The 72,089-nt window shown below is 37.0% G+C and overlaps 1 protein-coding gene across 8 annotated transcripts; it reads left to right on the forward strand.

Annotated features, from left to right (window-relative positions):
- Nucleotides 1-9,428: 9,428 nt before the first annotated feature.
- On the forward strand, nucleotides 9,429-51,780 carry LOC107829159 (polycomb group protein EMBRYONIC FLOWER 2-like). Of its 8 annotated transcripts, none has more exons than XM_075255181.1 (23): nucleotides 9,429-9,671; nucleotides 13,940-14,103; nucleotides 14,678-14,759; nucleotides 14,883-15,051; nucleotides 15,510-15,565; nucleotides 16,732-16,849; nucleotides 16,934-17,093; nucleotides 17,175-17,216; nucleotides 18,301-18,440; nucleotides 20,919-20,981; nucleotides 21,091-21,212; nucleotides 22,022-22,086; nucleotides 22,730-22,782; nucleotides 22,927-22,980; nucleotides 23,066-23,125; nucleotides 23,553-23,599; nucleotides 23,702-23,823; nucleotides 28,338-28,503; nucleotides 29,568-29,616; nucleotides 47,627-47,710; nucleotides 49,622-49,701; nucleotides 50,809-50,898; nucleotides 51,404-51,780. In XM_075255181.1, the coding sequence occupies exons 4-23, from the start codon at nucleotides 14,926-14,928 to the stop codon at nucleotides 51,525-51,527; spliced, it is 1,821 nt and encodes a 606-aa protein (XP_075111282.1). In that variant the 5' UTR covers nucleotides 9,429-9,671; nucleotides 13,940-14,103; nucleotides 14,678-14,759; nucleotides 14,883-14,925; the 3' UTR covers nucleotides 51,528-51,780. The 8 variants fall into 8 exon arrangements, with proteins under 8 accessions (XP_075111282.1, XP_016512103.2, XP_075111284.1 ...); XM_075255182.1 differs by having other exon boundaries at nucleotides 9,496-9,671; nucleotides 13,970-14,103; XM_016656614.2 differs by having other exon boundaries at nucleotides 9,499-9,671; nucleotides 13,963-14,103; nucleotides 14,678-14,784.
- Nucleotides 51,781-72,089: the final 20,309 nt, after the last annotated feature.

Below are 72,089 nucleotides of genomic sequence, written 5' to 3' on the forward strand. Positions count from 1 at the left end.
GTACGCCCTCAACATTATTACTTCCAAATCCCTTATGAATGGATTTCTTGGCGGTATGTTAGACATTTTACATTTGCATAGGCCTCGAGGAAGCTGTTTCAATGAGACTGCCTCCTCCTGGCGAAGAGGAGACCCAAAGGCCCGCTAAAGATAGAAAAAGAAAGAAGGAGACGCTGGCAGAGTCCCCGAAATCAAAGAGAGCCAAGGATTGGAAACCCAGGGCCAATGTAACGGTCCTAACTTCGGCAGCTACTGAGAGTCTTCATGCTGAAGACGATAACGGTTGCCCACTGGTACATAGGGCAAGATGAAGCGCCGATGCTTCGAAGGTTTTCGGGCAAAAGACTGCAGAGTTAGAGGTGGCTGATGCGGTCCTACCTTGTATTGAGGAGACCCTCGAGGAGGGTTTGGATGCAGTCCTCGATCCGACCATTGAACATGATACAACTTGTGTCGATGATCACTTGGTTGGAGCAGTTGGAGGATCCTACTCTAAGGCCCTTAGAGGGCGAGAGGAAGCCTCAATAGAGGTTGATGTCATAGGAGGTCTTCAATTAGGCCCATCGATTTCCCTAGGGCAAATACGGGATGCCTAGAATAGGGAGATTCCCGATGTGGGATCATCCTAGGTAGTGGATGAGATATTTGGAGATTTTTTGCCCGGTGTTAAAGAGGATGATGATCTTCATGCTCCAATCGTTCTTGAGGAGGCTGCAAAACTCCCAAAGCAGGTGATCAACATAACCTTTGTGCCTTGAGTTTTGGTCTTTGTTTTTCTAACTTCTTTCCTTTGTGCTCTAGGTCACGATGTTGTATGACCGGGCCTTCTCCAAGTTAAGAGCTGAACTGACTCATAGTGAGGAGGAGTTTGAGAAGCTTGCCACGGAGTCTAAAGAGCTAAAAACTATATACGCCCGAAGGGAGGAGGAACTGAACAGCCTTCGAGCAAGCTCAGAGAAAGTGCTCCAAGAGCGGGCCAACTTCATCGAGCAGGTAGTTCGGTATTCATGAGCTTGCTCTTTGTTTTCATAACTTGGTGTTTGCTATCTTGACTCAACATTTGCAGATTAAGCGGAAGGATGCCTTAGAGGAGCAGCTTGGGGAAGAGATTGCGGCTAAAGATGCCGAGATCCTTAAGCTGAAATGGTGCAAGGACAACATGGCCTTGGAAAGAGATACTCTCCGAGGGGAGCTGGCTTCTACCTAGGATCTCCTTCAAGGTGCTAAAGAGGAGGCTCATAAATTCCAGGCGCTTCATGCTGAGTCGGTTGTTGCGTTATCCATGGCCAAGTCTGAAGTTGATGCACTCTTATCCTCATATCGGGACGACACTACTGCAGCAAATACCCGAGCTAGGGAGATATCTAAAGAGGCCGAGCTCAAACTGGCTCGCGCCCTTGTACAGGCTAGGTTAGAGGCTCGGAGAAAGGCCTTCGAGGAAATGCATGCCAAGGGTTTTGATCTCTCTGTTGAGATCGAAGAAGTGAAGGCCTTGGAAGAGGAGTCAGTAGCTCTGACTACTTCGGATGAGGGCTCTGTGAGTGGCTCGGGGAGTAGCAAAGATGAAGACTAATCCATCTTTGCTCTTTTTATATCTTCTTCTTTTGTACATGGACTCCGCGTAGGAGTTTTGTAAATGCACCTTTGCAAATATATTGTTGGAATGCAAAGTATTTTCTTGTTTAATGTCTTCAAAGTTTTGCCTTTTAGTGTTCATGTCGAGGTTAGGATTCATCAATTTAACTTCTTTGAGCTCGATCTCGGGGTACAGAGACCCTATAGACCGGGTTGTTCTGGTTTCGATCGCATGCCTTCCCCAGGTCGGGCTGGTAAGGAGTCGATTTGACTTCTCGATCCCTTGAACATTGTGTGGTGATGTGATTCCGGTGGCATGACCGCGAAATAACCAAAATGGCCCCGTCGGTACATTTTCCCAAAAGGTCATAATTGCTTTGTCATAGCTGATTGTCTATCAAAGTTAATGAATAGTCACCGCTCTTCTTATATATACTTATTTTCCTTTCATTGAGGGCTTTGCCGCTTTGTGTAACTACCTTTATTTATAGAGTCCCCTTTCTGCGCTAGTTCTAGTGCCGCATTAGATTAAAGCTTTCACCTGAGCTTCTATCTTCCCTTTCTTGCTTTGAAGGAGATATGGCTACCATGCCCAAATCCGATCAATAGGAAGAGGGAAGTCCCACCTCTGCTTCCCACCCGGCCAGTGATAAACCGCCAGCATTTGGTGAGCTAACTTCGAACTGTTTTGTCTCAATGAGAGATTTTACGATACAGAAACCTCTCGACATTATAGGTCATCGAGAACACGCATCAAGGTTCATTCGATCAATAGAAGAGAGATACCTCGAGGTTGTAAGGAGAGACTACGGAAGGGGGGGAAAAGTGAGACTGCAGGTACTCTCTCGGGAATAGGACATTACGGCCCACATAGAGGGGTTTCTGAACATACATGTACCCTTTTACATTGGGTCCTCTTGAACGACTCGTGCTTGAATTCTGTCGAAGATATCAAGTTACCTTGGCTCAGATTCATCTGTCTTTCTGGCGGATCGTGTTGATGATGAGATTTTTTGCTGAAAAGGCCGAGCTTGAGTTCACTCTTAGCCACCTCATCTGATTGTATCGGCCTTTGCATCATCGAGGTCTAATTACACTGCAACGTCAATCTACCAAACCCTTTATTGCTAGTGATGATGAAGACAGGGATCGAGGGTGGATGAGTCGGTTTGTTCGAGTGAGGACTGTTGAAATTATTCCTGCAGAGTTCTTGTCGTTTGCCGAAAAATGGAATTTCAAGCGTAAGTGATACATTGTACTCTATTGTTTTTGTTATTGGTGGAGCCAGACTTTGTAAGGACGTCTTCTTTCCTTTTTCGCAGTGATCCCGTGGATGCCAAGCAAGGTCCCCGATCTTGCAGGCTAGGTCCGCAAACTGGCGGCCTCTTTGATTTATGATGAGCGCAAGTGGAGAGATTTTTCGAGAGGCAAATGAGAGGTTAAGCACCATGGTATATGCTATGTAGCCCTTCTCTCGAGGAGTATTTTCTCTTTTGTGTACCAATTTCTTTGTTGCAGGCATTGGTGAGTTTTTTGAGGTGAGATCGTCCCCTTTTGAGGAAGAGGAAGGGCCTTCGATTTCCGGGACAGAGAAGGATAATAAAAGGAAAAGGACCTCAAAGGACGAGGATCCTCATAGCAAAGCAGGATTCGCCTGGGTGTGCGAGGAGGATGTTGTCGTTGACAAAGATCTCATTTTTATTGGTGCGTTCTGTGGATATCAATGCACCCGGTCTCCACTGATGGCTCGAACCATGAGGCCTCCCGAGACTATTGAGTGCGCTGGGGTCAAGGCCCCTAGTCTCGATGGAGGGATTCCATAAAGGGAGGAAAGGAGAATGTCCTTCATTACCTGGTTTGGCAGTTAGTTCTCAAACGTCGGGAAATACTCCGAGGGAAATGGGCTTCGACGCATCTCTGCCCAATCAGAGCACCTCGGGTTGCTCTACCGAGGGCTACAAGACCAGACTGGTAGATGCGAAATCGACTTTCGAGAAAGCTCAGCGACTCTGCTCTATGGTGAGTTTTGAAGTCATTATAACTTTTCTAACTTCGTCCTTTTTTTTCAATTGAACTTTTCTTTCTCATAGGCCTTCGATAAGCTCAAGTTTGAGCTGCTTCACTGCGAAGCTAAGTTGCGTAAGGCCAGTTTTGAAGTCATTATAACTTTTCTAACTTCGTCCTTTTTTTTCAATTGAACTTTTCTTTCTCATAGGCCTTCGATAAGCTCAAGTTTGAGCTGCTTCACTGCGAAGCTAAGTTGTGTAAGGCCTTGAATGGGGAGAAATACCTCAGGCTTCTTTATGATAAGAAGACAAGACAGCTGATACATCTTCGATCGGAGTTGGACCAAAGTCGTGATTACGAAGGCAACCTTGAGAAACATGTAACTTCTATTTTGGGGGAATATAGGCTTTTTCTCCCATCTTCGGAAACTAACGTTTTGGTATCCTAGTTGTAGAGAAATACAAAGACCCTGGAGCGTCTTCGAGGCGAAGCCAACCAGGTCAATTCTGAATGCAACGATTTGAAGGCACATATAGATGTTCATGTCGCGGACAAAAGGAACACTTTGGCTAAGGCCTCCACTCTCGAGATACAACTTCGTAATGCTCGGGAAGGTGAATCAGTCCAGACAAGCAAAATTGCTAAGCTTGAAACAGATCTTTTGAAGATGAAGGCCGAAGTCATGGATGCTCGAACCGAAGCCGAGGAGGTCCGAGCAAAGGCCGATAAGAAGGTGGGCATCTATCTGAAAGATGCCCGATGCAAATCCCGGAGGGAAACTCTCGAAGAGATTCATGGTAAGGGCTTCGATCTCTCGGAGGAGATAGAGCATGCCAAGGTGGATGAGTTCGACGCCAAGTTCCTCATTTTCGATGCTGAAGACAACAAAGGGGGGCTAGTGAGGGAGCTGGTGCCGATGATGACATAGTCCCCGAGGGGGGAAAGGCTAAGTTCTCGAGGGCAGACTAGGTTTTTCTTTCTTGTTCTTTGTATAGGGCTCCCTGCGGGAGTGTTGTAAATGTATATTTGTACAATTATTCATAATAAAAAAGGATTCCTTTGGTTTTGCCTTCATATGAATTTCCACTTGCTTGTGTCTTTGTTCATGTTTTGAGTGTTGATGCTTGTCGATAATTAGTCTGATATGTCGGACTTTTAAGATAGGAACCCTTAGGTTGTGCTTGATGAGTAATTGATAATAGTTGACTGTTCAGGGCTCGGTTCTCGAATCAAGTTTTGACTTAGGCTCAAAAACCCTTAGGTTTTCAATATATTAGCCCTTAGGCTCTTACGTATTGGCCCTTAGGCTCTTTAGGCTGGCTCTTAGGCTCTTACACATTGACCTTAGGCTCTCTTAGATTGGGTCGATGCGACCTCTAATATGGCTATAGTTTTCCCTGTTTTGGCTGAAGACTTTGAAGTTTTGATTATGCCTTGACATGTTTTGTTTCATCCGACTCTTCAACGGCTCAAATAAAAACCTCGATTATGAGTTGATATGTGACGATAATGGAGTACCTCGGGAGGTTCTCTTGAAGGTTGATTGTCTCGAAGCCTTTTTGCTAAAGGTTGATTGTCTCGAAGCCTTGTCATTGTTTGGAGCTGATAGGATCGAAGCTCCTTTGCTTATGTCGGGGTAGCCTGATTAACCGGTTCTTTTTGAAGTATTTTCGAAGTATTTGAAGGCCTTTAATGTTATGGCGGTGATCGGACATCTCTGAGCCGCGTTAGTTTGGCTGGAGCCTTTTAATATGACCATAGTCAATAGTCCCCGGGTGAGATGACCTTGGCATCTATATCGAGGGTACGCCTTTTTAGGGGTCTTGCAAGTTCGATATATAGTCTTGGTCTTAATATCGGGGTTATGACCAAACTTTTAAAAAGTGATTTTAAATGGGCGTTTGGACATAAGAATTGTAAAATTTCAGAGAAAAGTAAAAAAAAAATCAAGTGAAAATTGTATTTGAAAATTAGGGTTGTGTTTGGACATGAATATAATTTTGGATTGTTTTTGAATTTTTGTGAGTGATTTGAGTAAAAATTTTAAAAAACAGTTTTTTGGAGTTTTTCAAATTTTTGAAAAATTCAAAAATTCATCTTTACGTGAAAATTAAAAAATTTAAGGCCAAACACTGATTTTTTTGAAAAAAGTGATTTTTTTTATCGCCAAACAGGCTTAAGTGTATATTTTTTTCAAAAGTGCTTTTGGAAAAAGCTATTTTTTTTCTTCTCTAAAACTGCTTTTGCTTCTACTCAAAAATACTTTTTTCCCCTTCAAAAAGCTTCGCCAAACAACTTAGGCCCGTTTGTCCATAAAAAATTTTCTTTTTTTTAATTTTTTTTTCAAAAATGTGCTTGTCCATACAATTTTGAAATTTTTTGGAATTTTTCCGAAAATGCATGTCACCACTCACAAAACTACAATATTTTTTTTAAGTGAAATGCATGTCCAAACATAAATTTTAAATTTTAAATATCATTTTTCAACTTAAATCCAAAGACTACTTTTTAGAAAAATATATAATTTTTATGTCCAAACGCCTACTTAACTTTAGAAAAAAACACTTTTGGCTCAAAAGAAGCTTTGGTCAGGGGGCGGAGCTACAGTAGTGGATGTGAGTTCATGCAAACCCAGTGATTTTTTCGGGGATCCTATATTTGTATTGAAAAATTCACTGCTTCTATATAAATAAATCACGCCGAACCCAATAACAAAAGCGTTCTAGGTTCAATGGTAAGGGCTCTGGCTTTACAGAGAAGACAAGCGGGTTGAGACTCCTTGAAAGCAGTGTGTTATTCCGTGATTTTTACAATATTTTCTTCTTTTTTTTTAGGAAAAAAAAAATACAAACTAAACGATAGCTCCAAATGAAGAAGCCGAAGAAGCTTACTTCCTTTATATTTACCATTTTTCCTTTTTAATAAACAAAATATAAACTTTTTTCCTTTCTAATAAATAAAACATAAATTAACTTGAAGAAAACCGCATCCTACTCTAAAATAAAGCAGGCGCCCTTTTCTTCACAATTCCCAAATCAAAAAAAGTTAGGGTTCTGTCGTTCACTGTTACCACCATCTGCCGGACGCCGTAAACTCTCCGGTGTAAAATCTTCAGTTCTTCTTTTCTGTTTTTTTTCCTCATGTTTTCCTCTTATATTTCATATTTGATAATTTATATAAAATCTGATTTTTAATCTTTGATTCTAGGTCACGATCCTTTCTAAAATTTAGAAGTCATACACTTAAAATCATAACTCCGCCTCTTATGTCTTTGGCCAACGTGCTATTAAACCAAAAAAAGCTCCCTATCCTTCATTCTAGAATCGCAGTGTAAGACGATTTTATAATGTATTTTCGTAATATTAGATAGATACAAATGTGATCATTGGTAGAAGTAGATAATATACTAGAAAATATAAAAGTTCTAGTTCTAATAGCAATTCCTGGTAGGTTCAATTATAATTGCAACCCCTCGTGTGAGCCTTTATGCCCCAGTTCAATTAGTTGGCACTTGGCAGGACTAATTTGATAATTTGTCCTTGTAAATTGAACAAGCTACCCTATAAGATATTGAGATTCATCTAATTTGATAGGACATCATCACTATAAGATTCTTTTAGAAAAGAATGATAAAGATAATATGTATATATTTATTTATTTAATTGTTGCTTTGGCCAACAAATTTGATTAAAAATAATTATCACTTTAAAAAATTTAAGACATTAATTATTTCTTTATCAAATCTACCTTTGTCAAATATTTGATCTATATAATTTATTAAAAAATCTCACGAATCTATCAATTTTCAGAATTTAAGCAAAGACAGTGAGCAATGTAGTCAATTAACACTTTTATCGCGCGTGTATCCTATCTCAATAAATATGATTTAGTTAAAAAATTATATCTAATTATAAATAAAATTTAAGTTATTGAAGATGACTATACATGTTGATCGTGTATGATTAACTCAATAAAGAAAGAAACTGCTTCATATAATTTCTCAATTGTCAATCAACAGTTTAACTGAAAAAATCAACTTTATAATTTTATAACTTCAATTTCACAAGTTCTCTTGCTATTCTAAATATTTGAAAAATAATTAATTTTTTTAATGTAAAATCTAAAAAATCGGTCAATATTTTTTGTTCGAACACATGTATTTCCTCGTAAATTTAAATGGAACATACTTTTGAATATTACACGACGACTATAATCATTTCTATGTCATAACATCATCTAAAATGACTGGATATTTATTATATTTTTTTTCATGATTCTTTAAAGAGTCTTCAAATTAATATAATTTTTTTTTTAAATTTGATTCTTTCTTTTAGAGATTTGAAATGAAGAGGTTGGTCATATAGTTCATAAGAAAATGAATTAAGTGGTAATGTAAAATCTAGAAATGATTAATGTCGGCTTATTTTGAATACATTTTGTATCTATAGAATCGTCTTTGTTTTTCAAGTTTGGAATTTAAATAATTTAACTCTTAACATTTTAGTGTAAGAGATTTCGCTTGATTTTCTGATTTCTTTCATCAATGATAGTCTTTATGAAAATAATTTATTTACCTTAAGATTGTGTCAATTGAAACATTTTACTTGATTTTTGGATTTCATTTATCACCAATGGTCTTTATAAAAATAGTTTATATACCTTAAGAATTGTGTTAACTGGAAAATGATTTCACTTATATGTTGAATTTGAAAAAAATATATTTTAGGTTTATTCATATTCCTCAATATTACCTTATACTAAATTTTTAATTTTTAATTCTAATTAAATTTTTTAAATAGGAATTCTCTTTTTCAAATAGTTAAAAAATTGAATGGATGAAAAACATCCATGCAAGACATGTTCCAAATAATTTTTAAAAAAAGGAAAACATTTATAAATCTCAAAGAATTAACAATCATTACATAACAAAAAATCTAAAATTTGAATTATTTCTCAAGAACAACAATTATTCTTTTAATCGAGAAATCCACTTATATTTAGCTTAATTTATCGTTATTTAAAAAATTAAAGATTTTCATAAATTATCTTATTGGAATCACTGATAATTTCTGAGTTATAGTGGATTTCTTCTCGACATTTGAATAAATATGATAAATATTTTAAAATTTTAAAAGCTAACGATATGATATAGAATAATACCATTAATGAAATATTCTAGTCTATTTTAAATTTCGTAACATAAAATGAGTAATTCTATATATGAAAACGTAAAACATTATTAAAAAGTGAAGCACCTCTATTATTATCCAAGAACCCCATACTTCCGCTTTCTTTGATATTTTTAATTCTTTCCTTTATTTATTTCGTTCATTATTTTTATATAATTTATGTGTGAGATCTCTATAAGATATATTTCAAATGTTATAACCTATTTGATAATATAGTTTGAGTTTAATTATTTCAAGACTTTTGCCACATATAAGAGTACTTTGGCGTTTGAAATCCACACCTTAAAAGAAATATGTTACAAAAAATTTCACACGTTAGATTTTATGTTTTTCCTTATAGTTCCATAGATTAATTGAAATACTAATTGATTTCAAAATCGTAAATATTAGGACTTCCTACATTTGTTCAGATAAAGAAATAATTTAATATGTAATATTTTAGTTGACTTTAAAGTCATAAATATTAGGAAAATAATAAAATGACTAATTTGTCCAATATAAATAATATTTTAAAAGGATTAAAAGGCGAACAATATTTCATTAAAGTTTATTCGTACTTTTAATATAGTAATAAATATAAATAGATATAGATAGATAGACTAGTATTCAGCAATACAACAATAATAAAATGTGCCCGTTTTATTTTTGTGGGTGGTCAAATTAGTCACAGCTCACACATTGTTCTTGTTCCCTCGTTAAAAGTTCTGACCCATGCCCAAAAAACGCCTCTGGTTGAGTTGTCAAACAAATCGAAACCGAATACGGATCTAATAAAATCCGACCGATTTTAGGTCCGCCAATTTCAAACGACGCCACCGTTCCTTCTTTTCGGCGATTCAGTTGAACGGAGCCACATTCCACCACCAGCTGCGAACTCGTTTTCTCCAGCGAAATCGAACAGTAAGTTTCATTCTCTCCTCTCCACATTTTCTCTTCTTTGTCAACAACAACAACAACAACAACGGTGTGTGTGTGTGTGTGTGTGTATATATATATATATATATATATATATATATATATATATATATATATATATATATATATATATATATATATATATAGAATTATCATGGATTGGTGAAATCTTTGCATGTGCTAAGATTTGGTGAGCTAAGTGACTGGGTAGGTGTGCTTGTAGGGGTAGCAAGAATCGGAGGTGTGCGCTAGCTGGCTCGAACACCACCAATATAAAGAAGAAAAAAGTTGAAGACAGTCCTCGGTTTTATGTGAAAAAAAGATAACTTTTTTATTGATAATGAATGTTTCTTTATTCGAACCTGATAAGCACTTTAGTAACTGTTCAACTGCAAATCGATTATAGCTTTTGGTTGATTTGCAAAATTTGAAGAAATAGTCTCTAGTGATAAAGAATAAAGTATCTCTAATTAGTTCATGTGAGTGAAGGGTGAAAACCAGCTTCATTATATGAATTCAGACACTCATCTTTAAAATCAGGAACTAATTGAGAAGCAGGGAATCTAGAAAAGTATTAGATGTTAGAGGGGTTTTCGGACCTACAAAAGGTGCTCTAGATTGTCCTCCAGCAGTATCAGATTGTTAGAGAGAACAAAGTATCTTGCCTCCATGCATGTTTTGGAGGCTGACCTGAACTAGGCGAAGTTGTAGTTCAGTTTGATAAAAGTTTTTCAACAAATTAAGCAATTATTTGTGCTGGAATTGATATATTTGATGAGCTATTGATTGATTTACACTAGATTGATAATTCCATTGGGTTAAGTTTGCGCAGAAGTAGTTTGCTTTGCTTCAAGGAAATGGAATTGCTCACTGTTGAGAAATTTGGTCTGGTGTCAGGTGGGGGCGGGACATCACTGGCAGACTCTTCTTTCAAGAAAGGTGGTGGGGACTAAGCAGGGGAGAGAGTGAATGGCATATCTGCATTAGTTTAGGAAGAATATTTGGGGGTGGTGCAGCGGGAGGGAGAGTGAAACAGAAATTTGGAAGGTTAGAAGACTTGACTGGTTATCAGATGCTAAAAATTAAAATTTGTTTGAACTGTAACCTCGGCGAAAAAAGATAGTTTCATTAACCCATGAATCAACATTGCACAAACATCTTTATGATCTCCATAATTTTCTTTTCCTCCCTTTTGGTCTTGGATCACTATATGAGAGACACTCTCTTTTTGATAAGTCACCATATGGAGACTCATTCATATTCTACATAAGGACAAAAATGTTGCGGATCAATCTCTCTCTCCCTTCCTCCCTCTCTCTTGTGAATCAGTCTTGATTTTTAGGGAGAGAATGATTCCTGATCTTTTTGAGTAATTAATACTGTCAAAGTATCACATTTATTTGCTAATTCATCGCAGTTGACCATTATGGGCAACTTATTCTTCCTTCAGTTGAACACTACTTTTTGATCGACTCCTGTATTTTGCTCAAAGCATTTGCACATGAGTTCCAATGGTGTATTGCTGTGGTTCTCCCTTTCTTTATAAAATCAAAGAAGAAAGTTTTATCTTGCTATAGCCGCAAGTGTAGTCCCTTTTCTCTTGATGAAGAAAACTGCACACCAATTGCCATATTAAGCTCCATTCACATGTCTGCTTGGTAGTTCCAGTAGGTTCCTATTGTTTTTTTGCTTATCAAGGTTCCCAACATGTCATCTCATATTCTTCATTGTATCATTTTCTTAATATTGTTATTAGGTTGCAGTTTGAAATGTGGCTATTTTTTCCCATAAATGGTATAGTGAGACTTCATGGTTATGCTTTTTCAAATGAAATGAGAACAATTTGTTCTGGATCTCTCTCTCTTTCCCTTTCCCCGCCCCAATCGAAGAAAAGAGATATGTAGGCTTCATTTGTTTGCACTTAATGGAGGTCCGAATGTTAATCATTCAAATTTCAGACATTAAGTGCGTTTGTTTTTAAAGTCTAAATCTTACTTCGTTCAAATCTTAATTATTAAGTGTGTTTATTTTATTTATTTCACAACCACTTAATGGGTCTGAATATGTCTATATGATTAAGATCTATAGCAAAGGCTTACATTAAGATGCTATCATCCACATTAGCTGTTAACCGCCGCCAACCAAAACCAGCCTACTTAACCACAACGACCACCACCATCCTCAATTATTGCCGTCCCCGTCCACCGTTATCGACTACCACCACCCCCACCATTGTCGACTATCACGACCGATCACCCCATCTTTATCAACTACCACCACCCAACACCCTCAACACCACCACTAAATCATCCTCACCCACCCACTTACCTCAACTACCACCACCAACCATCACCACCATCATCATCATCATCTATAGTTGTCATTACCCGCCATTTTAGAAATATTATGTTGATAGAACATCAGATTAATTAGTATTTTATTTTTTATTTGAATTTCGTATTTATTAACTTTCAAATGAAAATAAATTTTGTATATTCAGATATTAGAAAATAAGCAATCTTAATTATTTAGTATTCAGATCTTAATACACGTCTTGATATTCATATGTGCATTCTGATTCAGCTATCTTAATCTTAATACATATCTTAAAATTCAGATATGCATCAGACTCAGACGTCTAATCTTAAAATCAAATGAGGCTAGACTCATGTACAACCTGAAGCAGAAATCTGAATAAGATATTTGTAACACCCTGATTTTTATAAAATATTATATACATTAATTGACTATTTTATTTAAATATGTATATGTTGCTTACAATTTTTTTCACTCTTTCTTTAAATTTAAGTTTTCATGTTATTTAAATTCTATTTTGTTAAAAGAATTAATTTTTTTTAATTCATATATGTATTTGTATTTAGTTCATTAGATACTTTATAATTTCTAGCTTAGTTAACTTATGGAAAATTATTTACTAGTGACATACCTAGATGTAGAGATCTTTTGAGGGCCAATAAGGAGAATACAAAGAAAAAAAATCTTATTGGGGCTAGTATATATATATTTTAAGAGAGTAATGACTAATCTCTACATATTATAGGTAAAATGGGATTATAGTGTAAATTTGTAAAGCATAATAGAAAGAACTTTCTATGATTTTTCTTTCCTATTCATTTGATCTCTCGAAGTCTTCTCCTCCTCCTTCATCTGTCAAACACTATTGAAGAGCTCAACACATACACATACTCTTTTTCCATCATTAAAACCCAAGTTTTAAAACATTAAAACCTATTTGCTTACCTATTGAAGGAAGATTTGGATTTTACCTTCAAGAATCAAGATGGGTTGAGCTTATTTTTGAAACCCTAGGTTCTAAATTTTGTGGAGAAACTCTCTCAAACTTGTGGTAAGCTTCTTACTCTATCCATGTGTGAATTAATATATCTTTTGCATGGTGAATTTTAGTCATTTAAAATCAGAAATTTAATCCCGTTTTTCGAATTGGATAGCAGTTAGTATTTTGGGCATAACTTTTTCTCTAAAAATCGGATTGGGGTGATTCAAAAGGCTGTAAAAAGATAAGAGATATATCTACAATTGTTATAGAGACCAAAACATCCAGTTATGTGGTTTACTGCCTCAAATATCTGCTGCAATACAGGGCAGAGCTGCTGCCCAAGTTTTCTCCTTAAGAATTGTGAATTGTGGAGACCTATTTAGACCCAATTTTGTTTATATTTATCATGATTTAGTTTATATATTCTTAAACTCCAGACCTTAAGCAAGTATTTGATTAATTTGTATGGATGTATGGATGCATGGATGCATGCATGCATGGCAGGAACTTTTGGAGACTTGTACATGATCCATAAGATACTTAGATATGTACTTTTGAATGAATATGGGGTCATGATTCTATTATTTTGGTAACTTGATTTTGTAAATCATGTGACTATCTTGGCATTGTCTTTGCCCAGACCTTAAGCAAGTATTTGATTAATTTGTATGGATGTATGGATGCATGGATGCATGCATGCATGGCAGGAACTTTTGGAGACTTGTACATGATCCATAAGATACTTAGATATGTACTTTTGAATGAATATGGGGTCATGATTCTATTATTTTGGTAACTTGATTTTGTAAATCATGTGACTATCTTGGCATTGTCTTTGCCCAAATCTTGTGATATGTTTAATTTGGTACTTGCTTTGAACTTGGGAGACTTAACTAGTTTTTATTTGAGATTAAAAGTTAAATTTCATGCTTAGAAGAAGTCTTGAATGTTGTAGTATGAAAAATATTCCTCTGCTAGTTATCAGTGTTGTCAAAGGCTTATTTAAGGCACGCTTAAGATCCGAAGCTCAGAACAACTCAGGAAGGGCGCTTCGCTCGTGAGATGTGCTTCAGTGTAGGCAAGACCCTTATTGGCTATGAGTTTTATCTTGAATCGAAGGTACTAAAGGACAAATACAATTTGCAAATAAGTATATTAGTTGTTGAGGAAAACATTATAAATGAATTTATTTCTTTTTTTTTGTACTACAGGTAATTATTTTAATTTTTTCCTTAATTGCGCCTTTTTTTACTAAAGCCTGCATTTTGGTTGTGCTTTGCGCTTAAAGCCCCAATAGACCGGGAGCGCTTTTTTTAAGAACTTTTCGCCTCCAACAATACTGCTAGTTATTTGATACAACCTAAGATGTTGATTTAATTCAAATAGGTGCTGTTCACTCTTTTTAAAAGTAATATTCTCGTACTTTTAAGAATTTTATGAGATTTTACTATACTGAAATGTCGTATTTTGTACCTCGTTCATGTGGGCCTATTTCCACTAATAGATTATGATAATTATATGTTTAAATTAGTTTCAGATAATAATTGCTAGTAGCTTACCTTAGTTCTTTTGTATGATTGGCAACCTCCCTAGGGGGTGTTACAATATTACCCTTATCTTTCCTTTCCTTGTTGCCCATTATGTCATGTACTTTATGATTCTTTTCTCACATGTTTTTAATTTCTGAATTTAGTGAAGTTGAAAGAACTATGAATATACATTTGAATACTGTCTGACAAGGATGCCAAGCATACCTTTAGTGGCTCGTGAAACCGGTATTCCCTGTGCCCTGCATTGGAGGTCTTCTAGATATGTTTGTCAATAATTACATTTTAAAGTACACCAATGCACTTACTGAAACATGGATATTGATTGTTATAATATAATTTGTGGAACAGGCATTACACTTGCTACTGCAGTTACTCTACAGTTACGGACTCAATGTGCAGGCAAGATTCTGCTACACATTTGTCTGCAGAGGAGAAGATTGCTGCTGAAGAAAGCCTTTCGACTTATTGCAAACCTGTTGAACTCTACAACATTCTCCAACGCCGTGCCGTTAGAAATGTAATGTACTTAAAGACCATTTTTACCTATTCCTCAAGGCCAACATTTTTGGCATTATTCCTTGTTGATATTAATGGTCTTGGAAAGATTGTTGATTTTATTGTTTTTGTTTATATGCATCAAACATTCATTTTAAATAAGCACATCTTGTTTAAGTTGAAGTGTTTCCGGTAATACTCAAGACTATTGTCATTCTTCTCAGCGCTGATGTTTCATATATACGCTTCTTTTGTCAGTTCAAGCATTCTTGACAAAAGCACACTCAAGATTATTATCTCTCTCTCACCCATGATTTTGAGGGGATGTTTTTGGTCCTGACTCCCTTCCATTTTTGCTTGCTGCCAATTGTTACGAGTTTTAATGTAATTGGTCTCGTCAGTTTTATGATGTGGTAATTATACATTCATCATTGGTATTTAGTGCAAGATGTTTCTAACAGAATGTAGAATCTCATGCAGCCTTCCTTCCTTCAAAGATGTTTACAATACAAAATTCAAGCAAAGCACAAAAGGAGGTATATTTTGATTGTGATTGCTTTCACTCCCAAATTACCCCTTATGCAAGGTTATGTCTCATATGCTCTATACTAGAGACTCTGAGGTACTTCTGATTGTCATGTAGTATAGTCTATGCTGATTTGGAAGTGAAGCTCTAAATTTGTGGGGAGACATGTCTTCCTTTACTTGATTCTATTGGGAATGTTTGTTTGAATTATTTCCCAATTATAGTTGCTGTTTACTCATTATTATTGGATTAAATTTAAAGAATCTGTATAGATGATCAGGAAATGATTCAGTGGTCTATATCAAACAAGTCCCAAGTGATAATATAGGTCTTCACAATCTGATTCAGTGTTCTACTTCGTAGCACTACACTTTGACTCTTTGGTAAACATTTTCCTTTCAAACATTTGTTCATGGGTACTTGCACCTTATAGGTGCAAAGTAATTTCTTAGAAGACAGACCTAATTACTGTTGCCAAGTTTGTCTAAGTCGAAGGCAAAGTCTACTGACTACCGCTTGAAATAGCTGTCGAAACACAATTTAGTTCAGTTTGTAGTTGGTGATCAATATGATACATGTTATTCATCATATCACCCTATAATATCATCCACTGTTTTAAAGCAAAAAGCGTAAAAAGCAACGAGATTCATGAGGCTTGAGGCGAAAAGTGAAGTGAAGTGCATGCTTTTTTAAGTGAAACAGACAATTTCATAAGATTAAAAAATGCAAAATGTATATTAATTTTATACTATAATAAGCAAATTTCAATTAAAATAACTAGTTTGAGCAACCAATATACAACACCTTGACTTCTTTTAACAATAAAAATAAAATAAAATATACCTTTACTTATCACCAAAATAAAGCCAACTCCTTAAAGATGAAATTCAAATACCTCTATTAATAAAATACCTTATTTATCCCAAAAAATCTAAGTCCTTAAAGGTGAAATTCAAAGAATCAGCTGCTTCTTGTTGGGATCACTTTGTGGGTAATTGTTTGAAGCCCACGCTTCACTGAAACGCATGGCTTCACCATGAAATGATAACCCCTTGCTCCGCATCACTTCATCGCATTAAGCAACCAAGCGAGGACTTTTAATAACATTGATTTCATCAGTGTATATATACTTGCAATTAGATTGCTTTGGTTTACTACTGTGGCTAAATTTTTTAGGATTCAAATGGCAATATCTGTACCAGCAACTGTGAACGATGAATCACAGGTCCAGAATGTTTTTCCTCTGTGTGTAATCTTGGCAAGGCCAGTATCAAATGCTGCAGGTGCTGAGGCAGTAAGTTCTTATTTTGTGCAAATGCGTCCAGTTAGTAGTAATCTTGTATGCTGTTGGGTACCTCGCTAATGCCATTGGTTACAGAATTCTGATGTCTATCAATTTAGGCGGGCATGCATATCAACTTCTTTCACTGGAGTTGATGGAATAAATCGAGTTCAAGCAAAATTCTTTCTCCCTGAAATGGATAAACTTTCAGCTGAAACAAGGGCGGGGTCTCTTGTCATCCTGTTTGTCAGCTTTGGTAGGTATAAAGTGTTTTCTGAAACTTTATTTGTTGAGATTCGTTTTGAGGGCCAACTATAAATGGTTTCTTCCCTTGCAGCTGAACTTGCTAGAGATCATTTGGATACATTTTCATTTCCATGTAAGTAGCAGGGAAGTTGGAAAGATCCTTATTTTGTGCAGTTACCGGTGTCACATAAGCTTTATGATTGCTGGCATTTGTCAAACTCTGCAATTTTTCATTTTGTTATCTCTTTTGGTATTCATTTTTATGCTTTGGAATAAGTTAAGCATACATATATTGAAAGTCTAACAATCTATAATGTGCCAAATCTAGAAACATGTTTCTTCAGTTTTGAGTGACCTATTTCACAAGCTTGAAGTAAAAGAAAGAAGACTATAATGAAATGACATAGTATTTGCAGTATGGTAACCTAGGTCTATTGTATTTCTTTCCGATTCTTGTCTTTCTTAGAAAGCATTTCCTTTTGGATCGTCATATTTAACTGATTGAGGAAAGAGAAGTTCCCTCTACTTGTCCCTTTATGCCCTTATAAAGTGATTCTCCTTCACATCCACTAACACCGTCTCTTTAATTTTCCCTTCTTCTCTTTCTGTCTGTGGACCTGACAAGATTTGGACGTCTTTTAATTTAACGCTGGTGGTTCTAGCACATTTAGGACCTTGAAACATGATTTGATGATATTATTCCTAAAGTCTAACAACAACAATTGTGTGAAACCAGTCAAATTTAAAAGGAACACTGGAAACTTTTATATCTCAATCTTATGGCAGCACAGGCCAGCTTAAGAAACAACCATAAACCTAAACATGATCATGAATTCATGTTTGTCATTTGATGTTTAAAATATATAATACAAAGTTTGAATGTTATATCTGGAATGTTGTCAACAAATGGATCTCAACGAAGTCCAGACTTTTCTCAGCACTTGGAACATGCACTCACTGCTTAGCTCCATTAGCGCATGAAAAGAAAAACCACATAATGGTTTTTGTTATGTCAAATTCCATTGCATTAGGCTTTCTGCAATCTTTATTGTCTATTGCTGCTTTATACTTTTTCATTATGTTTGATAACCTCCTTTTTTCTTATTTAGTTGGTTTGAATGTTGGGATGTTTTCACTCCATTAAAAACAACTTTTCTTCAGGTTTCTCATGGTCCATCTTCTTTCTTGTTCTAATCTTATTTTCAAAATTGTGATAGTGCATCTTGAAGGGCACTTCTTGTTGGGAAGAATGCCGATTGAATTACTTCATCTATTGTGGGAAAAGTCTCCCAACTTGAGTTTAGGGGAGAGAGCTGAGATGTTGTCAACTGTTGACTTGAGCCCTTGTTTTATGAAGGTACGCTAGCAGAAGTCTCTAATAGAAGTATGTAGTGCTTGTTTAATATTGCTTAGCTGACTTATTGTGAACCAACATCTCATTGACAATCTGAAAGAGTGATCGAGTTGATAACTAATTTTTCTCTCCTTCAAAATTTACATTCTTAGTTTGACAAAACTTGTGGTATTTGGAAATTTTCTTCGACCTAATACCATTAGAGCATCACCTCAGTAAATTGAGGTCTAGCCACTGGTGAGGGTGTTGCAATTTCCCTAACTCAGTTCAATATGCCTCCTTTTTCTTAACCAATATTGAAATAGATTTAAAACCAGCTTCTCAGATTAAAAACACGTCAACTCTTCCATACAAATGTTGAATTTGTATATGATCTATCTCCATTATTTGCTCACTTGACTACATCGGAAGCTCTGAATCAATGTGCCTTCTCTGAAGCATTACTCTATTTGGAGTTGGTTTTTGTTAGTTAAGGCAAATATTTTTTCTCTTCCTCATCTTGCTCCTTTATATTATCTTTAGTAATTCCGGAAGTGAAAACGAGCAATTCCTAGTCCTCTATTATTTTAATCATATGTGTAGCGCTTGATAACCAAGTCATCGGTTCTTCACATATTTGGTAGAGAGGATGCTTCTTCTAGGTAGACTGTTTTCACTTAGTGTTTCATGATGTAGAAGCCGTTCATAGTGGGCATTGTAAGAGATTCTGCAGAGGCTAGTTCTTCAGGACAAATGATGCTGGAAGGGCATTGCTGAAGTACTTCTGATTGATTTGCGCATGAAGTTGTCCTGGTGTTGATATTATGGTCACACGTAATGAAATAAGTAATAGTGATGCATAATCACACATAATTTGTTGCAGGCAATTGTTTTCATATATTTTTTTTCTCATAAAAAGGAACTTTACCTTCTTTTAATATGTGGAGTGCAAGTTGACGTGACTCATGAAGCGGACGTCGATGTGGGACTTGATACACAAGTCATCCTCAATAGAGGAAATTTCAAGTGCCTTGGGTCTATAATCCAAGGAAATGGGGAGATTGACGAGGATGTTACACATAGTTGTGGAGCGGGGTGGATGAAATAGATGCTCACATCCAGTGTTTTATGTGATAAGAATGTGTCGCCAAAACTTAAAAGTCATTTCTATAGAGTGGTGTATGGGGCAAAGTATTGGCCAGTCAAGAATTTCCATGTTCAGAAGATGAAAGTAGCAGAAATGAGGATGTTTGAGATGGATATGCGGGCATATTAGGATTGATTTGGAATGAAGATATTCGGGAGGAGGTGAGAGTGGTCCCCGTGGAAGACAAGATGCTGGAAGTGAGGCTGAGATGGTTTGAGCATGTGAAGAGAAAGGCATAGATGCCCAAGTAAGGAGGTGCGAGAGGTTGGCTTTGGTGGGTCTGAGGAGAGGTAGGGGTAAGCCAAAAAAGTATTGGGGAGAGATGATTAAGCAGGACATGGCGCTGCTTCAGCTTATCAAAGATATGACCCTTGATAGGAGGGTATGAAGACCGAGAATTAGGGTAGAGGGTTAGTAGGTAGTCGAGCATTTTTCTTTTTCATACCAGTAGTGTTAGTGTTAGTCTTGTATTTTCTTATTCTTAGATTTCTATTACTACCTGTAGTAATAGAATAAATAGTACTCTCCCCGTTTCAATTTATGTGAACCTATTTCCTTTTTAGTTTGTGCAAAAAAATGACCCCTTTCCATATTTGGAAACAATTTACGTTTATTCAATGATTTATATACACACAAAATATATATGCCCCATTTTACATCAAAAGTTCAAAAGTCTTTTCTTTTTTCTTAAACTCTGTGCCCAGTCAAATAGGTTATTCCCTCTGGTCCATAAGAAGTAACCTTTTGGCCTTTTTATTTTGGTCCAAAATAAGTGTCCTTTTTACATAATCAAGAAGAAATTAACTTAATTTTTCCAAATGGTCTTATTTACATATCCCAATGTGTCTAGTTAACAATATACAAATTTTAATTAATGGTAATTTAGTCAAAACACCATTTTCTTTCTTTCTAGGTGTTAATATTTTTTTAAGAAGCGTTCCGAAGGCCAAAAGGTCACTTATTATGGACCGGAAGGAGTATCACTTTTGTTTATTTATAAAAAAAGAGATTTCTATTGCTACCTTCAGTATCTTTTGCTTCGGTTTCTTATTATCTTGCTGTTGTTAGTGCTTGTTGTTACTGTTTTTTTTTCATCTTTGCTTGAGCCGAGGGTCTATCGGAAACAACATGTCTATCTTCTTAAGGTAGAGGTAAGATCTGCATACACACTACCCTCCTCAGACCCATTAGTGGGATTACACCGGGTTTGTTGTTGTTTCTTGCCAAGAGATCCTTGATTTCTTCCTTGAGGAAAAAGAAACAATTACTACCCCCCAACAATCCCAAAAAAAAGGAAGAAAAAAATAACCAAGAGGAACCATCTTCTCTGATGGTTATTGTGTCTTCATCTGCAGACAAACTGTTTGGACAAAGACATACATATTTCCTTGCAGTATCCTTGCAGTTCTGTGGCTCTGGTAGGCCATTTTGTACTCAGTGCTTATGTCTTTGAGGATTGTAGTAAAAGATTTTTCATCTCTTTGCTTATATAATTGATTTTCTTGAATAATGGTTGGATTATGAAAGGCAACAATACAACAACTGCAAGTCAAAATTGCTGCAGAAGAAGCAGGTGCTGGAGAAAAATCAACTTATGATTCATTCTCCTATGATGACATTTCTATGACTTCATTGCCTCGAATAATACGGTGAAGTTACCCATTTCTGGTCTCTTTTCTGCATTGCATTTCTATTTTGTCGTGTGTATTGCCTTTCTTGTATTTCTGTTTATGCAATGCTCCTTTCACCTAGCATTACAAGAAATTATCAGTACTACTGTTGTTGACACCGATATTTCCAACATTGTCCAGCATTGTGTTAACTCTTCCCCTCTGTACCTATTTGCATTCAGTTTATTGCTTATTTAAGCCCGTGTCCCTAGGTAGATTTGGCTCTTTAGCTCATGTCAGCATTCAGGGCCATACTGCTCTAGCAAAAGTTACTGACAGATCCCCACAATTGTACTGGTGTATTTCTACCTTGTTAGAACAGGATTAACTTTTCCTCTTATATTCCCAGCAAGTTTTGTGCATGTTTGGTAGACCTTATCATTCTTACCCATTTTTGCTACCTTTACTCGTTTGTAATTGACTCAACATATTCAACCAAATTGATCAAGCATGTTGATCCTTCTTATTTCCCAATGTGAATGTAGTGACGCAACTCAATATCATAAAATTGCTAAATATCGAACCATGCTCTCTGTGGTTTTGAAAGATTGCTGATTTTTGTCTTTTCTGCTGCATGTCCCTTTTCAAAATTTTCTTTTCTCTTTAGCAAACAACATATCCTTACCTATAAAAGAAAAAAAAATAGTTCTTTTCTTTTCTTTCCTTTTGTTTAAAGAGAATTTTGGAAGTGGGGACTTAGCTCTCTACTAAGTTAAAGAGATTCAAAAATTTCATGTGTCCTGTGAGGTAGACGTGTAGCTAATCCTTTTACTTATTGCGCTTTCTAGGTTGAGGACAGGAAATGTTGTCTTCAACTATAGGTACTATAACAACAAGTTGCAGAGAACAGAAGGTAAATCTTCATTTTTTGGTAAAGCTATGGCTTGTTTGACTTCATATTTAGCTGGTTTCATTTTATTTATCGTGATATTGCCACTGATATCTTCGGTTTGCTCTGGGTGGTTAGTTTCTTGTGCTTTTGAACTCAGCTCAGACTCCATGTTGGTTAGTTTTGTTTTATACAGGGTTTCTGTTATTTTGATGTATTTACTTTACTTTGATGTACCCTCCCTTCCTTTACTGACATGAATGCTTTATGTTGTTGGGTCATGTAAAATGCAGGCTAACGTCAAATTTTGGGTACAATTTCTTAGTCACAACGTTAGAGTCAGGGCATAATAAAGCAAAATAGTGCACAACATATGTTGTTTTGAAATTAAGTATAGGAGCAAGCAGCTAAAGGTCTCCAACTTACTAGTCGGACTTTAGTCTTTCCTATGTCAAACCGATCTGTTTGAATTGTCAGTATCCTACATATATCAAGATATATTCAGCCCTTGGCGTGCATGCAGTTAATGGCTTTTAGAATGGTGAAATTGATGAAATTTGCATTACTTTCTTCTATATGAGTGGTATTCTTTTCCATGATTAAATTCCTTCCATACATATAACTTGTGCAGTTCTAGCTACTTAGTTGCTTTTCTCTAAACTTGCAGTGACTGAGGACTTCACATGTCCTCTCTGCTTGGTAAAATGTGCCAGCTTTAAGGTAAAGACTGGGATAATCTTCTTTTGTTTCTTTAACAAAACTAGCTATACTGTATCCACCCTGAAATGGTTGGGCGAGAAATTTGATTTAGATTGATTAAATAAGTAGTTTAATATTTTTGTATCTTTGCTTTTCTGGTTTTAGGGTTTGAGATATCACTTATGCTCATCTCACGATTTGTTCAACTTTGAATTTTGGGTTGGTAAACTTCAGCAAGCTTCAAATTATATTTTAATTGTGTATTTTGTGTGAGCTGTCAAATTTAACCTCATATCTTTTGTAGGTAAATGAAGAATATCAAGCTGTAAATGTATCTGTGAGAACTGACATGGGGAGATCTGAGGTCAGCTCTTTTTCTTTTTACTCGGAGGTGAATCGTATATGGTCTGTAATATCTGCTGTGAGCGTAAATATGCTACATTGCAAAGTAGTTTCTCGATATGACTGTAGGAGATGGATGCTTATCTCTTATTTTAGGTATTTTGATATCTGTAATCGTGTCTGCAATTGATCTTCTAGGAAGCTTTACTGTTTTTGATGAAAAAGAAAAGCCATAGAGTTTAATGGTGAATTTCCTTAATAAGGTCATGTTTTTTATTTGCATGATACCAGGTTAGATTCTAACGTTCTCTATAACTTTGTTAGGCAAAGGTTTGAGAAGTCGGTTCTCTATTATTTAATTCATTTCAGATAGTTGAAATTGGTTGACTAATCACATTAGTCATGCCTTTTCTAATGTGCGAATTAATTTTCTTTCTGGACCTGTTCAGATTGTTGCTAATGGCGTTGATCCTAAGCAACAAACATTCTTCTTTTGGTATGTAACTATCATGCTCCTTCAGTTTGTATTGTAGCTATTTGATGTTATTTCAGAAGTATGTTATGATATTCTACCGGTTTACCTGTAATTTGTGCTCAGTTCAAAGCCACTAAGACGGAGGAAACAACAGAATTTAGTTCAAAATTCAAAGTATGTGCACCCACTTGTTTTAGATTCAGATTTTCCTACATCAACGAATGGGATCAATGACAAGATTAATGGTAATGATGACCCATTGTATTCCTTGGATTATTCAATTTGTTGTTAGTTCTGTGTTCCTTTGTAAATGTGGTAGATCATGGTTTCTTAATGGATACATGTAAATGAATATTACTTGTTTTCAAAGTATCACCGAGATTTTTTTTTGTACGTGAAAGGTGCATATTTGCTGTCTGAAAGTGCAAATTTGTTTGGTTCTTGTAGATAAGAAACTTCCTAGACGATCTTTCCTTGCATACTTTGCAATAAAATTAAAATTGTCTTGTCTATGGCAAAATGGTAGCAGATGTTCCCTATACACTCGTCGCTCAGTGAAGACTTAACATATTACCTTGGTGGAATTTGTGTGCTGCTGGCCCTCAGGGCATGGTTGGCATGTGGGCTGGGCCTGGCCAATTCAACACATTAAGCGAAGGCACATTGAGCCAGTGTGCCGAGTTGAGTTGGTCTTCCCTTTGTGTGCCGGGTTGTGGGCCAGCTCTTTGGGCCAAAGTTGAGCACACTCCATTCCACGACCTCTTTAGGATGTGGGCTGGGGGTCGGGCTAAGTGGGCGGGGTTAATGTGTGTTGGGGATTTTTTTTACAACCTTTTTATTTTAATACAAAAGGTAAAGAGTGAATTGAAGAACTGGATTTGGAATTTTGGTATTTGGATACATTTCCTCAAAGGCTCAAAGTTTTAAATTTATTAAGTTTAAACTTGCAAATTGCTTACTAACTTTAATGTTTAAATTTGCAAATTGCTTACTAACTTTAATGTTTAAACTTGGCAATTACTTACTAACTTACATTCTACCACAATAGTTTCTACTTTAAACTTTAAAGTTTGATGAGTTAAAAAATGAGAAACTACTAAACTGAAGTTAAAGTATTGGATTTTGTATTTGGATTACAAATTTGAAAAAAAAACAACCTCAAAAGCTCAATTAGCCTTAGGTTTTTAAGTATAACTTTGAGATTTGAAAATTTCAAGTTCATACAAATTGCAATTTTGTATTTTGACTTTTGAACTTTAAACTTGCAATTACAACAAGACTCAAGAGTTTCTACTGAAGTAAAAGAAATAAAGAGGAACTTCAAAGTACAATAGATGAATAAAAAATATCAAAAGTTTCTTAAATAAACTAGACATCTCCTCAATATCAATTCAAGGAGGATTAGTTGGTGTCAGAATATCTTGATTATCGTTTCTCGCCACTTTGGTCAGCTGACGTTGTCATGACGTCTTCATGTGCTTCGTCGTCTAGTCTAGGGCCGTTCAAAATCGAACGGTAAATTAGTTTATTGGTATCGGACTATGGGCTGAACGTTCGGGAAGCGGTTTCGAATTTTCTAGTTAATGGTTTATAGTAGCGGTTTGCTCACTTTCCTTATTGGTTTAGCTGTTAACCCATTAAGAATTATTAGATTTATATTTCTACCCTTACATATATAAAATATCTTTAAAAACCCTAAAGCCCTTCTCTCAGCTCCACTGCACCAAGCCTCCGGCCTCCGGCCTCCAGCCTCCAGTCCACTGTCCGCGGACGTTCTCCAATCTCCATTTCAACTTCCAGTATCACGTAAGTTTCTTTGTCCATGATTAACCAAGGTGACAAATTAAGAAAAATCCCCACTTCTTTGTTCCATTGACCTGGACATCCCTAGAATACATCTTTCTTTTATTACTTATAAATCAAGGGAAGATTCACTATCGATTAGAAAGAATCAGTGATGCTCAGCCATTAGCCAACCAGGGCCAGGTTCTTAGCGTTTCTTCTTCAGTTTGTGTTTTTAACCTTGTATACTCTAAACCACAATCTAAAGCTAATTAATTTAAACCTTGAATGTGATTTGGAATATCACTCAATCCAAAATGGCATTCCAATTATTTCTCCTTTTGAATCTTTGGTCGATGGAATGCATATCTTGTGTGCATTACCGATAACTGGTAAATCAAAACTGAACCGACCAATATCTTATCGGTTCGGTTAGCGGTTTAGTACATTTGAAAATTGATAAGTGCTAAGCTGAACTATTTAGCCCTACTCGAATTGCTTTTCTTCTATGCCTTCATTTCTTGGATTTTTTTTGTTCTAACCCAGTCTCTGAAACAGACATGCGTTTTCAATGTTGGCCCAACCGATGAGTGTTTGTTGTCTCCAAACTACATCCTTGTTTGGCTAAAAGCACTTTCTGACGCCATGATTGAAACTAAAAGCACATCTCAAGCCATTTTGGAAAGAATAAGAAATTGTTTTAAGTTATCCTTCCACCATTTCAAAATGTTAAGAAGAGTTTGGTGTATTATTTTGTTTAACAATAGGGCCAAAGTGTAACTTTCTAAGTAGGGGGTTAGAAATGTAATTTTTTGGTAAGGGTGGGGATGTTTTGGGGGTTGAGGGGCTGATTTAGCCGTTTAGGCCATTAAGCAATGGCCAACTTTGAAAGTTGTCCATTTCTAATGAACATATTTTGACCAAGGAAACAAAATTGGTGGGTTAGTGTGCCGAGCTACCAGTTTTTCTATATGCGGGCCGGTCCTGGTTCCGAGCCAAACTGTACCAGCCCACTCCAGCCCCATAACCTGTACCAATGCACTCTAACCCCCTTCCTAAATTGGTCCGGGTCAGTCCGTTTCTTTTGTGTGCCGGTAGTGTGCCTAGCTGACTCGGCTCGACCTATTAAGCTACCATAGCTCGTGTATTTCTCAGTTATCAATGAAAAAATATCTTGTTGGAATAATGATTATATAAATTTCATACCACGTGTACACATGCTTGTATGCATCTATAAATATTAAAAATTAAATTCTAATTAGAGTAACAGTAGTTGAAAGAAAACAAAAGTATTCGGTAATGGGAAGACAATAGGAGGGTGAAAGCAAATGGAAAAAAATAAACCATTGAATGTTACGATCATATGAACCCAGTCTCTCTCCTTGGTATTAGGGTGGGAGGGTTACAAGGGAGTAATAGATAGGTTTAAGCTACATCAATCACCTCCTTCTCCCTTATAGTACTTGCCGACGGAGTGAAGATCTTTTATGTACCTAAACGCGCTTATACAGAATTTTTGCTTTTGCATTTATGTATATGTGAGTTATTTGTTCCAATGTTTTAACCGTTGGAACTGCAGCGTGCCCCAGTGCAAGGTGAATGCCAATCATCTTGCGGCATAGGTGGGGCGTATCATGAGATGCATGGCCCAACTGCTTGAGCGTGTCCCAGATGCATGATATGTGTAATGGCCCAGGTCTGCTGACAAAGTATTGTCCACTTTGGCCCAATCCCTCTGGGCCATTGCAAGGCTTTTGGGCCTCACGTTTTTGTCCCTTTTGGGCTTTAACCCAAAAGGCGTCTCCACAGTTGAATCTTGAACTCACCCTCACGTGGCCCCTAACTTTCCCTCCCATTTTGTTGAGGTGATGTGGGGTCTGTAAGACAAATTTCACAGCGAACCCCTTTCGGGTTCAAAGCGAGCAGTCCATGGGTTGTTACAACTTGAGTTCTGTTCAATTTCCCCTCGAAATTTTCCTGAGTAACTCTGGATTCAAACAACAATTCATAATCCAAAATGCATAGGTTTGAATATCTGCCAAGTCAATTTTAGTCCTAATGTCCATTCATTTGCTAACTCATACTAAGTTGCTCGGACTCGGGTGCAGGCATACGATACGGGTATGGATCCGAGTGTCGGATTAGGCAAAATCTGAATTTTAAGATTCGGGGAGTGTGGATCCAGGTATGGATACGAGTGCGGGGATTCAGCTAAAAACATTCAAAATTATAAAAAATAGAGCTATAAGGAGAAAAAGAAAGCCATTCAGGGCCTTCCATCAACTCTTCATCTATATCGTTGCTACTGTCTACCAGAAGTCCGAACTCAATAAACGACCCCTTGAATTCTTGGTTTTTTCTGAAACACAAAGCAACAAATATGAGACAAAAGTACTACAATATTGAAGGTATGCCATTTCCCATGTCTTAAATCTGTTTTATTTTTAATTTTGAGAATTCAAAATCTCAATTTCCACCCAAATTCATCGATGTACTCAGGTCAAAGTATCCGAAGTTAGTTGACCAAATCGGGATGTATCCCGCTCCCTCACCCGCACCCATCCCGTGTTGAGACGGGTGCGGCACCAAAAACAAATAGTCCGCAACTTAGAACTCAAATTCTTGCTTTGCAAAGTTAATTACACAGTTGCTTGATGGAAGAGGAGAAAATATACCAAGTTACTAAATGGCATAATCTAACGGTATAATATGAAATATTGGTGTCTTTCTGCCAGCCCAACTGTTGAATGCCATTAAATTCTGTTTAACTATTGTTCCAGCGATATTTTCTGTTATTTGTGTTATTTGAGAGGAGGGAGGGAAGGGGGTAGTGTACTGTTCTTTTCATACAACTTGTAGCAAGTTGTAAGTTAAGGCTTATTCCTCTAGCACTTTGCATGATTATTGAAGAAGAATTTCATGAAATAACTGCTGTCATTCTGCTCATGTGTGGACACTTTTGTTGAATATTTATCAGGCATTGCTGAGGCTGTAGAGTGTGATCCATCAAGTCCCAATGGTGCGGGCGTTTCCTCTGCAACTGGTCACTTGTATCCAGATCCTGACTCTGTGCAATCAGTACCAGGAAGCACCCTTGCACCCAAGTCAAGAAAGGTTTCAGTTGAGCGCTCTGATCCCAGAAAGTATGTTCAACGGCACAGTGTCGAGTAGCATTTTTTATTTAACCAAATTATTTTGGGTGGAAAAGATTTCACTGCAGAAGAGCTTCAGTACGGTGTCCAATAAATCATCAATTAGCTGATTTTGTTTGCTACAGTAGGCATTAATCCCTTGAACTTCACTGTGGACTATTGGCTGTCTAAGTTGGAGCTATTTCCCTTTTATTACTGTACCCCATTGGGCCTACTGCAGTTATGGTGCTTGTTTTTGGGAGGTGGGGTGGAAACATGCTCCCATGTTTTGTAAATTTGAGGTTTTGATGTCTGTAATTTTGAGAATTTTAGGAAATTCTTGTGAAAGATACTTCCTCCCCCTTTAGTTTTTTCTCAATAATTCAATGGTGCCCCATACCTCCAAATTCTGTCTTGGCCTCTAGTTTAGTTACCAGTAGGGTCACTGTACCCAACTTGGACCTACGTTAGTTATGAAGTTGTATCTATGAAGGATATACTAGCCCTCTAGTGTTTCAAAAAATCCAAGGGTGCCCCCATCTTCAAATATGGTCTTTGCCTTAGGTCTAGTGCCTAATAGGGCCTGGTTATGGTGGTTTTCTGTTCTGCCTTTTAGATAGCCTCAATCTTAACTTTATCAGAAACCTAGACCATGATCACGATTTTAGTATTGGCAAGACGGACTGGTTCTCGACTATCCTTTCTGTAGTTTGATGGTACACTCGTGTTTTGAGTTTCTCGTTGACTGCGGTTTACTTCCCATTTGATGGATGCGTCAAACCCTTTCCCTCTCTTTCTCTGTCAGCTGTTAAATCCTATTTGAGCTTATATGCTACAAAATTAGGACTGGTTCCTATCTAGGTTAAGAATGCTAAAAATTGATTGTATTGAGACTGTCCAGTGATGCTTTTCTGTATTATCTGTACTTCTGTGTTTCTTGGTTTTGCTTAATGTCTTTGATGTGATACTAATTGCGAGAAAATTGACTAACACAATTTTCTGTAGTATGGTTTACCTTTATAGTTCGTAGATAAGATTGTCTGGCTTTTAATACAATGTAGTTTTTTCTTTTACAGTCGTGCACTCCTGCAAAAAAGGCAATTCTTTCATTCTCATAGAGCCCAGGTAATCAATTTCTTACCTTGTGCTCTGGGATCTTGGAATTTCTTTTTGGTTCCTCATAAAGCAACTGCTATTCCTACTGACGATGGACTAGAATGTGAAATGCTTAACAATCAGGATTATATTGTATTTACTCAATGTATACAGTTGTCTTAGAGTCTTACAGAGTGGACGTTGCACTTAAAAATTCAGTCAGTGTGCCAATATGTTTGCTTTTGGTCAAGTCAACTTGCTTGATAGGTTGTATAATTGACCCAAGGCTGAAGCAGAGTATCCTATCAGTGAATGATGGATTACCTCCTTGCAACTATATAGAATGGCCTCCTTAAAAAATATAGACGATGAACAATTTATACTTGGTATAAGAGAGGATCAATTGGCTTCTCAAATTCGTTAACCAACTTGTGGGCGCACTGGATATGACAACATGGGAGGGTGTTCATTTATCCGGAAGAAACATGGGATAATTTTTTGATTCACTAGAGTCAAGTTTTGAAGGATTATTTGTTTCTAATGTTAGAACTATTTGATCATCTGTGTCATCCATGATATTTGAAAAATGAAGTAGCATAATTAATTGATATCTGTCAAAAAAATGAATGAAAAAGAGGAGAATGTGTAGCCATCTTTTATTTTTCCTTGAGAAATTGCATACATATTTTGTTTACGGGTTGCATACTCCTTGAGTGCTGCTTTATTTATCATGTTTACTTGACTGAAAAAAGGAACCTATTCCGTGAGAACTATTTTGTTCTCGGCATTAAAACGTATTGACGTATCACTTCTGTACAAGATGATTCATACATATAGTTGTAACTAGGAAGCCACACATTCTGCAGCTTGTTTAGGTAATTGTATTCTAATTGAAGAAAAAATTTCTGTAGCTTAATTAGTTGAAGTACAACTTGTATTACACATGGTGAATTTGGATGGACAAAAAAGTTAAATATTGTCCCTGTAAGTTTCCAGGTTTGTCAAATGGATTTGTGATACTCTATGCGAGACAGGGTATGTTGCACTATCAATTAATTTCAATCAGCACTTGGAACTCAGTGTGCTAAGTAATTCGATATTTAAAATCTTTTATTACGGGATCAGAAATTTCTTAATGGTCCACACACAAGGGTGCAAGAAAATTCTCACATTTCTTTATTGATATTGTCCATCATAATATATCTTAAAAACAAAGAAGACACCCTTTTATATAGAGAGGGAGTCACTTAACTCTACCAAAACAAACAAAGGAAGTCCTAACTACTTTGGACAAAAAGTCCTAATTACTTTGGACAAAATGTCCAACTACCTTAGGATATGATCTTGAGAGTCCAAAACCAATCTTGGAAATCTTAGGAATCTTTGAAAAAGAAATAAAGTCCTTCTACTTTGGACAAACTGTCCAACTACCTTAGGATATGATCTTGAAAGTCAAAAATCAATCTTTGACTTGGAAATCTTGAAAATCTTGAAGGAAATTTGCAAGCAACTTGGTACTAACTTGCACTCAACTTCTAGCACGACTATTGTACCCTTCTTTGACATCAAGTAAGCCCTTTTTATGTTATAAAATCGTGACTTCATGTAAGACTTATTAGGCTGCAAGTTTGAACACATTTTAGGTGCCAAAATGGTCCAAAAATGGGTTGATTAGGACCTTCTTCAAAGGATGTCTCTTGGGATCCAATACTCCTCTTTTTGGACATAAATTTGGGCCATAAAACAATTGTAATACCTAGCCAATTCATATCCTTTATCCTTGAGCTCTTTCTCCCAATTAACAATTTCTTTATTTGCACTTGAAGTCTAATGACCTTGTTTTTGCAACTCTTTAGCTTGACATCTTGTTAAAGGCCCTCTTTGAGATTCCAAAGTTTCATCTTTGTCCTTGAGTAGAGTTGAGCTTCCTAGGATGCTATCATTCCCCTCTTCTTGAAAGAAATCCGTCCTCGAATTTCGACCTTAATGTTCAAGAACTAGGATCCCCTCTTCTTGTTTCCTTTCTTGACTTGGAAACCAAATAATACTTGAATTCTAAAAATAATAATGAGCAATAACACCTTCTTCTTTCTTTCTTTTTTTTTGCTCAAGAACCTCCCAAGATTATCAAGATTGGAATCTTGATATGCCTATGCTCTGATACCACTTGATAACAACACGATAGGGGGATCCAAGAAGTAATGTGATTCTTGCACCCTTGTGTGTGGTTACTCTTGGATTTATTCTTCAACCTTCAAGAATCAACTTAAGGTGGTAAGATTAATCCATTTTCGAAATCTTAGATCACTTCTAGGTATTCAAGAAAGGTGATAAATTTAGGCTTATTGTTTTTGTTGTTATTCTAAAGGGTCGGATTTCCCCATTTTCGAAATCTTAGATCACTTCTAGGTATTCAAGGAAGGTGATAAGTTTAGGCTTATTGTTGTTCTTGTTATTCTAAAGGGTCGGGTTTCACAATCTATCTCTTGTTTTTTAATTCTCTACCAAAGGCGATTAGTTCTTCGTTAGCTAATTGTTGTTGCTAGGATTCAACTTCAAGAATAAACTTCTTGAATTCAAGAAACTCTTTCTTTTATTCAATCTATTTTTAATTTTCGTCATTTTCGTTTCTTTATTTTCTTGGATCAACTCACAAGTTAGCTCATCACCATTTGATTAAGAATCATGAGCATCTCCATTTTGGATCACTTGAGATACGTGTGTATAAATTTTGGATTCTCATCCACACCTATACCTTCTGATCTCATGTCAAGTAGCTTCTTTACCAACCCATGCATTAGTTCTTGAGCTTTTCTAGCTTTAGCTCTTGTGACTGGTCCAAATGGTAAATATAGATCCTTGATTGCAATTTCATCGAGCGTGCTCGTATCATTCTCCCGGTCTTCAAAAGAATTCGTCCTCGAATCTTCACCTACATCAAAGGGAGAAAGATCAGAGACATTAAAAGTCGTATTTACTTGATACTCACCTGGCAAGTCAATTTTATATGCATTATCATTGATTCTTTCCAAGACTTGGAATGGTCCATCTCCACGTGGATGCAACTTGGTCTTTCTTTTAGATGGAAATCTTTCTTTTCTCATGTGTACCCAAACCCAATCTCCTGGTTGAAAGGTCACACGTTTTCTTCCTTTGTTAGCTTTCGATGCATACTGTCCATTTTTCTTTTCAATTTGTTGTTGTGCTTGTTTGTGGATTGTCTTCATCATCTCAGCCTTCGTATTACCATCTAAGCTAACCAGCTCTTTTATAGGTAAAGGAGCCAAATCTAATGGTGTCAAAGGATTGAAACCATACACAACTTCAAACGGAGAAAAGCCCCACAAAACCCTCCAAAAGTGGCTAAGAAACTTTGCATCCCTATCGCTCACAATAGTTTTAGGAATGCCATGCAACCTAACAACATCCCTAAAGAACAAAGTAGAAACATGAGTAGCATCATCAATTTTGTGACATGGTATGAAATGAGGCATTTTAGAGAATCTGTCAACAACAACAAATGTGCTATCCATTCCCCTTTTTGACCTAGGTAGTCCTAACACGAAGTCCATAGACAAATCAACCCAAGGTCCACTAGGTACATGTAAAGGTGTGTACAACCCATGAGGCAAGAGTTTGAACTTTGCTTGCCGACATGATATGCATTGGACACAAATTCTTTCGACGTCCCTACGCATATGAGGCCAAAAGAAATGTTCGTGCAATATGTCCAAAGTCTTTTGAACACCAAAATGCCCCATCAAGCCTCCAGAATGGGCTTCTCTTACTAGTAACTCTTATAGAACACATAGGAATACATAGTTTACCTTCTCTGAATAAATAGCCTCCGTGTCTATAATATTTACCAAAAGAAGTATCTCCACATGCTTCAAATATTTGACAAAAATCATGATGTTTAGCATACAATTCTTTAATATGTTCAAATCCCAACAACTTAGATGTAAGAGTTGACAGAAGGGCATACTTGTGAGATAGTGCGTCAGCAACTATATTTTCCTTACCTTGCTTGTATTGAATCACGTAAGGAAATGTTTCTATAAATTCAACCCACTTGGCATGCCTTCGGTTGAGCTTTCCTTGGCCTTTCAAATGCTTCAAAGATTCATGGTCCGTCCGAAGAACGAACTCCTTAGGCCAAAGGTAGTATTGCCAGTCTCCAACGACCTCACAAATGCATAAAGCTCCTTATCATATGTTGAATAATTCAATGTAGCTCCTCCAAGCTTTTCACTAAAGAATGCAATTGGCTTTTGATTCTGCATTAGCACAGCACCCATCCCGATTCCTGATGCATCACACTCAACCTCAAAAGCTTTGTTAAAATCTGGTAATTGCAATAATGCAGCAGAACAAAGTTTTTCTTTCAACAAATTAAAGGCATTCTCTTTGTTCCTTTCTCCACTTAAAACCCCGATCCTTCTTTATGACCTCGGTCAATGGTGCTGCAATAGAGCTAAAGTCCCTAACAAACCTTCGATAGAAACTAGCTAAACCATGAAAACTTCGCACCTCGATAACAGATTTTGGCGTTGGCCAATCCTTGATAGTCTTCACTTTTTCCTCATTTACCTCAATCCCTTTACTACTGACAACAAACCCAAGAAAGATTACCTTATCCATACAAAATGTGCACTTTTTCAAGTTAGCATACAATCTTTCTTTTCTAAGAACTTCCAAAACACATTTTAAATGCTTTACATGTTCATCAAGACACTTGCTATAAATAAGGATGTCATCAAAATAAACCATAACAAGCTTTCCAATATAAGCATGTAAAACATGATTCATTAAACGCATGAAAGTGCTAGGTGCATTAGTTAATCCAAAAGGCATCACCATCCATTCATACAAACCATGTTTAATTTTGAATGCAATCTTCCATTCGTCACCAAGTTTCATACGAATTTGGTGATATCCACTTTTAAGATCAATTTTAGAGAATATGCATGAACCATGTAATTCATCAAGCATATCATCTAGTCTATGTATGAGATGACGATACTTTGCCGTTATCTTGTTAACGGCACGACAATCAACACATATTCGCCAAGTTCCATCCTTTGGCACTAAAAGCAGTGGCACTGCACATGAACTCATACTTTCACGGATGTATCCCTTTGCTAAAAGCTCCTCTACTTGCCTTTGCAACTCTTTTGTCTCCTCGGGGTTGCTTTGATAAGCTAGCCTATTTGGAATAGACGCTCCCGGGATGAGATCAATTTGATGTTCAATTCCTCGAATTGGTGGCAATCCATTTGGAACATCCTCAGGAAAGATATCCTTAAATTCTTGCAAAAGAGAAGAAGCAACACTAGGCAAAGGAATGGTTAGTTCATTAGCGCTCAAATAAGATCCCTTATACAAAAGAACCACAAGGTGTGACCTAGATTTGTAAGCACTCATACACTCTCTGGATTTTGCATATATGCTTATTTTGCTCTCTTTTACCTCATCTTCTTTTTCCTCACAAATGTTTTTCATTTTCTCTTCCCTCTTTTTTTCTTGCTCATTGGGTGTCTCAATATTCACACAATCATCTTTTCTTTCTCCCTCATTTATTTTTTCCTCTTCTTTTTTCTTATGTTTTTTTTTCTTTTTCCTTATTCCTATGAGAATCTCTCAACTTCATTTGATCTTCAAAAACTTGCTTTGGTTTTAAAGGTGAAAGTGTCACCTTCCTTCCATCATTTTCAAATGAATATCTATTCTTGTAACCATCATGCATTGCTTTCCTATCAAACTGCCATAGTCGGCCGAGCAAAATATGACATGCTTGCATAGGCACAAGGGTCGGATATTAAAGATAGAACACAAGATTGAAAATGTCATATGTTTAATCAACAATGGCATGCCAATTGGAAGAGTTGGTGTGGATACTAGGAGGAAACTTCCTCCTTTGATGTCACTCATGACATCAAGAGAAGGTAGTTGGATGTCACCAATGACATCAAGATGAGGTCTTTACCTCTATAAATAGATGCACTCCTTCATTTGTAGAAACAATCCCAAAAATAATACAATACATTATAGTGAGTAGAGAGTTAAGAGAGAGATTCTCTTATGTGTAATTGGGAAATCTCCCATTCCGTTGTTAATAATAAAAGACAACTGTTCTTTGGTGGACGTAGGATTATTTTGATCCGAACCACGCTAAATCTTGTGTTCTTTCTTTTACGTTTACGCTAACAATTGGTATCAGAGCTGCAGGATTCTTTAACGATCTAAGGAGGAAGAACAAGCAAAGATGAGTTCCATGAAGTTTGAAATCGATAGATTTAGTGTACGCAACAACTTCAGTATCTGGAAGATCCAGATGATGGCGTTACTGCGGAGGAAAGGTTCAATCCATGCTATCAACGGAAAGTATCCTAAGGATATATCAGCTCCCGATAAGGAGAAGATTGAAGGGGATGCATTGAGTGCAATCCAACTATCCCTTGCACCTAACGTGCTTTGTGAAGTGAGTACGGGTACCGAAGAGACGGCCAAACAGTTATGGGAAAAGCTAGAAGGGCTATACCAAGACCGATCAGTGACAACAAGGATGTTGTTACAACAACGTCTTCAAACATTTAAGATGGAGTCAGGTACTTCGTTACAAGATCATTTAGATGCGTTCAATAAACTTGTCATGGACTTATAGATTGCAGGAATTAAAAAGGAGGAGGAGACGCTTGCATGTGCTTTGCTATTTTCATTGACTTATCGTGATATTGAGAATTCAATGATGTATAGCAAGGAACCTATCAAGCTTGAGCAAGTGCGGCAGGCACTTAACTCTAGTGATGTGCGGAGGCACATTGAAGGAGACAGAGATGACTAGGCAAGTGCTCTTTGTGAGAGGCCGGACTAGCCAACAGGGAAAGAGCAAATTAAAGAACAGATCAAAGTCTCGTGTGAATAAGAAGAATACAGAGTGTTGGAGTTGTGGCAAGAAGGGGCACTTTGAACGAGATTGTCCAATGTCAAAAGTCCAAGGAAAAGGCGAGCGCATCTACAGTTGAACAGGTACATGATTCTGATAATGATTATGTACTAACAACATCATGTAATAATAGTAGTTATGGAAACAAATGGGTGTTAGACTCTACTTGTACTCTACATATGACGTTCCGAAAAGACTGGTTTAGCAGCTATGAGAAAAGTGGAGGAACCGTAGTAATGGGCAATAATGCAACTTGTGCAATAGTTGGAATTGGCTCAGTTCAGGTTCGCTGCCATGATGGAGTCGTGATGACTATTACACAAGTCCGTCATGTTCCTGACCTGAAGAAGAATTTGATCTCCCTAGGTACTCTGGATGAACAAGGCTACAAGTACATGAGCGAAGCAGGAACTATAAAAGTGACTAAAGGTTCTTTAGTCATGCTGAAAGGCAAGCTGGAGAACGGCCTTTACACATTGTCCGGAAGCACCATTGTGGGCTCTGCAAATGCATCTACAGTGCAGTTATCTAATGGTGACAAGACAAGACTATGGCACATGAGACTGGGTCATATGAGCGCACGTGGACTAGAGATGTTGAGCTATCGTAACCTTTTGGAAGGTGAGAAGATCAGCACACTTGACTTCCGTGAGCACTGCGTTCTAGGGAAGCAGAAGAAGGTCAGCTTTAGCACTGGCAAACACAAGACAATGGGAGTGCTAGACTACATCCATTCAGATTTATGGGGTCCCTCTAAACTTCCATTGAAAGGCGGAAAGAGGTATCTTCTCACTTTTATTGATGATTTCTCACGAAAGGTTTGGGTGCATTTTTTGAAGGCAAAAAGTGATGTTTTTGAAGCATTTAAAGAGTGGAAGATTTTGGTTGAAAATCAAATGGAGCGGAAAATCAAGTATCTTCGCACAGACAATGGCTTGGAGTTTTGCAATGAAGAGTTTAATGAATTCTGCAAGGTTCATGGGATCTCAAAACTTAGGACTGTCAGGCATACCCCACAGCAGAATGGAGTTGCCGAGAGAATGAACAGAACTCTTCTTGAAAAGGCTCGGTGTATGCTCCTACAAGCCAAAATGTCCAAAGTATTTTGGCCTGAAGCAGTTCACTGTTGATCATATTGTCAATCGATCTCCAGCATCGGCAATTGACTTTAAGACTTCGAATGAGGTATGGTCAGGTGAACCCTCTAACTATTCATACTTACGAGTATTTGGGTGTCCAACTTATTATCACTTTAAAGAAGGAAAGCTTGAACCAAGGGCTAAGAAGACCATATTCGTAGGGTATGTGGATGGAGTAAAAGGGTACAAACTTTGGTGTTTGTCTTTACTCAAATTTATTGTTAGTAGAGATGTCACCTTCGATGAATCCTCTATACTTGATCCCCGTAAAGTTTCCGTGGAGTTTTCAGGAAACAAGAACAACGAGCAGGTGGAGCTTTCAGGTGGAGCTTGCCAAGGAAAAGGATCAAGAGACTCAGGTTAAAGATGAGTCAGAAGATGTAGACCTTGAAGAACTTGCTGTCAATGAACCATACACAATTGCGAAGGGGAGGGGGAAGAGGCGGACACAGCAATCGGAACGCCTTATAGATCAAGCAAACTTGATTGCATATGCGTTCGTAGCTGCACAAGAAGAGGTTAAGGATCTGGAGCCCTCCTCATATATTGAAGCAAGTTCTTGCAAAGATGCTGCACAATGGCGGTTAGCCATGACTGAAGAGATAGAGTCTCTTCACAAGAATCAGACATGGTTCTTAGTGAAAAGACAAAAGGGGAAGAGGGCAGTTGGATGCAAGTGGATCTACAGAAAAAGAGGGAATTCCTGAAGTGGAAGATGCTAGGTTCAAGGCAAGATTGGTTGCAAAAGGTTTCAGTCAGAAGGAGGGAATTGACTACAATGAGATTTTTTCTCCAGTCGTGAAGCATAACTCAATTCGTGTGCTACTAGCATTGGTTGCACAATTTGACTTGGAGCTTCAACAACTTGATGTCAAAACTGCTTTCTTACACGGTGATCTAGAAGAGACAATCTATATGGATCAGCCTGAAGGTTTCCTTGCTGAGGGAAAAGAAGATCACGTATGCCAACTAAAAAAGTCTTTGTATTGTTTGAAGCAATCCCCTGGACAGTGGTACAAGAGGTTTGATGCATTCATGACTACACATGAATTCTCAAGGAGTGTATTTGATAGCTGTGTGTATCACAAGAAGATGTCTGGTAACTCAATGATTTATTTACTGTTGTATGTTGAGGATATGCTTATTGCTGCTAACAACATTACAGCGATAAATGCTTTGAAGAAACTGTTAAGTAAGGAATTTGACATGAAGGATTTAGGAGCTGCAAAGAAAATCCTTGGTATGGAGATATCAAGTACATCTTTCTCAGAAGAGGTATATTGAAAGGGTTCTCGAAAGATTCAATATGCATACATGCAAGCTTGTAAGTACACCATTAGCTCCTCATTTTAAACTTTCATAGTTACAAATGCCTCCGTCCGAGGATGAGGTGGAGCATATGTCAAAGATTCCTTATGTCAGCGCAGTTGGTAGCATTATGTATGCTATGGTATGCACACATCCAGATATTGCTCAATCTGTAAGTGTGGTAAGTAGATACATGTCCAGCCCAGGAAAGAGGCATTGGGAAGCTGTCAAGTGGATATTGAGATATCTCAAGGGAGATTCTAGTGTAGGTCTGACCTTTCGAAAAAGTGCTGGAGTTATTTCAATTCTCGGTTATGTGGATTCCGACTATGCAGGAGATCTTGACAGAAGAAGGTCCACAACTGGATACATTTTTACCCTCGTTGGCAGTGCCGTTAGTTGGAAGTCGACTCTGCAGTCAATTGTCGCTTTGTCCACAACAGAAGCAGAATACATGGCAGCCGGAGAGGCGGTGAAGGAAGCTATTTGGTTGAAAGGTTTAGTAGCGGAATTGAGTTTGGTTCAGCTGGAATCAACTCTTAGATGTGATAGTCAGAGTGCTATTCCTATAATGAAAAATCAGAGATTTCATGAGCGCACTAAACACATTGATGTCAGATTTCATTTTATTCGAGATGTTGAAAAGGGAACTATCGAGGCCGTGAAGGTTATCACAGACGATAATGTTGCATACATGTTGACCAAGATAGTCTTGCTCGCTAAGTTTGCACACTGCAAGGACTTTGCGGGGGCGTGCATCAACTGATGCAACTCTGAAGAGAACAGTTGTTAGGTGGAGGTGGTATGTTTAACAATGGTTTGATTCTTCTTGTTTCTTACAATGGGGTTGCCCAGTAAGCTTAGAAGTTTTGGCCAGAGTTGTTCACTCGCATGCTCGAAACGCAAACCAAGGTGGAGATTGAAAATGTTGGTTTATATTTAGTCAATAACGGCATGCCAATTGGAAGAGTTGGTGTGGATACTAGGAGGAGTTATGCCAATTGGTGTGGATGCCAATTGGAAGAGTTATGGGTGACTCCTTTGATGTCACCCATAACATCAAGAGAAGGTCTTTACCTCTATAAATAGATGCACTCCTTCATTTGTAGAAACCAACCCAAAAAAATAATACAATACATTATAGTGAGTAGAGAGTTAAAGAGAGAGATTCTCTTATGTGTAATTGGGAAATCTCCCCTTTCTTTGTTAATAATAAAAGGCAACTGTTCTCTGGTGGACGTAGGATTATTTTGATCCGAACCACGTTAAATCTTGTGTTCTTTCGTTTACGTTTACGCTAACAAAAGGACAAAAAGGGAAGATGACAATTGGATGCAAGTGGGTCTACATAAAGAAATAGGGAATTCCTGAAGTGGAAGATGCTAGGTTCAAGGCAAGATTGGTTGCAAAAGGTTTCAGTCAGAAGGAGGAAATTGACTACAATGAGATTTTTTTCTCCAGTCGTGAAGCATAGCTCAATTCGTGTGCTACTAGCATTGGTTGCACAATTTGACTTGGAGCTTCAACTGCTTGATGTCAAAACTGCTTTCTTACATGGTGATCTAGAAGAGACAATCTATATGGATCAGCCTGAAGGTTTCCTAGCTGAGGGAAAAGAAGATCACGTATGCCAACTAAAGAAGTCTTTGTATGGTTTGAAGCAATCCCTTAGACAGTGGTACAAGAGGTTTGATGCATTCATGACTACACATGAATTCTCAAGGAGTGCATTTGATAGCTGTGTGTATCACAAGAAGATGTCTGGTAACTCAATGATTTATTTACTGTTGTATGTTGATGATATGCTTATTGCCGCTAACAACATTATAGCGATAAATGCTTTGAAGAATCTTTTGAGTAAGGATTTGACATGAAGGATTTAGGAGTTGCAAAGAAAATCCTTGGTATGGAGATTTCAAGAGAAGACAGTGTTGTACATTTTTCTGAGAAGAAGTATATTGAAAGGGTTCTCGAAAGATTCAATATGCACACGTGCAAGCCTGTAAGTACACCCTTAGCTCCTCATTTTAAACTTTCGGAGTTACAAATGACTCAGTCCGAGGATGAGGTGGAGCATATGTCAAAGATTCCTTATGCCAGCGAAGTTAGGGGTGGGCATTCGGTACTTTGGTTCGGTATTTAAAATTTTCGGTTCGGTATTCGGTTTATCAATTGTGTATACCAAATACCGTACCAAAATATTTCGGTACGGTTCAGTATTTCTTTTTTTGGTTCGGTACGGTTTCGGTATGGTTTCGGTTTAAACCAAATCTTCACCGTCTAGAGCTCCCAGCTGAAACATAATAGAGGATCATTCTTAACCATTGTTGGAACATTTCAAAATTACAAATAGTAGTCATTATATGCTACAAGGACTCCATCAGTTTGGTCCTATCAAAGAATGTGTTCGACGGTTTCTTAGTCATAACTATATAAACATCTCATTCTAGTTCATGTAAATTTAACAAGGAAAGATCAAATGCAGAAAATATTTTGATACAAGTTCAGCGTTTTCCTACTCATTACTACATAAACATCTCATTCTAGTTCCTGTTCAAACTTCCTTGACTTTCCTTCTGGTTTGAGGTTTTTCAAAGTTTGAATGGAAGATCTTCACTGGATTTTTAATCCTGTGCAGCTTATGGAGCGGAGAGGTTTTGGAGAAGAGTATATAAAACGTTATAAAATGATGACAAGGTTAGTGATATTTGCTTTGCTACCCATTCTTTTCCTGTTATGGTTTCTTGAATATGCATTTTCTTAAAGAACGGAGGGATAAGGAATGGGATGATTGAGATTGCCACATTAAATTTCGAATCACTTAAGTTTATTGTATTTCGGTATACCGAAATATCAAAAACCTAATATTGTATACCGAACCGAATTACCGAAATACCGAAATTTTTGTACCGAGATACCGAAAAAACCGAAACCGAAATATCAAATTAATTCGGTTCGGTTCGGAATTTGGTTTTTCAGATTTTATGCTCACCCCTAAGCGCAGTTGGTAGCATTATGTATGCTATAATATGCACACGTCCAGATATTGCTCAATCTGTAAGTGTGGTAAATAGATACATGTCCAGCCCAGGAAAGAGGCATTTGGAAGCTGTAAAGTGGATATTGAGATATCTCAAGGGAGCTTCTAGTGTTGGTCTGACCTTTCGAAAAAGTGTTGGAGTTATTTCAATTCTTGGTTATGTGGATTCTGACTATGCAGGAGATCTTGACAGAAGAAGGTTCACAATTGGATACATCTTTACCCTCGTTAGCAGTGCCGTTAGTTGGAAGTCGACTCTGCAGTCAATTGTCGCTTTGTCTACGACAGAAGCAGAATACATGGCAGCCGCGGAGGCGATGAAGGAAGCTATCTGGTTGAAAGGTTTAGTAGCGCAATTGAGTTTGGTTCAGCTGGAATCAACTCTTAGATGTGATAGTCAGAGTGCTATTCATCTAATGAAAAATCAGAGATTTTATGAGCGCACTAAACACATTGATGTCAGACTTCATTTTATTCGAGATGTTGTTGAAGAGGGAACTATCAAGGTTGTGAAGGTTATCACAGACGATAATGCTGCAGACATGTTGACCAAGATAGTCTCGCTCGCTAAGTTTGCACTCTGCAAGGACTTGGCGGGGGTGTGCATCAACTGATGCAACTCCGAAGAGAACAATTGTTAGGTGGAGGTGGTATGTTCAACAATGGTTTGATTCTTCTTGTTTCTTACAATGGGGTTGCCCAGTAAGCTTAGAAGTTTTGGCCAGAGTTGTTCACACTCATGCTCGAAACGCAAACCAAGGTGGAGATTGAAAATGTTGATTTATGTTTAGTCAACAATGACATGCCAATTAGAAGAGTTGGTGGAAAGAGTTGGTGTGGATACTAGGAGGAAGCTTCCTCTTTTGATGTCACCCATGACATCAAGAGAAGGTAGTTTGATGTCACTAATGACATCAAGATGAGGTCTTTACCTCTATAAATAGATGCACTCCTTCATTTGTAGAAATCATCCCAAAAATAATACAATACATTATAGTGAGTAGAGAGTTATGAGAGAGATTCTCTTATGTGTAATTGGGAAATCTCCCATTCCTTTGTTAATAATAAAAGGCAACTGTTCTCTGGTGGACGTAGGATTATTTTGATCTGAACCACGTTAAATCTTGTGTTCTTTCTTTTACGTTTACGCTAACAGGTACCATTGTGAATACTTTACTAATTTTAATCTAAAGCAACCTGACTTGTTAGTTGTTGCTATATTTGAGAATAGCAAATCATTAGATGTCGCATATGCCAAATAATGTTAATGTTTAAAACCAAGAAGTTCAAATATTTAGTTCATAATCATTCTTTGACAATTATGTCGACTGATTTTAAGACCAAAATGGAAGTTTTGTCGGATGCGATTGTGAGGAGTGTTTGGGGAGGTAGTTGGATAAACTATGACTGGGTCCCCGCAGCGGGAAGTGCCGGGGGCATTCTTCTTATGTGGGATGATAGAAGCTTGGAGGTAAATGAGATTAAGAAGGGAGTTTTTTCTTTAGCGACTCTTGTCAAAGATAGAGCGAGTGAGGTAGAGTGAGGATTTGGGGGAGTGTACGGACCGAGTAGGAGAAGGGTCCAATGTGTCTTTCTGGGAGGAACTGGCTAATGTTATGGGGGAATGGGACATTCCATGGGTTTTAGGGGGAGACCTTAACACTATTAGATTTCCGGAAGAGAGATTAGGGTGTAGCCTGATTTCGAGGGCCATGGAGGAGTTTTCTGACTTCATCAATGATCACTTTCTTATTGATCTTCCTCTGTCAGGGGAAAGGTTTACTTAGGTCAGGGCGGAGGATTCCAATTCAAGGTCTAGACTTGATAGATTTATGATAGTCCTTCTGGGATGAGCTGGTGCCGAATGCGTTGCAGATTCCTTTATCTAGGCTGACTTTGGATCATTTGCCTATCTTGCTAGATGGATGCATAGGGAGGGGGGTGCGTGCACCTTTCCGATTCGGGAACATGTGGTTGAAAATGCCAGGATTTGGTGACTAAGTGAAAGAATGGTGGACAAGCTATGGGGTATTAGGGACACCTTCATTTCATCTTTTGAAGAAACTTAAACTGCTCAGGGGAGATATTATTAGGTGGAATAAGGAGGTTTTTGGGAGGGTAGAGGTTAAAATGAGGGAGCTTATGCATGAATTGAGGGAATTAGAGAGAGGGAAGGGGCGAGAGAGTTAGATGAATATGAGAAAGCAAGACTGGGGGAAGTTAAGATGGAAATAGTCGAGTTAGCAATAGCTCAGGAAACTAGTTGGCGGCAAAAATCGAGGGCGCTCTGGTTAAAGGAGGGGGATTCGAATACCAAGTTTTTCCACAGGGTTGCGGTTGCAAATCGAAGGAGAAACTTCATAGAGTCCTTAATTGTGGATGGGGTGAGGATTGAGGGAGAGGAGGTGGTAAAAAGGGCTATAGTGGGGTTTTATGAGAACTTATACAAAGGAAGTTACTTGGAGGCCTACTTTGGGGAGAATGGAGTTCAACCACATAGGGGAGGGAGACAATGAGTGGCTAGAAAGGGCTTTCGAGGAGGAGGTGTACGAGGCTGTGTCGAGTTGTGCTGGTGATAAGGCCCCCGTGCCTGATGGTTTCTCCTTGGCCTTTTTCCAGCTCTGTTGGGACACAATTAAGGGGGAGTTGATGGAAGCCATTGAATACTTCCACGTGTATGGTATTTTCGAGAGAAGTATCAATGCTTCTTTTATTATCATTGTGCCTAAGAAAGAAGATGTATCTTGTATCAGAGACTACAAGCCTATTAGTCTCGTGGCGAGCATTTACAAGATTATTTCTAAAGTGCTATCCATTAGACTCAAGAAGGTTCTTGACGTGTCTGTTTTGTCCTCTCAGAATGCGTTTGTGGAAGTAGGTAGATCTTGGACGCTGCTTTGGTGGCAAATGAACTTGTAGACTCCAGAAGGAAAAATAGAGAACCCGACTTACTATGCAAGTCGGACCTTGAGAAGGCTTTCGACCATGTCAATTGGGAGTTCCTGGATTTCATTATGATGCGGAGGGGGTTTAGGGTAAGATGGAGGGGATGGATCAAGTTCTGTATTTCCTCAGTCAGATTCTCTGTCCTGGTTAATGGTAGCCCGTGTGGGTTCTTTGGCAGCTCCAGGGGTCTCATGCAAGGTGACCCCTATCCCCTATATTATTCATTCTAGTGATGGATGCTCTGAATAAAATGTTGGATCATGCGGCGGGCGGAGGCTTCTTGCGAGGATTCTCAGCTTCGATCGTGGCGCCCGGTGCCCGAAGAGTCTTTCATTTGCTTTTTGCGGATGAAACCCTGGTTTTTTGTGATTCCGATATGGATCAGTTGACCTACCTGAAGCAGGTCCTCCAGTGGTTTTAGATAGTATCAGGACTCAAAATCAACCTTGGCAAGTGTGAGATTTTCCCGGTGGGTGAGGTTGCTAACATCGATGCTTTGTCTTATGCTCTCAGATGTAAGGTGAGCTCTCTTCCCACTAATTACCTGGGTCTCCATTGGGAGCTTAGCATAAGGATACTACTGTTTGGAATCCAGTGATCGAAAGGGTCGAAAAAAGATTAGCAGGCTGGCAGAAACGGTACTTGTCAAAAGGTGGCAAGGAAGTGCTTATTAAAAGCACTTTATTGAGTATGCCCAACTATTATCTGTCCCTATTGCAAGCTCCTGTGAGCATCACAGAAAAACTGGATCGGCTTCAAAGGAATTTTCTTTGGGATGCGGCGGATGGAACTAGAAAGTTTCATCTAGTGAATAGGCAGACAGTCACTTCCCCAAAGAAGTGGGATGGACTTGGAGTAAAAGATCTTAGGGTATTCAACAGAGCTTTGTTGGGGAAGTGGCTGTGGAGATTCGGGGTAGAAGAGCATGCTCTATGGAGGGAGGTCATAGTAGAAAAGTACGAGTCCACGGGAGGGGGTTGGAGGACTAAGGCGATCACATCACCTTTTGGGTGTGGCATGTGGAGGAGCATCATGAAGAATTGGGAAGCCTTCAATGGCAACATCACTTACAGGGTGGGAGATGAAAGGAGAATTAGCTTTTGGAATCATAGCTGGTGTGGAGAGGATACTTTGAGGGTCTCTTTCCCCACGTCTTCAGAGTTTCAAACTAGAAGGAATTGATGGTTCAACAGATTCGCAGGGAGCATGAAGGGGGATAATATGGGACCTCTCATTTAGAAGGAACATACAAGATTGGAAGATTGCGGAGCTCCAAGATTTGTTGGCACTGCTATATGGGCAAGACAGGCCCCAGACATCTTGTGATTCTTGGAGATGGGGGTTGCATGGCGATGGTTCGTTCACCGTAAAGTCCTTTTACCAGAGTATGTTAGTGAGAGAGGAGGCCACTTTTCCATACTCCTCGATCTGAATTCCTAAGGCGCCCACGAATGTGTGCTTTTTTGCATGGCTAGCGGCGAGGGGAGTGATCTTGACTACTGAAAATGAATTACACTTGTTAGTTGATGCTACATGTGCAAAAGCTCAGGGGAAGAAGTTGATCATCTTTTGTTGCATTGCCCTGTGTCCTCGGGTTTGTGGAGGGCAATCCTGAATCTTTTTGGTGTTCAATGGGTGATGCCAACCACTGTAAAGGAAATGTTATATAGTTGGGCCGGTTTCCATAGAAGAAGAAAGCAAAAGGCGTGGAAGTTCGTCCCGTTAGCTCTCGTGTGGATAGTTTGGGGGGAGAGAAATAGGAGAGCTTTGAGGGGATTGAGTCTCTTTTTTCACATCTTAAGAATAGTCTTTTATCTTTGATCGCTTTTTTGGTGCATTCATATAGCCCCTACTTTTATAGAAGATTGGGCGTCATTTGTAGAGAATCATGTTCTGATGTAAATTCTCTACTTTTTGGATACTTCTTGTATACGGGAGTTTTCTCCCTTTTGATTAATACAATTTACCTTATCAATTTTTTTTAAAGAATTTTCATAATTAAACCTATTATAAATAAAAAAAGAAATCTCAAATAAATTAGAAGCATAGTAGACATTAACAAGTCCTTAACTTTTTAGATTAGCTGCATATCAATCAATGGAGAGAGTTAAAATTCAGCAACCTAAATTATTCAATGATCAAGACTTCAGTCTCTAGGTTTCACTTTTATCAAAAAGCCTACCACTGAAGGCTTTGCCACTGCCATAGTACTGCTAGAGTTTGTAGTCATATACTGATGTGTTGGGTTTATTGTTGGAAGCTTCCTACAATATTAAGTTGTAAACACTCTATCCCTGTTCACTTTTCATGTTTGTCATTTAATCAGAGATGCGGCAAAATTCACTTGCTTGGGTATTTTTTTTGATATATAAAATTTCACTTGAACAAATCAAAGATCTAAATAATGACAGTTCAATATTGGCTTCCCTTGTGTGTGGTGATTTCCATTTGAAATAGCCCCAGTTCTTGGGGTCTGGAGGTGAATTATCTTGCTGAATGTGACACAAAATTAAATAAATTTGGAAATGTTTGTCTACTTGTAATGAATCTTAAAATCTTTCGAAGAACTGATAGCAAATATATGTCTTTAGAAATCTGGGAAGCAATGAGGAGTCCTTTTAACCATATGTTTGCTAATGAAATTTTTTATTTGGGGTGAAGCCCATGGCACTGGAGCAAGTTTTATCAGATCGAGACAGCGAGGATGAAGTTGATGATGATGTTGCAGATCTGGAAGATCGAAGGGTATGCTGCATAATTATATAGTTTGCTTCTTTATTTTAGTCTGCATCCATATTAGTTGGCTGACTTTTTGGGATAGTTTTGTCCTAATTGTCTTGACCCTTCAAATAAATGGCAACAACTTGCTCTCTTGACTTATTTGAAGTAACTATATATTAGCCTTACTGTTATATCCTCTTATAAACTTTCCCACTTTCATTCGTTGTAACAATTATTTTAAGTATATTGTATTAACTTGTTTTTTGATATGGGGTATTAACTGAACTTATTATGCCATTCAAAATTACTCTCTTCATTCTCAAATTGGGTCTTCGAAATTTTGGGCTTGAAAGTAGTGGGATTAATATATAAAGGGTCTTTTAGTGCGCCAAACAGGACTTAGTAACCGTAATTTGGTTACAGTGACGGGATTATTAGCTGGACTACTTTCCATTTTTTATACCAGGCTAATGACCGGATTGCACTTTTCCTGCAGTTATGCAGTCCACATTTTCGTCACAAGCAGATCACAATTAGCTCTATGAATACCCTGTGCCACAAGTCGATATTTTAATTGCAAAGTGCTGCATCTATTTTTTCTAATAATTCAATGGGCATCCCACCTTGATCATCACAAATCCTACACACTAACAATTCGATCGTCCAACTAAAAGAACTTACAAGAAAACACATATAGCAGAAGAAGGAATAAAAATCTAGCAAAAAGAAGAGGAAGGGAGGGAGGGAGAGAAGAGAGAGAAATTACAGCAACAACATTTGGATAAAATTCTGATAAATAAAGGAAAAATATAGAAAATGAACAATTTGCAGAAAGAGATCACAGTAAAACTGGTGAAAATACTGCAAAGCGCATCCAAAAGAAAAAGAAATAGAGCTAGAAAAGTACAATTATAAATCATAAGACATTTAGAAATAAAGGATTGCTGATGAGAAGTTACTGAAAAACTGGAAAAAAACGAATTACAGAAAATTAAATCAGATATTTAAAAATAGAGATTGCCAATGTGTGACAGTGGAGGGAGATCGTCATCGTAGAGGGTAGATGGAGGCAGGCAGACCATCATCAGTATCAATGCAGGGTTTTTTTTGTGGGTGGTGGTGGGCTTCAAGTGGGTTGTGGTCATTGAGGGGCTAGGACATGAGTAAGGACACTTGGGAAGGGGATAAGGGTAGAGGAAAAAGGGGCTAAGCATTTTGCAGAATGTTATTTATTCATGATCCTGGAGGAACATATGTATTACATTTCTCTATGTTGTGTCAATGAGTTATATTGTCCCATGTATACTAGAGTTTTGAAAATTATCAGCAAGCAGTAGCGTCCATATGGCTTGCTGCTGATGCAGTTGTAATTTTCTGAACAGCCGAGTAATTGAATCAAAATCTCATTTAATGACGTAAACTTTTGATAAGTGGTATATTTCATTGATCTAAAGGATATATCCTGTAATTGCTTAAAACTAAAATCAAGGTCTGATCATTTTGCAGAATGTTTTCTATTCATGATCCACCATTTTCCTTAAAGCTGATACAGACTAGGCAAATTGCCTTTGATTTTTCCTCAAATGAATGAAAATGGTACTTTGAATGGTTTGGATGAATATCGACCACTGAAACCAACTAGGGAAAGGTGTGTTCTGATGTCTGGTTCTGACTGGATGGTAAACGTTTTTGCCTAATACTTGCTTGTCATTTGACGGAACCGTGAAATCTCAACTTGAATGTTAGGCAGAATCATGGAACTCCATAAGCTGCTTTAATATAATGCATTTGAGAACTACTAAAGGTCACCCAAACTGTTCCCTCCAACTGATTTCCATTGGGAACTGCTGCAAAGTTTAGTTAATTCAAGAGGCAAGATTTTGATTGTATAAGTTATTTGAAGAAATCATTCCACTAACCTCAGACATATTACAGATGCTTGATGATTTTGTGGATGTTACCAAAGATGAGAAGCAAATGATGCATCTGTGGAACTCATTTGTTAGAAAGCAAAGGTACTATCTTATTTCGTATGTGATTTTATTTGCTTGTACGGTTTTTCCTATTAGTATTCAGAGTGCTGGGGTATGGAGATGTGTGTATCGTCCGCTCTTATTTTTGTTTGGGTGAAGAGGGAGGGCCGGTGAAGTAATAGTAGATGGTGGGTAACTTAGGAATGTGGTAAAAGTGCAACAATCTGCGATTAGCTTCTCCAACCTTCCCCGAAATAGGTGGAGTGATAATAAGGTAAGTCTCATTTACTTCTTTACCATTGTGCAAAAGAGAGGGGTGTGACAACCGTTTTATGGAAGTAGATAGACCAGTCCACCTCCCCCTTCCACTACCTTTCATCTTCGTTTAACCAAAAACAGTGTTATATTAGTGAGTAAATGACATTGGTTACCAGCCAACTTACTAGTTTCAGTACGAGAGTGACATCACCTTGTACCTTCATGTACTGCCTGGAAAATAGGAAAAGAGAAAGACAAAAGAGGAGTTCCTTGAAAAAGAGAAGTCCGTCCTTGATCTGATGCTTTCAAATAGACATTTTTTGAGAACTTCTGGAAAATGCTGCGTCATTTAAGGGTTTTCGAGAAGCCGCTAACCTATTTATCTGTTATTATCAAGTTACACGAACTTCTCAGTGAAGTAAATGTGTTTTGAAGTTGGGTCTGTCTTTCTTCCCTCTTCATGCACAAGCAGACTGGTAAGATTATCAGAATAATAATATATTAAGCAAAAAACAAAAGTTGTATAAAGCAACAAAGGGCAACAAGTGTGGTCTTCTCGTGCTGAATTACATACTTGCTGGTGATAAAGGGATGCCTGTTGGAAAAGTTCGGTTGCTGAATTACCTTCCTGCTGGCTGTAAAGAGCAACAGAGGGAGAATTGATGGCGGAACAAGAGGATTGTGTGGGTCTGGGGGTGAGAAGAGGAGCTTAAGTACTATAGAGAAGCTTCTAATTCAAGTTGGGCTACTACGAGTTTGTTTCTTGGCTCATTCCCCTTTAGTTTCAGAAATTTGTTAATTTTGAGTCTCAGTTTATTTAAAGTGCGACCTTTCCTCTTTATTTTTTTATATTTTTATATTTGTATAACCTGTTTCTTGTTACTGTGGTAGGGTGTTGGCAGATGGTCACATTCCTTGGGCATGTGAGGCTTTTTCAAAGCTGCATGGTGAGGAGTTCGCCCGAGCACCGGCCTTGTTGTGGTAATTAATCTTCTTAGTTACCTGTGTCGACATTTCACTGTTATTTCTATCCGATGCTATCCAATCCATACACCTGTATCGTGCCTTTGTTTGGTTCATCTGAGATCCTGTATGTTTCCCAGAAAGAAACTGCTCTGTTTTTTGTTGAGTTGAACACTACTAATATGTATTAGAATGTTGGTCTATTTCATGATCACGATGCTTATTGGGAATTTCTGAGCTTGTTTATCTTATTTACATTTTTTTGGGTGGCTCATTTTTCTTTACTCATGCAAACAAATTTATTGTTGGTTGTCACATAAATACATGTTTTCTCAGATCTGATGAAGTAGTTATAGCGCCATCAACAAACGTCTAGACATTTTAGTGGCACTGGTTTTCCCTTAAAATTGCCGATTTAGGTTTATCTCAATATGTGATAATTGCACATCATCTACAGTAGCATGTACTCGGTTTTCCTCATCTCTAGTGTAGCTTTTTTGTATAATTCAATGTTTTATGGCAGGTGCTGGAGATTATTCATGATCAAACTGTGGAACCATGGCCTTATTGATGCGCGTGGAATCAACAATTGTAACCTAATACTAGAGCAATTCCAAAGCCAAGACAATGATTCTACTAGAAGCTGAATACCCGTGTGACTATATTTCACAATCTAGCAATGGATTTGGTAGTGATACAGCTTTGTGGCTGGATCTACATCTCCAAATTTTCAACGTCTGTTTTCTTAATGTTATCGTGGCTAGATGACTGTTGTCTTTTTAAGGGTAAGATTCGCTAATTTAATGTTTTATAGAGGTCATACAGTGGCATCTGCCGTTCTAAATTAGAAATTAATGATTCACATTGTTCGAGGGCTCTATTATATCTTCTCTCTGATTCATTTTCAGACTCTCTCTCTCTCTCTCCCTCCCCCCTCCCCCAAACAATCAAATGCTTAGGCAGCTGTGTTTCCATTCACTTCTGCGGCAAGTATAGATACCAAAATGTAAATATTCCTAAAAAGGAGCAGCTTTTGGCCCCATAAGATGCGATTATGTTCGAGCTCCTTTTGCAGTTCTCAATGGTACATTTTGAATTTACCCAAAAACAAGTGTTTGCTAGCCCTTGTTCTGTAGTCCTGAAGATGTATTCTATACATTGAAGATCAATAAAGGACAACTATGATCCTATAGCGAACTCAACAGCAAAAGTAGGTTTGCGACAAGCTTATTACATTAAAAAATACAACACACACAAAAGCATGATGTTGATCCTCTAAAAATTTGGAACTGGAATAGCAAACTCAAGAAGCTTCACGTCGTGTTCAAAGACACACATATCTTGCTCTCTCGGTGACACAAATGCATCAATCCCTCCACTTTGGTTAGTCGCCAAGATGATTAGTCTGTTATTTGGGCCATTTGGCATGCTCACTTTTGCAGGCTTTCCCCTGCCAAAATCGATTTCATGAAGTGGAAATTTCACTAAGCTGCTAAAACGAAATGCATTTTCTTGAGTTTTGAACAAAGTTTTCTCTTTTGATGCTAGCTCAAGAAACTCTTTAAGAAGTAGATTATTTCTGACATTATCTCTACTGCAGACATGTTGCTTTTCCTTTCTTATTTCGGTCACTATATTTGATTATGTCATATCTTCATCAGTGAGTATAGATATGAAAGACACTATCACAATATTTCCAATAGAATTAGGCGGCAACCCAATTTGCTCTCGCAAGTCAAAAGTTTGAGTCATGACCCATGATTGGAATAGATTACTGTTAGACCCTTGACAAAGCTAATCGGCAAGCGGCACGGCAGTGGCGAGGATTTTGGCATGATGGCCTTGCCATTGGCCTATGTGCCGGGGAAAATCAACATGCAAGACAATGCGGGGGTATTGTCGATGGCAACAAACTGTTGCTAAGACAAGTGAGACGGACAACACTTGTATTTGAGGGCTAAGGTGTGACGGACTACGCCAAAGCAAGAGTGGGCTGCGTACAAGCAAGGCCAAGACCTTGACGGAACTAGGCGGGCTGGATGAGAGCTTGACAAGGCTAAACGGGAAAGACCTAGGCGCTAAAGTGAGGCAGCTTAGTGCCAAGGCAGTGGCATTGGCAATGTGATATTGCCATGACTTAGGTGAGCGGGCTGGCACCTAAGTTAATTGTGGGCAAATGACTTGGCAAAGGGAAGGGCATCAAGGCTTGGTGACTTGATGTTAAAATCAGCATGGGCAACGGACAGACTTGATCAAGTAGGGGCGACTTGACAAGAACAATCAACTGTGACAGCAGGCGGCGTGCGGCAAACAAGTTCGTGGCAATGTCAAGGAAATTTATAGCACAACGCAATTGGATATAATGACGTTGGAGCTTGGCACAATGCAGCTGGATATAATGGCATTGAGCCGGTCCAAGACTAGACACGAAATTGGGCAGCAGCTGGCCAAGGAAATGCGCACATGGGGTGCACATGATGCAGTTGGGCGGTTACAACCCATGTCCAGGAGTTGCTGATTAAATGGCTGAGTGTTTGCACGTTTTTGGGGCATGTGAGAGACATGTCCTACATGTTTTGATCATGGGGATCATGTCCTATCAGTTGCGGGATGTCAACTGAAATAGGACAACACTTTTGGGCTGACTACACTATATATATGTGTGTTAGCAGCCTTAAAAACGGGCTAAGTACCTAGGGAGGGAAATGTCTGAAAGATAGGCATAGGGTTGTCTATTTTATGGCTTGAGCATGGCAAAATATGTGCCATTGCCTTGCCAAACGAGTGGCAGCACGAGTAGCCTTAGGCAGGGGCTTTTATAGGGCTGATTCGTGCAAGAGTAGGCCATTTTTGTGAGTTGGTGCCTGCCAAGGGTGGCAGCACCTTGCCTAACTCGAGAATTTCCTTTGTAATTGATTTATTATAAAAGGTTGGGAAAGGGTTCCCGTAAATCTGTGTTGCCTTTATTTATTTTGTTGCCTTAAATTGATTCTAAGTGTTAAACCTCGGAAGCGAACGAAAATTGGGTAAGGCTGAGGTCAAGTGGGGACTTGACTGCCGCACATCGGGCAGCATTTTCGGCGGACTGAAAATGCCCCTGTGACAATTGGTATCAGAGCAAGCCAGGTTTGGTTTGGTTTGGTTCGTGACGAGGTCGAGATGGCCATGGACAAGACTGCAAGGTAGTGGGTCAGTGTTCTTGTTCGTGGAAGGGACTGTCTTGGTTTAGAAATTCAGAAAAGGCAAGGAAGGCAGTGATGCAGAATTTTCGAGTTTGTGGGTGCCAAAAATCAGTGTGGGTTCTTTCAAATCAGTCAGTTGGCGTGCTGGTTTTGCTGTGGGAACGACGGACAAGAAATGCAATGAGAAAACAAAAACGTTGCACTTGAGGGGCAAGGACAACGTAATTCTCAAAAGGGTGCTGAACTTGTGATGTCTTTGCAAATGGCAGCATGTGTTGGAATCTATTCGACGAGGGCGTCGAATTCAACTGGTTGGGGTGGTTTGTTATACCCCTGACAAAGCTGATCGGCAAGCGGCATGACAGTGGCGAGGATTTTGGCATGATGGCCTTGCCATTAGCCTATGTGCCGGGGAAAATCAACATGCAAGACAATGCGGGGGTATTGTCGATGGCAACAAACTGTTGCTAAGACAAGTGAGACGGACAACACTTGTATTTGAGGGCTAAGGTGTGACGGACTACGCCAAAGCAAGAGTGGGCTGCGTACAAGCAAGGCCAAGACCTTGACGGAACTAGGCGGGCTGGATGAGAGCTTGACAAGGCTAAACGGGAAAGACCTAGGCGCTAAAGTGAGGCAGCTTAGTGCCAAGGCAGTGGCATTGGCAATGTGATGTTGCCATGACTTAGGTGAGCGGGCTGGCACCTAAGTTAATTGTGGGCAAATGACTTGGCAAAGGGAAGGGCATCAAGGCTTGGTGACTTGATGTTAAAATCAGTATGGGCAACGGACAGACTTGATCAAGTAGGGGCGACTTGACAAGAACAATCAACTGTGACAGCAGGCGGCGTGCGGCAAACAAGTTCGTGGCAATGTCAAGGAAATTTATAGCACAACGCAGCTGGATATAATGGTGTTGGAGCTTGGCACAATGCAGCTGGATATAATGGCATTGAGCCGGTCCAAGACTAGACATGAAATTGGGCAGCAGCTGGCCAAGGAAATGCGCACATGGGGTGCACATGATGCAGTTGGGAGGTTACAACCCTTGTCCAGGAGTTGCTGATTAAATGGCTGAGTGTTTGCACGTTTTTGGGGCATGTGAGAGACATGTCCTACACGTTTTGATCATGGGGATCATGTCCTATCAGTTGGGGGATGTCAACTGAAATAGGACAACACTTTTGGGCTGACTACACTATATATATGTGTGTTAGCAGCCTTAAAAACGGGCTAAGTACCTAGGGAGGGAAATGTCTGAAAGATAGGCATAGGGTTGTCTATTTTATGGCTTGAGCATGGCAAAATATGTGCCATTGCCTTGCCAAACGAGTGGCAGCACGAGTAGCCTTAGGCAGGGGCTTTTATAGGGCGGATTCGTGCAAGAGTAGGCCATTTTTGTGAGTTGGTGCCTGCCAAGGGTGGCAGCACCTTGCCTAACTCGAGAATTTCCCTTGTAATTGATTTATTATAAAAGGTTGGGAAAGGGTTCCCGTAAATCTGTGTTGCCTTTATTTATTTTGTTGCCTTAAATTGATTCTAAGTGTTAAACCTCGGAAGCGAACGAAAATTGGGTAAGGCTGAGGTCAAGTGGGGACTTGACTGCCGCACATCGGGCAGCATTTTCGGCGGACTGAAAACGCCCCTGTGACAATTACCATAGTTTACTTTTACTGCAGTACCGAAACTTTTAAAGAGAAGTGCACTGACAACTGTAAAAATTGCACGGGGCGCCTTATTTGGGTACCCCTTTTTAACCTGTAGCCTCTTTGTCTTTCTGTTTGCACCCGTACCCGTTTTTTTGTTAAAAGCCTTTGAAAAAGACTATTTTGCCCTTCTTCATTAAAAGACTATTTTCTCTCCAAGTATACGCTAGTCCTTTATTGTCTCTCTCTCTCTCTCCCGTTATTCGCGTTTTTTGATTTGTTCTTTTCTGAAATCAAAGGGTTTTCATCGTTGTTTTGATTTTTCAAAACCGCTATTCGTCGTTGTTCCCACATTACGATTTAATCACATGTACATTGCATTAATTTTTTGGTTTTTATTTTACGATTTTCTGTGTTTTTTCTGGTTTTGGTTTTGATAGTCATGTATTTATGATTAAATAGTTTCTTAGTGTTTAATTTGATAAGTGCATTAGTTTTACTTTTACGATTGTGATTTTAGGTTTTTTAAACGAGTTTTTATGTTGTTGATGAAAATTCTATAAATTCTTCAGTGATTAGATGTCCAAATTTTTAAAAAAATTGAGAGTTAAATAGATGATACTATTAAAGTGATGATACCTTAGATAGGAGCTGAATTTTTTTTTCATGTTTTGGCATTACTTTTGGATTTGAATTTGTGTTTTGTTTTTTGTAAAAACTACAACATAGGGCTAAATATTTTGTGTTTTGTAACTGGTGAGCTGAAGTTTTTGTGTTTTGTTACTGATGAACTTCAGCTCTAGAGCTGAAGGTTTTGTTTTTGTAACTGTCGAACTTCAGCTCTAGAGCTGAATTTTTTGTTTTTGTAACTGGCGAACTTCAGCTTTAGAGCTGAAGTTTTGTTTTGTAACTGTCGAACTTCAGCCTTCTTAGAGATTGAAGTTTTAACTGATCTTTTTGATAATGTCCTGATGTTATTTTTTGTATGTTTTACTTTTTTTGAACAGATGGCACCTAAAGCACCTAAAGATCCTAATGCAGCTAAAGTACGCAAAGCAGCTAATGCACCTAAAGCACCTAGACTACCTGTAATACCCCCAGGTCCTTATGTCCCTGCTCCTCCACCTACAAGACCAGGTCAAAGATATTTTGAGTTTCGAGATTGGTTTAACTCTAAGGGTTACTGGAAGGGGAACCGCGATTTGAAGAAATTAATTGCAACTCTCTTGACTCCTACACAACATGATAAGCTTCATAATGGTACATTTCGATACATTATGGCTATAGAGAATTTCAAATGCAGCATGAAGTTGGTTCATTGTCTATGTCTTTCTCGAATATTCACGAATGATCGAGACTCGATTAGTTTCAAGATTTTTGGCCATGATGTTTCCTTCACCCTTAAAGACTTTCACATTATGTGTGGTTTGCGGATCACAACACATAATGTTAAGAAACCAATTAATCGAGAGAGCAATATTCTGAAGCGCTATTTTGGTAAGTCTAAGGGTGTGACTTTGAAGGATATTCGAGATTTTATGACTCGGAATGAAATTCCAAAGAATACTGTGAATCACATACACGTATGCGAGAGCGATGATGATGTTGTGAAGCTTATGGAAATTCTTGTTGTAGAGTCTATTTTGTTTGGGAAAAAGACCGAGTCATCTGTAATGGAGGAGTATGCATCTATTGTTGAAGATGATAAGGTTTGTGCTGAATATCCTTGGGGTAATGTGGCTTATGAGAAGCTCATTTACTCACCGAAACATGCATTGGACAAGCAGAACAAATTCCATGCAACTGAGTATAAACTTGGTGGATTTCCTTATCCGTTATGTGCTTGGTTCTATGAGCGCTTCCCAGATATTCGGGAGAAGTATATAAGAGAGGATGAGTACCTTGATACCCCTCAGGTTCCCAGGATGTTACGTTATGTATGTGTGGGAGAGCCTAAATTTCCTGAACTTTTTGAGATGTTCAGTAGTCATGAAGTAAGTTACTTTTTTTTGTTTTTGTGTTAATATGTTGACGTATTAGTTTTATTCTTCTCATAATATACTTTTTTATATTAAACAGAAATATCGCAGCAGAGTATTGGATATAATTCCTACAGAAGAGGAATTGAATTCAATGCCTTTAATTGGCCAATTACCATGCAGCCGGATTCGTTCAAAGGTACTTAACGCGGGTCCTTCAACTGGTGAATCACCACATACTCCGAGTCGATCAAAAGAATCGAATCGAACTCCTATTATTGGTGAATCACCACGTAGTCGGAGTCGATCAAAAGAAGCGCATCGAACTCCTTTTATTGGCGAATCATCTCATACCCAAAGTCGTTCTTACCGTTCTACAAGTGACTTTGATGATAATGAATTACTCGACACAATATGTTCTGTAAGTTTTGATCTAAAGTTTTTTGGTTTTATGTTTTGTAAAAGTACAACATGTTTTTGAGCTGAAGTTTTGTTCTATATCTGAATTTTTGTTGTGTGTTTATTCTAGAGATTAATGATGGAGGTTCAAAGGCATGCAGAAAAAGAAAGAAGCACAATCGTGAAAGAAGTTTTTGATAAGTTTAAAAAGGAGAAGCGATCTGCTTTTGTGGATGCGATTTTTGTAAAAGTGAAGGTAAGCTAATTTATAGAGAAGTCTTTTTATTTTTGCTGATGTTATTCAGATTAATCATTGTTAGTAATTTTTTTTCTAGGAATATTTCGATGAGAAGTTTGAACAGTTGTTTAAGATTGTCAACAAATCAAATGGAATGGATTATGGCAATTTTGATTTGAGGAACCATCGAGAATATGATAGGGGGAACGACTGTTACGAACATCCATCGGATATTAATGTTGTTGATGATGCATTAGATAAAGTCATAGATGTAAATGCTACACGTGAGGAAACGGCTTTTGTAGGCGATCAACATGTTCAAGAACAATTTGAAGATCAGGAACGTCCCAGTGCTGATAGATTGAGCAGAGATGGAAATGATGAAGCACAGTTATCAACTGAGAATATTGGAAGCAAGCAAGGTGCAGATAATCAAGTTGTTAAGACTGAAGAACATAATGCTCATGATGCATTGTGTAAAGTCGCAGATGATAATGCTACACATAAGGAAGCGGTTGTTGAAGTTGATGAACATGTTCAACAACAAGGTGTAGAGGAACAATCTAGTGTTTGTAGACAGAATAAAGATGGAAATGATGAAGAGTTAACAACTGAGAAAGGTTTAGATGATCAAGTTGTTGGCACTGAAAAACATGCACCGAGTTGTCCTTTGGAAAGTGATATTGGAAAAGGCAATTTGTTTGGCGATGGAGATCAAGCACCTGTTTGTACTTTAGAACTGAAAGCGAGTGATGTGTCTAGCACTATTGGGAAAGACGATCGGTATGCAGGATTACTAGCTATTTGCAAAGAACTTCTAGGTGGTGATACACAGGAAATTGTTACTACAGGTACAAAGTGTGAAGTTTATAATATTTCAATGATACCTTAGATTGGAGCTGAAGTTTTGTTTCATGTGTTTGTGTTTTTTGTAAAAACTACAACATATTTTTTTGCTGAATGTTTTATTTTGTAACTGGTGAACTTCAGCTGTAGAGTTAAAGTTTTTATTTTTGTAACTGTCGAACAAGTTTTTGTTTATGACTATCTAACTTCAGCCTTCTTAGAGTTGAAGTTTTAACTGTTTTTTATAATATCCTGTAGTGAAATTTTCACTATAGGTATAAATTTTTTCTATGTTATATATATATAGAAAAACTAGTTGATCTATTAACCCTCTTTATGAATATGCAGTGGAAGTTGAAACTAGTTATGCTTCAATTGACACAACTCAAAAACTGTCTGATGATGCTGAATTGAATGAAGGTAGAGTTGAGAAAAACCTTCCAAAGAATACTCCAATGTTCCTCGAAGTTAGTTCACAAATGAATGAAGCTATAAATGCTGATATTGACAAAGGCATTGACAAAGGCATGCAGCCTGGGGAAACCACAGCGGAAGACAAACGTCAAGGTATTCTATAGATCATGAATTTATTATATTTGATTGAAGTATATTTTTACAGTTTGAAATTTTACATACTTTATTTTCTTTTTTATGTTTTTGAATGATTTTTCAGAAAGACTCGAGGCAGCTCAAAAAGAATTTAGTGAGCTTAAGCAGCTATATGAAAAAGGAGAAATACATATATTCACACCTGTTGCCTCACAGACAGGTGTGAAGTGTGTTGATATTATTTTATAAAATTTAGTCAGTATTATTTAGTTTTTTTTGCATGAAGATACAGGTACTGTTGGAATGCAAACACCATCTATGTCGCAACACTTAGACCAGGTAGATATTTTCTGCAATTCAATTACAAGCTGTTTTTTTGCCTAATGTGTGTTTTCTATCAGTTTTATTTATTTTTATATTTTCCTTGCTTTTGCAGATCTCATATGATGCATCAAAACTTCTTCCAAAATCTAAGAGAAGGAAGATTTCCAGTTTTCCTATGTGTGACACCAGTGATATCCCCAACTTCAATTTATGTTCATTTTCACTTGGTAGTACACAAAGGACTGGTTCAGAAGATAATTCTGTTGATGTTGTTGTTCGTGAAGAGACACAAGAACGTCGTGAACAGTAGGGAGTTGGTCAAGCATCTACCACGATGGCTGTAGTTTTTCCCCCTGCTGCTGAACAACAACAGTTAGTTGTGACGGAACAGCAGGAAGAGCAAGCAAAAGGAAAACAAGATAAAAAAGGGAAAATGATTCGTATGGAGAGTATTTGGTTGAGTTCTCCTTATGTAGTTTATAAAAAAAAAAAAAAAAGCAAAGGGGGCAAGATTGGAAAGTAGGAAAGAATACAAGAAGGTGTCCCTTCCATTATGTTAATCAAGACAGTGGATTGATCGAAAGATTTACAGAGTGGTTGGAGATGGATGCCAGTGAATATGATTCCAACCGATTCAGATTAGCTGGATATTGCAAAATCATTCTTTACCGAGCTTATGGATCCTGACTCTGATCTTGTGGATGAAGTAAGTTATTAAGTTTGTTTTTTGAATTGGTTTTCAACTGTATTTCCCAAAACTTCAGCTTATTTTTTATAGTAAAGTTTTTGCATTGTAATTTGGAAAACTTCAGCTTTATTCATAGTAAAGTGCTGAAGTTTTTTAGCTTATTTGCTAAAACTTCAGCCTAACACTTCAAACTGAATATGTTTAAGTTTTTTTCATGCTGTTTGTAGTTTTGTAATGCGTTTTTTCTAAACTTCATAGTGGTATTTTCACATGTTATCATTTGTTGTTGTTCATTTGCAGCATATTGATGTGGGCATATATTACTTGCACAAAAAATATTGCTATCACCTTCCACGTTATCCAAAATCAAGATGTGCAATAACAGATTTACATTTCGATCAGTATATGACTAAGCTGGATGGTATTTATCCTTCAGAAGAAAAGATAAAGATAATTAACAAAAGGAAGCAAAAGAGAACGCGGGATCAAAAAAAGAGCAATTCAAAGAGAAAGAGGATATCCAAACAACAGGCTGAAGAAGAAGAAGAAGAAGAAGAAGGGGTTATTCAGCCACTTACAAACTTTAGTTGGTTTGAGGAAGAATCAACGAATGAAAAGGTGGCCAACTACGTAAAAGGCCTCGACCTTTCCTGTGGTATCTCATGGGCATCTGCTAGAAAAGTATTCTTTCCATTTCGACTTAAGCCAAGGACGGGCCAGACATCTATGCACTACTTTTTTTGGAATTTTGGACTTTAAAGATAAAATTATATATGTGTATAATTTCATGGGCAGTGTAACATACGATCGTGCGCTTGAACATGTCAGAATTTATGCCCGGTTGATTCCACACTGTCTCAAATACTTGGATTTTGGGGCACACAATAAATTTTATGGGGAAAGTCCTGTGGAAAAAATTCAAATTATGTGGATGAAGACACCGCAATAGACTAACAAGTATGTGTTTCGAATATATTTTACCATGCATCTTATGTTTATTATTTTTTGCCCTTGTGTTAACGATTCTTCAATTTCTTTTTCATGTGTTTTTTGTAGTGTTGATTGTGGTATATTTTCTCTTAAGTTTATTGATATGCGGTTGAAAAAAGAAGATGTCTTCAATTTCGATCAAAGTCAGTCATTGACATTCAGGAGAGAATTGGCTGCCAATCTTTGGGCTCATGGAAAGTGGAAAAAAAATAGCGGCTATGAAACTTCAGAAGAACAAGAAGGACATTATTATGGAGATTTTGAAGAGACTCTATGTGAATTTTTTGATTAGAGGATTGGTTAAACATAATTTGGATTTTGTGAATATACATTAATTATTTTTTTAGTTCACTTTTGTGCCATACAAATATGTTTATGTCTTTTATCATGAATTTTAAGTACATTTTTGTTTCAAAAAACTTAAGCATGAAGTAAATGACTTCTGCTTTTTAAGCTGAAGTTTTGGTTAAAAGTCATAACAAAACTATTGAATCCAACACAAAAACTTCAGCTTATCAAGTGCTGAAGTCTTTAGAAATATACTAAAAAACTTCAGGACATTGGGCCGAAGCTTTTTGAAAAAACTTTACGACAAAAACTATTGAATCCAATACAAAAACTTCAACTCATCGGGTGCTGAAGTCTTTAGAAATATACTAAAAAACTTCAGCACATTGGGCCGAAGTTTTTTGAAAAAGCTTTACGACAAAAACTATTGAATCCAACACAAAAGCTTCAGCTTATCGGGTGCTGAAGTCTTTAGAAATATACTAAAAAACATCAGCACATTGGGCCGAAGTTTTTTTGAAAAAGCTTTACGACAAACACTATTGAATCCAACACAAAAGCTTCAGCTTATCAGGTGTCGAAGTCTTTAGAAATATACTAAAAAACATCAGCACATTGGGCCGAATTTTTTTGAAAAAGCTTTACGACAAAAACTATTGAATCCAACACAAAAACTTCAGCTTATCAGGTGCTAAAGTCTTTAGAAATATACTAAAAAACTTAAGGACATTGGGCTGAAGTTTTACTATTTTTGTGGCCTTATTTTTTACTATTTTTTTATTGCATTTACCAACTACTAGCATTTAACACTTATTTGTTTTGCCAACTACTTATCTTGTTACATTCAATTTCTGTGAACAAAAAACAGTTAACAATCTCTTCAGCATTTATAGATATTAAATTAGCTATATTAACAATCTCTTCACTTGAAAATCTCATAGTCATCCATAGACTTCCATCATATTTCTTTAAATTTGTATTCAAAGAAAAACAAGAAAATGTTGGCTAAGACATGCTTATTGGGTGTAGCAGGGAGTTCTTGAGGAGCAAAGATAGTGAAGGAGAAGTCGAAATATTTGATATGTGAAGGATAGTGGCCAGATCAAAAACTCGAGCTCCAGGACAATTTGCTCTTTTTACTAGTTGATAAATTTAACTTTTAGGAAAAAGAGCAAATTTCTTGGGGCTCGAGTTTTTGATGTGGCCACTCTCCGTCACATATGAAGTATTTTGAACTTCTCCTTCACCATCTTTGCTTCCCACGAATTCCCAGATGCACACCAGTAAGCATGTCTTTGGCCAATATTTTCTTGTTTTTTTCTTATGAAAGAAGACGGTAGTTGCTAAAAAAATCATAGTACTAAACTTCGTCAACCTGTGTCAGGTGCTCGTATTGCTGCTTCTGTGAATCAGTTGAAGACATAGTGAAGGTTCATGAAATGTGGTTAACAAAACCAAGAAGAGCAACTAGGACATGACTATGGAGAATATGTAGACACTCTATGAATTTTTTGAATAGAGAATAACTTGTAAATAAAAAACTATTTTTTTCTTTTTTTCCAAGGATGTAAGTGAAAACAAAATTAGATTTTGTGAATATACATTATTTTGTGTGAATTATGTGACTTGGATTGATTCAAATATGTTTGTGTGTTTTTCATGAATTTCAAGTATATTTTTGTTGAAATTCAGCATGCTAAACTTGAGCATGAAGTAAATAACTTTTTCTTTTTAAGCTGAAGTTTTGGTTAAAAGTCATAACAAAAGTGTCAAATGTACGACAAAAACTTCAGCTTATCACTAAATACACTAAAGCAGTTTCTGCGTAAGTTATTTGAAAAAGCTTTACGACAAAAATTATCGAGTCCAGGACAATAACTTCAGCTTACCAGGTGCTAAAGTTTTTATAAATGCACTAAATAACTTTAGCATATTGGGCTGAAGTTATTGAAAAAGCTTTACGACAAAACTATTGAATCCACGATGAAAAGCTTCAGCTTATGATGTACTGAAGTTTTTAGAAATGAACTAAATAACTTCAGCACATTGGGCTGAAGATTTTGGAAAAGCTTATGACAAAAACTTCGGCATATTTTGGTATTTTTTTAAGTTGATACTTATCTTTATTTACTATCTACTTTTTATTTTTTGTCACCTATTTCATCTTTCATTTACATTTGTTTGCTATATAGTAAATGATCCAAAAAGATATTTTTCAGGCTGAAGTTATTTTTTTACTATAGAAAAACTGTGGGCTTTATTACGGCTGAAGTTACATTTCTTTTTGCATTTACCACATACTTGCTTTTACCACCTACTTATCTTGTTTCATTCAATTTCTCTGAACGTAAAGCAGTAAAAACAGCTGAAAAGTTACTTTTACATTTATAGATATTAAATTGATTAGGTGAACTCTTTGTCTATATTAACAATCTCTTCACTTGAAAATTTAATAGTCATTCATAGACTTCCATAATATTTCTTTAAATTTATATTCATCCTTAGTCTTTCAGATTTTGTTAAAGAAAAAATGTCTGGTGCAAGCGGAAGTAGGAAGCCTAATATGAATGAAATTATGTAGAAGTGGGAGAGTTTGAAGTGTGAGTGGTACAATAACAAAGCTATGGCTAATCTTATGCTTTTGTGGGATCAAATAAAGGCTGATTGGGAGAGAATCAGACCAAATCTCTTTGCGAATGAATCATTCCAGAACAGGCTTAACCTGGAACGTAGTTGTGGAGGTTATTCAACCTCGTTCGACAAGGTTGTGCAGCAGTTTGATAGTTTTCAGTTTCCTAGCTGGAACGACTATTTCAAGCTGCAAAACAACCTGAAGACTCTTCTTACTCTTATGGACAAAGTAATCGTCGAACAAAGTCAGCTGCGTGATGAATGCAACAAGTTGAAGATTGATCTTCTTGGATTCAATGGTCTTTTGCCCGACTACCCTATAGTTATCTCCGATACTGATGATGATGAGATATATTGAGAAATTGAGGAGTACTGTGATGATGATGATGGTGGTGGTGATGATTGTTAGTGTTTGTAATCCTTTTTTTATGTTTTAATGTTATGCTTTTTTGTTTACTTCAGCCCATAGAGCTGAAGTTTTTAGGTTCATTTTGTATAACTTCAGCCTAGAGAGCTAAAGTTTTGTTTGTACTTTGTTTGTTGTTCTCATCTCTTTTTATATTAATGTAGTTGTCACCCTCTTTGTTCTTAGCTTTCTATTACATTATCCTTGTTATTTTTTGGTATTTGCTTTATATTTCTTAGTTGCAGTATGGTTATTAGTTTTTATTAAGTTCTTTTTCTATAACTTCAGCTTAGAGATGCTGCAACTTTTGTTTGTACATGCATTTCTTTTTATGTGATGTACGCGTATGTGTGTATGTGTGAGTGTGTATATATATGTGTGTGTGTGTGTTTGTTTGTTTAAGGATATGTATTTCACATACTGTAAGCTGATGTTTTTTGTCACAGAAGTCATTGCGTACTTTTTTAAAATGCAACCAAACCTGTAAGCTTGCGTAACAAAAATGAGTGATTTGTACTTTAGCGGTATATAAAATAGTCCAAGAGTTTTTTTTTATTCCTATGAAAAAAATTATATTTCAATTATGTCATACAATAAAGAAAGTCTAAATTCAGACTAAGGATTATTGAAGGTTGGAGTATTTTTCAGTGTGTTTCTTGGAATATGGATGAGGTGCTGGAGAAGACAAGCAAGTTGTTCTGTTATGCCTAGCTTGTTTACATCGACTGCATTTGGTAGACTTGAATGGTACTGATTCAGTCGCAGGTATATCCTCTTCTTTTGTCTTCTTCCTTATAAAATCTCTACATCGGGAGGTTTTGTGATCTCAGATTGTACATTTTGTGGTATATCCCATGATTTTTGATCTCCCACGGTATTCACATGTCCTTTATATGTTTTCAACCATGTTTCCCTTGAATACCAATTTGAGCAGTAATCAGATTTCTGCAAATATCTCTTATTTATAGCAGCAATTGCATGTGGGCATGGCAATTCATCAAGTTGGAATTCCAGGCAGTCACAAGTTCTCTTCTTTAGGTCCACAATGAATTCGATTCCTTCACTATTTATTCTAAACAACATTGAGTCAAGGTTGAACATCTAACAAGGAATAAAAAATTAAGACAAACTATATTAGTGTATTTTTGCTTCAAAAAGAAAAAGTATGAATTTTTTTAAATGTAAGCAGTAAATCACTGCAACAGATATAAAAAGCTGAAGTTAATAAATATACTCACAAACATTTTGCAAGCCAAGTCCATCTTCCTAGCCATCTCTTCTTCTGCCCATATTGATACTCTGTGAAAAGTTTCATTTACCTTTTTTCTCCGTTCATAAAACCACTCTCCCAACTTTTCTTGGATGAAATCTAACATTCTTAAAATAGGCATTTCTCTCCCTTTTAGTTAAACAGAATCCATTGATTCTACCATATTTGTTGTTAGCATATCATAACGTCGCCGTGGGAACCACGATCGAGCCCATCTTTCGGGAGGCTCTTCCATTATGTAATTGTATATTTTCTTGTCAATACTTTTGAGTTGGGACATTTACTAATTAAAATCTTCACCTTTGTATGACCTTGCAGTACTTTGAAAACGATTTATTACCGTGGCTTTTGCATGTCTTTGCTTTAAATTTTTCTCAAAGTGATAGAGGCAGATACCATGGTGAGCTTCAGGAAAAACTTTTCTAATCTCATTTGCGATCGATTGGTTTCTATCTGACAAGAAAAATAGTTCATGATGACTTGAATTGCTTTTCTCATTTCCCCCAAGAACCAAATGTATGCCTCATTATTTTCTAAATCTGCTACACCAAAAAATAGAGGAAAGATTTGATTGTTTGCATCCTTTGATACAGCAACAAATAGAACACCACGATATTTTGACTTTAAAAACGTTGCATCTACTGCAATAATGGGTCTACAGTAGGACCAACCAGCTATTGATGTCGCAGGAGCAAAGAACATGTAAGCAAATCTGTACAGTGAAACACAAAAAAAACAAATCATAAGATGTGAAGTTTTTCAAATAGGAACATTTGAAACTTCAGGCTGATAGTTAGTATTGTTTTGCTTCCCTATTCTGCGCATCTCTTTTTATGCTTGTGTACGTTCCTGGGTTTTTGTCCACCATCATGTGTAGGTATGAAGGAATAATCTGGTAGTTCTCTTCAGGTGTTCCCCTTATGCAAGCAACCGCTTTTTGAATAGCACGCCATGCCTTGTGATAACCAATGTCAATTCCAAATTTCTTTTTCATTTCATTTTCTACAAAGGCTGGTGTAACCTCTATCTTTTTGTCTCGAACATGTTCTATAATTTGTTCACTTATAAAATTTGATGTAGCTTGCTTCTGATATAATTTTCTTGCATCAACCGAGCATTCATGGGTGTTATGATATTTTATCACCCTGAATAGTGTGGAATTTTTTATTCTGGTAGCACGTACATTCCAACCACATTTGTCCACGATGCATTTCAGCTCGTATCTCTTTGAAAATGATCTAACAGCAGTGAATTCAACTTTCTGGTTTATCTCCAAGCTGCAGAAAATTTAGCCATGTTTTGTTTGTTCTCAAAAATTGATCCAACTCTTACTTTCTCAGGCAACTCATCGTGCCTAAGTATTTTACATGGTGGATTCTTTTAGCTTTCTTCTCACTCTTTTTCTTGATTTCTGAGAAGCACAAGAACTTTCAGCAATTTCTTTAATTCTATTTGATGTTATCGGTATAAGCTCCATGTTTACTTCATCTTCGTTGTTGCTTATCATTGCAGAAGGTAACAAAAAGCTTTGTTGGATTGTGTGTTGGTTGTCAATTTGCATTATTAGTTATCCTTCTTCTTCTTGGTCATCGACAAACTGGTATGAATTTATTGGAGGATGGGGTAATTGTTTCAGCATTATATATTCTGAAGCAGCTGTAATGTTAGAAGGTTGTTGCTCGTTGTCTACTTCCATTATTGACTGTCCTACTTCATGTTGATAATCAACAAAAGGTTCTGAATCTATCGCATATGCAAGCGATTGTTTGAATGCTGCAGATTCTGAAGGATGTATTTTTCGATGATAAAATGACAATTCTTGTAGGGTGAATCAGTTGTAAGCAAATGTATATAGGTACTGAGTTCTTCATCTGAAGTTACAAGCATTCCTTTGCTTGTATTTAGTTTGATATCAAATCATACTTTTAGTGCATATCTGGTTGAATCAATATTTGCAACTTCACTAATTTTCTTCAGGAAAATATTGAATGATATGTGTTTATTAAGTAGAATAAGTTTTGTATCATGATCCAAGTATTTGAAATCAGGAGTCCAACTCCCATTGAAAGTTATAACAACGCAAATTGAACTCATCCTGCAGATTCATGTTAGTGGCAAGTATTAGGAAAGTGAATAGAAGAATTTTTAGGTTGTTTGTGTTGAAGTTTTTACAAAAGAACTAAATCACTTAGGCATCTTCTGCTGAAATATTTTGGAAAAAGATGTATGACATAATTAATGAATGCTGCACAGAAAACTTCAGCTTATTAAGTGCAGAAGTTTTTAGAAATAAGCTTAATAACTTCAACATATCAGCTGAAGTTTTTTTGAAAAAGCTGTATAACAGGGATTCATGAATGCAGGGAAAACAACTTCAGCTCATTAGGTGCTGAAGATTTTATAAATGAACTAAAGAACTTCAGCATATTGGGCTGAAGTTTTAGCAAATGAATTCAACAAACTTGAGCATGTTTTAGCATTAATTGCATAGTATACAGGAGTAACCTACACAATTAAAGTAGTAATTATATTGCGTTGAGGGTATGTGTTAGTGTAATAATTACATTCCTATCACATTCATACACGCTTTTCATTAGACAACATTTAAAATTCCTCTTTGCCTTTTCATATACCATGCAGAAGTTTTTTCCCCCTATATAAGCACGCTATTCCTTGTGAGTTTATTCACTCAAACACATATATTTTAACAGACATAATAAAATACAAAAAGGAAAAAATGGATGCTGTCATCAGACAAATAGTGGAAGAAATCAAGCAAGACATTATAGAGGCTTTTGAGCTGAAACTAGATGAGCTCATACACAAGTACGACTGGGAGGTGGAAGAAATTAACAACAAGCTTGATACGCTTGTGATGTATGCATGATTTGATAATCTTGCTGATGAAGATGCTCGTCCATCTGGTAGTGACGACGACGATGATGATGATGATGATGATGATGATGATATGGACGATTAGTTTTTCTTTTTGTTATTTATATTTATATTTTTATTTATGTAGTTTAATTTATCTTTTTTGATGTTTAATGAAATATTCAGTTTTTGTTTTAAGTTTTTTCTGCGTTTTTTTTAATATTAATTCTATTCAAAGTCGAAAAATAGCAGAGGAAATGAACTATATAAGTTCAGCAGGAATTAACAAAAACTAATCCGAATATTAAGCATTTTTTGGTATGAAGTTTTTTCAAAAAATCATAATAAAATACACAGTGCTTGATGAAAACTTCAAGCATGAACTAAAAATTCTTTTTAAACTTAGAAAATAACAAAACAATTAACAAAACTTATCCGAAAATTACATATTGCACGACAAAATATTAAGCATTTTTAGCAGACGAACTAAAAAAACATCAGCATACAAAAAATTATATGAAAAATATTTTACATATTCCTGAAAACATAAGCATTTTTTGGTATGAAGTTTTTCAAAAAAATGATAATAAAATACATAGTGCGGGAGGAAAACTTCAGCTCCATCAGCCGAAGTTTTTATAGATTAACTAAAGAACTTCAGCACATGTGCTGAATTTTTTTGTGCAATATGAAATTTTAATTTATGTTTTATTTTTTACTCAGTGTAGGAGGAAAACTTCAGCGCTTCCTGCTGAAGTTTGTAAATATTAACTAAAAAACTTCAACACCTATGCCGAAGTTTTTTGTGTAATATGATATTTTAATTGATGTTTTATTTTTTTTACAGAGTGTAATAGGAAAACTTCAGTTTCTCCTGCTGAAGTTTGTAAATATTAACTAAAAAACTTCAGCACCTATGCCGAAGTTTTTTGTGCAATATGAAATTTTAATTGATGTTTTATTTTTTTACCCAGTGTAATAGAAAAACTATAGCTCCTCCTGTTGAAGTTTTTAAATATTAACTAAAAAATGCATAGATGTTTTAAATATTCAAACACTCATATAATGTTTTAATATAATTTTTTCTTCGTTGTGTTATTTGCCTGCACGTTTTGCTGAATTTTTTAGATATAAACTAAATAACTTCAGCATATTTGTCGGATTAGAATGTTAGAATTCATCGTCAAATAGATTTAGAATGCAAATTCAGCATATCAGTGAAGTTCGTCAAACAATTTCAATCAATCAATCAGAAAACATGTAATTCAAAAACTATTTTGAATTCTGAAGATGAATTTGAATACTTACAATGTATTTTGTAATTTTAAATTTGAAATTTGAATCTGGTTCAAATATGGTTTGCGAGAGGCGATCTCAGGAGAGACGGACTGATGGAGGAGATACGAAGAAGATCTGGAATTTGATTCTAGGTATGCTTGATGCATCTTTTATATGTTTTGGAAAGGAGTATAATGGTCATATTATTATGGATTTTTTGTTAGTTGGTTACAAAATCAATAGTTTTTAAAAATATGGTATAGGTTAAAAGATGACATAAAAATAGGGTACGACTGCAAATCGCCCAGGAGAAAGGGAGCTGAAGTTGTTTAAAACGTGGGTACAAGTTAAAATATTTTTAAAAACATCAAGTTTTAGGCCAGAAAATGTGCATCTTCTGTGAATGCTTTCATCCTTGTTGGATGAAATATTGGAGTCCTTAAATAGATTGTAACCACTGTATCCATCTCCAACTTTGTGGAATATACACATGCTGACAATTATTCCTCCACAATTGAAGTAGCTGATTTGAGCTACAACTAATGCACGTTTTGTACAATTAGACCAAGGCAACCCTTGTGGAAATATCATCTCTTCAATAGCATTATTATGCCATTGAAGAAATTCAGATATAGGGGAATTGATTTGGACTTGTACAAACTCAGCACCAGCATCGTTACAATTCAAAATAGTATTATCCTCAAGTCTTTCAGCGTATGGATAATATGACGATAGTGTTTTGGATAATGAGTCTTCAAGAATATAAAATATTTTAGTAGGATCCATTGAAACATCATCTAGTTGTTTTTTGGAGTAGAAAAGTGCAAAGGGAATGTATATGTTACTAAAGGCTTGATCAAGATAGGAGAGCTTGTGCCATCTTTTAGTAGGAGAAGTTGAGCACCTAACTTTTTACCGAACCAGAGCTTTTCCAATCTTTTAGCACAGAATTTTCCTTTTAGATTTTTACCTTGATTTTTAGTTTATTTCAATTTAGTGGGTTTTATATTTTTTTAAAAAAATCGAAAACCACAAAGTCACATTTTAGTATAAGTTTTGTTTTCATTTACAAAAGGAAAGAAGAATCATAAAAAAATATGATTTCCTTAATTTTAATAAGTTAACAATTTTGAATTATTCTTATATAATTTTTATATTAGAAATAGCTAAATTATTATTTTATTTTATAATTTTAATTTAGTAAAAATAGGATTTTTAAAGAATATTCTACCACTTCATCTTATCCTCTCCATAAATTACTCGTACCACGCTTTCTTGGCAATTTTCTTCTCACTACATGAGAAAAAAATCATATCTTGCTCCCCAAGATATTACACAAGACAAATACTATTGGGGGGGGGGGGGGCGTTCGGATAGTTCGGATTGAATATGAAATTTTCGGTTTGGATATTCGGTTTTCGGATTAAATAAATAACAGTCCAAAAATGCTCGGATTGGATCAGATTTATAAAGTTCGGTTTTGAATTAATCGGATTGGATATTTCGAATTTTTGGTTTTGAGCCTATAAGTTTAGATGTTTCTTCTTCTTAAAAAAATAAACATCTAAATAAAGTATTCATGTTAAGTTACCTAAAAAATTCCTCATTCTCATTGCTTCAT

Source organism: Nicotiana tabacum, chromosome 6 (assembly GCF_000715075.1).
Source record: "Nicotiana tabacum cultivar K326 chromosome 6, ASM71507v2, whole genome shotgun sequence".
NCBI classification, from domain to species: domain Eukaryota; kingdom Viridiplantae; phylum Streptophyta; class Magnoliopsida; order Solanales; family Solanaceae; genus Nicotiana; species Nicotiana tabacum.

What these genes read in the sequence shown, in the direction of transcription:
- LOC107829159 (XM_016656614.2), top strand. Translation starts at nt 14,726, where the DNA reads ATGCCAAGCATACCTTTAGTGGCTCGTGAAACCGGTATTCCCTGTGCC. An exon ending in AACGCCGTGCCGTTAGAAAT is followed by an intron (nt 15,052 to 15,509) that starts GTAATGTACTTA and finishes AATCTCATGCAG; the next exon opens with CCTTCCTTCCTTCAAAGATG. An exon ending in CAAGTTGCAGAGAACAGAAG is followed by an intron (nt 22,087 to 22,729) that starts GTAAATCTTCAT and finishes CTAAACTTGCAG; the next exon opens with TGACTGAGGACTTCACATGT.